Consider the following 71,877-nt stretch of genomic DNA (forward strand, 5'->3'; position numbering starts at 1 on the left):
GCTTTGCTTGCCATTATACAATTTGAGGAGTTTTCATATTATTTTCTCACCTTGTCTCACTCAGACCTTCTCAGCAAAGACAATTCACTCACGGGCAGCTGCTTCAAGCCAGGTCAAACTGTTTCTCCATCTAGCCCAACATTGTTTAATCTGACAGACAGCAGCTCTCCAGGCAGAGATCTTTTCAGGCACCTGCTATCTGATCCTTGAACTGGAGATGCCAGGATTTAACCTTGAGCCTCTTGCCTGCAAAGTCTGTGTTATGCGTCTGATCTGTGATCCCTGCCCACATTCTACAGCATATTGTCATGTAACTGGCAACACCAAGAAGTATAATGCAATGCACACCCATGTTTGGACCAGTCATCATTTTTGGCTATATAAAGGTAAAGGGACCCCTGACCATTAGGTCCAGTCATGGCCGACTCTGGGGTTGTGACATTCAGAAAAAGAAAAACATTTGGTGCAGTCCTCCACAACAAAATGCAGGTGGACTGAAGGGTTGCCTTTATAACTTCCCATCACACAATTCAATTAAACTCCTGCATTTTCTCTTCAGCCTTCCTTCTGGAAAGCGCATCAAATGCACTGACTTCATCTTCAGTCCTCACCTTCATTCCTTTGCTGACCACTTGTGCCCTCTGCCTGTGCAGATCGCAACGGCAGCTTCCGGCATGCTGCATAATTTGAAGAGACTCTATGCTGACTAATTAAGAGGGCTTTCAACCAATTAATGGATTTTCAGTTGACTAATTCTCTGCCTTTTATCTACCTCTTGGTTCGTGAATTGCATATACATATATCACTAAAGCATTAATATAGATTCCTTTTTAAAAAAATATTGCAAGGAAATGGAGAATTTGCAAAGGTAACAGTAAGAGATAGGTCACCTTGTTAATCCACACACCTCTTGCTGCAACAAACATGAACCTCCAATAAACAATGGGGGTGTTCTTTAACTTTCAGACCCAGGAGTTAAAATTGGTCCTAGTAACTGATTTACCTTTTTAAGTCATTGAAAGCCTGCAGCCACGGTAATCAAAGCAGCGGCATATCAATAATACTCAAACTGTCCTTGGCATCAGTGAAAATGGCAATGAAAACGGAATGTGGGCTCACCTTAAACTTGACATTTTTCTTACAGCACTGTGTTTGTGTGAGAGTTATGGGGGGAGGCTGTGTGTGTTCTTATGTGTATGAGAGGGAGTGTGAGGAGGGCTACACCCAGCATCAAGAAATAGAACACAAAAAGGGGTGCATGAAGATGTGGTTTTAACATTGTTAAAACCCATGCCAGAGTTGTCTTCCTCAACAAGAGATGTGGCAAGTGAAGGTCCTCCTGCCAAAGGGTAGATGGAAGGGAGGGTTGATGTATCTGAGAAAGCAATGCCAAAATGCATCCCGCAATATTAGATCTACTTCTCAGTCTTCAAAAGTATTATTTGTTTATTTAGATTAATGACCGTATTATCAAAATAGCTCTCCAAGAGCTTTTACAAATAAATTTGGAACTGGAACGCACCTAAAACCACACTCCAATTAAAGCAAATATACACAGAACCAGCACCATTAAAAATAATAAAATCATTAAGGTTTTTAAAACAGACATAGGTGAAAAAATTAGAATTAGATTTTGGGGCTCCCATTGGTTTGGCGTTGTTGTTGTTGTGAAGATGCAGGTGAAAGGCAAAGGGGAGAGGAACTGACAGGAGATGGCTAAAAATATGTTATGGAACAGGTATGAAATATGTGGAAATCGAAACTTTTTAAAAGACTTCTTAGTTTCTGGATCACCAAATTCTGCCTAAAAAGGGAGGCTGCGTCACTCTACCACTTCCATCACCCTTCATTTTATTACTGCCCCCTCCTTTGCACTGCTATTTTGTGATTAGTAGATCTCTCTTACTTTTTAGCCATCTCAAGTGGGCCCTTGGGGTGGAAAGTCTGAAAATTCCTGATTTTGATTGCAAGCTTCTTGGGCTCAGGGCAGAGATATGTGGATTGGCATTGATGGCCATTCATTTATTATTATTGATGGTGATTTATTTGTTTATATTTATTATCATTAGAATTTTTATACTATCCTTCATCCGAAGAACATAGGGCTGTTTAAAATATAAAAAACACAAAAATAACAATCAATAACAGCATTAAGTGTCAGAAGTACCTTAATTCTTAAGCTACTTCTTAATTCACAAGTACCTTCACCATTCTTTGCCTGATTTCTTTGGAAGGTTCTAGAAGATATATTCAAAGCTAAGGTAAAGCATAACTATCAGTCTTTTGCCCCACTAACATGAGGTGTATTTGCTGTTTTTAGCCCTGATAACTTCTGGATATGACAAAATTGGGTGGCTGTTGCGATGACTGAGGCAACAGCACCACCAAGTGTCCTTCACAGCTGCCCGCTGCATTTTCGATGAGGAGGCAGACAGATCCCTCTAGCGGTTCACACTGAGAGTGACTTGGAGTGCAGAAGTGATGCAGGCACAATGAAAATGGTTCTCGGTCAGACATTTATAACATTCTACCTTCCTGCAAGCATCTTTAGCATGAGGGCCCAAGCCTACCAAGAGGAGAAAATGCATCTCTGCAGCCCACAGTTACTTAAGAAGTGAACAAAAGCAGACAATTTATTCGGTGGAAATATGACGTTTCTTTGTAGTCAATTCTTAACCTTTTTCCCCCTGCAAGTGTAGGATTCCATTTCTAGCATGTGGTTCGAAACCCTACTCAGCCATGAATCTCAGTGAACATCTCTGAGTTGGACACCAACTTTCAGACTAGCTTACCTCACAGGGTTCTTGTACTGAGGATAAAATGGGTGGCAGGAGACCATGTACGCTGCCTTGGGCTCTGTTGAGGAAGAGCAGGATAAAAATGTAACAATGAACAATGAACCGAATGCTCACTAAAAAAGCTAAAATGCCCCCTCATAAGTACATAAGAAGAGCCCAGCTGGATCAAGCCAGAGTTCTATGTAGTCTAACATAATGTTATTTTATTTGATTATTTTAGAACAGAGTTTTGTACCCCCAGGATAACTTAGTGAGAACATTGCACCTCAAAAGCACAGATATCCAATTATTGTTCCATGAGTGAGGTCTACACCTAATATTTCCATTTCTTAGCCTCTGCCCTTCTGTGTGACTTTTTTTCAGTTTCCCCATTTTTTGCCCATTCTGTTACAGTGAAGCTCCTAAAATGTTCAGCTGATTGCAAAACTGTCTCATGAAGTAGTTCTAAGAATCAAATTTAGTCAGAGTTGTGAAGCGATGGTGGAATAATTTTACAGCCCTTTTGCTTGCTATTATTATTATTATTATTATTATTATTATTATTATTATTACTTTATACTCATGTATATCTGCTTCATGCATCTGACAATGTGGGCTCTTGTTATGAAAGCTTTTGCCCGAATAAATCTTTAAGGTGCCGGCTGAACTGCTTTCGGCAACAGATCAACACAGTTAACCTGTTGGCATTTGATAAAGATAAGCTAAAACTATTTCCAAACAACTTCATTCAACACATATTGTTCTCTCAGGATTTTTAATCAAATGGAACCATCTTTGGAAGCCATATTCTGAAACCCTTTTAGAAAATGGCCATTTTAGAGGGCTATAACTGGGAAAACAATTTATTTCAAATTCCTGTAGAACGGAGCAGATACAGCAGAATAATAATAATAAAAAGCATTACGGGTTTGATTTGCCCAAGTTGCAGGGAAAAGACTAAGCTAGCCTCTTCCTCTGGACATCTTATTTTCTACATGGAGGAATATATCAAGCTGAAGCCATGCTGTCTCTCTGTTACAATTTATGATGGTTTACTGCATAAAGTTTTACAACCTCATCAGACTATTGGTAATGATAGGGGTGGGGAACCTCAGCCCTGGGGGTCAAATGTGGCCCTTCGGGCCTCTCTAGCTGGCCCCTAGAACTCTCCCCAGGCCACACCCTTTCCTGGCCTTCCTTTGCATCCTGGGGTTTTATTGCCTGGCTTGAACTTGCCTTTGAACTAAGAATGCCTCTTGCTTGTCTATATGCAGGATAAAAAGGGATCTGTATGTATGCATAGAAGCAAGCCTACCACAGGAAGATCACATTTCTATTAATTGCCATGCCTACATTTCCAGCCCTAGGGCCACATTTCATTCTGGACAACCGTTCAAGGGCCACATGCCGGTGGTGGACCCATCCACCACTGGCATGTGGCCCTTGAACGGTTGTCCAGAATGAAATGTGGCCCTAGGGCTGGAAAAGGTTCTCTGCCCTTGGTTTATGGGCACTAGGCTGCATCCAGGACATCATATGAAATACAGATGCTTCCTTCAGCTAGGGCAGGTTTCTTGCTTCTATGGATTAGAGCAATGTTTCCCAAACTTGGGTCTCCAGCTGTTGTTGGACTACAACTCCCATCATTCCTAGCTAGCAGGACCAGTGGTCAGGGATGGTGGGAACTGTAGTCCAAAAACAGCCAGACACATTGGGAAGAAACACTGGACAAGGGTATCCATCAACCTCAATGCCAGCAACTTCTGAGCAAATTTAAGAGTTTCTGTATATACAGTATATTTGATGTGTTAAACCATACTGGTCCCTGTTGGTTGCTTGCCCTCTCATCCCTGGAGAGATGTCAACCCTGCTATCTCTAGTGATGCCACTTTTGCCAACAAGTACATTTTGGAGAACTTCAACCACCGCCATATGCAAGATTTTTTCATGTAGCTCTGAATAGACCTGTGCTCTAATTCCATGCAACAAGCGTGCTGGATGGGGCTCCGCTCACCCCGTGGAGGATGTGGATGTCAGTGACTTTGCGCTAATCAATTAACGCTATTAAATATCAAGTATTTCCCATGAAGCTGACATTTCTAATCCCCTTTGCTGCCTTCTCTTTTCACACACCATTGACTGGGGCCTTTCCCCACTGAGAGGGATCTTTCTTTCCAATTTCTCCAGGCTTATTGCTCCCTCCAACTTCCAAGATTAAAGTCATAATAAAGGGGTCCTTTAACAAGAGGGGGGAAACGTAGCTTCGGGCAGGGGGGAAGACACACATACAAAAAAAGGCAGGCCCCTTGTTTGAGCTCAAACCCTCATCTACCTCTCCCTGTGGAGAATAAAGAGGCCTTTTCACCCCAGCAACCAGAAGGCGTGAGTTGGATATGTGGTTTCTAGATAGGCCATAGCTGGAAGCTGCCAGTCCGGGGCCGACTTGTGGTGACATTTTTACTTCAGATTAGACAGCGAGCCTCAAAACTCATTAGAGACATGGTTGCTGGGGAGACTGGCCCTTCATACAGTCACAAGTTTGACGGAGGCCCTGCTGTATCTATGAAACCAGCCCTCCGTGTGGCTTCAATGGCTGCCTTTCTTCAGACACTAGACCTAAATGGAGGTCGGAGCCTAACGCTTCTAATATACCCCACCGGAGGGGCCTGCCCCTTAGCCTGCTTTTGTGTTCTACTTATTTTTCATTATAAACATCCTCCCTCATAATGCGAACGTGGGGAGAGGAGCGGAGGGCAGTGGGAAGGAGGGGTGGCTTCGGCCCACACAATGAGAACGAAAGGCCTCGCGAGCTGGGGAACCAATGGTCGCGAGAAACCCGGTTTTCTTAGCTCCAGAGGCATGGTGGGATAGAGTAAACATGGAATATAGCCATTATGGAGAAAGTAATGGAGGAGCCCAAAGGCGATTTCAAAACTGTGTTATGACATATGTTGGACAATGTTGCTCACTCTTGGACAGTCTGTTAAGATGGAGAGTAGAAGATACCTTATGCAACCAACTCTCTCTCTCCTTTTGTATATAATTTTTATTACGTTTTCTGTTTTACATTTTAAAATACTCATTTTACATCCTTCAGATATCAATGACTTCCCTTCTTTTCTTCCCATGGTTCATTTTACATACCATAAATCCCTGCATATTTTACAAAAACTATACCATTCAGCATTCCATTATTACATCCAGCCAAACTTGTTTATGTTGTTGAATTTATATTAATGCTGCCAGCGTTTTCAGCTGTACACAGTTACTTCCCATATAGTTAATAAACGTTTTCCAATCTCCTCTAAACGTTTGCTCTTCTTGTTCTCTTATTCTATATGTTAAGTCTGCAAGCTGCGCATATTCCGTCAACTATCCATGGCTCACTCTAGGACAATCTGTTAAGATGGCGAGTAGAAGACACCTAATGCAACCAACTCTCAACTATTTACAAACTTGAAGTTTGACTGTATATTATTTACATAGTATATGCATGGAAAGTTTCCTGGGAGTGAGGTTATATGGAAATTGTTTGTTACACTGTATGTATTTTCAAAAAATAAAGCTAATGAGATTTTTTTTAAAAAAAAGAGAAAAGGAACTGATTTTTAAAAAATTATTCTCATATATATTGGACATGACTATGTTCTGTTGCCAAGATGTGGTCCTTCCCACAGAACCATCATCAAAATGCTATTAGCCCGATCATATGTGTGTATACTTACTTGGGAATAAGCCTACTTGGGAGTAAGCTCCTCACCAAATTCACAGGACTTAACTCCTAAGTAAGTGTTTAAAGTATTGTAGCAAAACTTTCTCTCAATGATTTCCTCCGATCAAAAGTGGACAGAATCACTGTGATATGTTTTGAATACTCCAATGTGTGTCTTTAGATTACAGCGAGCAAATAAAAGACACACCAAACTGCTACTCTGGGTAGCCAGTAACAGAAAACTTCCATCCATCCGATTAATAGGTTTAAATACCTTCAACCCATTTTGGAATAAACGATCAAGAATATTGGACTTCAGATAGCTTCAACAAGGTCTTTCTGAAACCATATTGGCTCCATTTTGGATTAACTGTGATGAATTTGCATTGATTTAGTACTGTCCCAATCCTCATCCAGTGTTTCAATCAAGAGCTCAGTGGGAACTTGCCCTCCTAGTGAGACCTTGATTCACTGAGAACCTTAGACATCTCCTTACTGCCATCACAAGCTTCAAATGGAAAACATGGGGCTGGGAGAACTCCCTTCCCTCACCCCCAGTGTGTTGTCCATGTGGGAAGCAGTGCGGAGGAGAACAACTGAGAAAGGTCATTGCTTTCATTCTTGATGTTCTCAAATGAGGAATGAAAATGGCCCTCCAGATTCTAGAGACAGTCATACGAAGAAAATCAAGGGCATTGCTAGGAATCCTTGGTACTGGACTACCAAAAAGATCAAATACAGCAAGACTTTGCATTTCGGCAGTAGCTGAACTATCTGTTGGATTGAAACATCTTCCATGGCTCTTACAAATGCAAACTCTCATCAAATCTGGATCCTAGAATTTTGGGATTCAGACCCTAGGCACTAATTGTAGGATTTAGCCCATTTCCACACACACCCCTTTGTCTTTTTCATTTTCACCTGGCTTTTAATAGCCTATGGCTTAAGAGTTACATTTCACAAGCTTTCACTTGCTAGGAACCACATTAGGGGAGAGTGCTCTTGCACTCGGGGGTCCTGCTTGTGGGTTTCCGACAGGTACCTGGTTGGCCACTGCAAGAACAGGATGTTGGACTAGATGGGCCATTGGCCAGATTCCATGGGCTCTTCTTATGTTCTTAAGATTCTTCCTATAGGTGATCCTACACAGGAGCGGATCTACTATGAAACTAATGAAGCTTAAGCCTCAGGGCCTCTAATCCCAGAGGGCTTTAGTCCACATTGCTTAAAAATGTTGGGTTTAGTACACCCAATTTGAGTCCCATGTCTTAAATTGATTAATTTCTTGTTGTATTTCAACACTTCCCTAGTTTTAGTAGCACAGGTGTTGTAAAGGTATGGTGATCTGTCATGGAACCACCCCAGTGAAGAAGATAACAGTGATTACTCAGACCTTGGTTGCTGGTTGCTAAGGGCCACCCATGAAAGTGCAAGCTTCAGGGCCCCCCAAATGTAGGTCCACCACTGATTCTACATGGTCAGGTTCCACACACCCTTGGGTAGGGAAGTGATCCCATGTGGACATTTAGCATTCAGCAAATAAAAGCAGGAACAGAGACCTTGGAAACTACTTGAAAGTTTCTGGCTGTGAACTTCCCTTGAGAAAATGTCCATTTTGGGGTGGGGGGCAGCTATAATAGACAGTCTGCAATACAAAGGGATTAAAACAACTTTCTCACAGGTGCACATAATTATTATTATTATTTTAGGAGAAGCGGGCATGTGTGCAATCTAGAGGTGGAAAGAATAGGGACTGTGTGTGGGCGTGGAGAGTTAAAAGCCCCCAAATAGAGTGCTGAGGTTTTGAGAGCCGCAGCTTGTCTTGTAGGAAATCTGAAGTGGTTTGCATTGAAAAGTAGCCTTGGAGAGCAAACAGCTTTGACTTTTATCCTTTCTGCTAAACACCCATCCACTTCCTTCTGCCATCTTTGGTCAAGGTAGTCCCCTTTGCTAAGTTCTGTTGATTTTGAAAGCTGAAGGATGGCCAAGGAGGTTCTATAAGAGCCACGGCACTTGAGAGAAAATATGCACGCTTTGCTAAAAAGGGGTTTTAAATAAAGAAGTTTATGGTCTTTGATCCTCACCACTTTCGCCCTCTTCAAGAACAGGTGTCGAGTGCCCCTCTTTTCCGTTCGACCCAAGAGAGCCTTGGGAACAGGAAGGAAGATGGATTTGGCCAAGTGATACTTGACGGCTCTTTTGCCATGAAATGAGATGGGGGTAGAAGGAATATGACAGAAAGTGGCAACATGCTAGAAGTTTATAAAATTATATTGGGCATGGAAAAAGTGGAGGGAGAAAGCTTTTTCTGCCTCTTCTTAGAACACTAGAATTTGTGGACATCCAATGAAGATTGGAAGATTCAGGACAGATAAAAGGAAGTAGTCCCAGCTACTACCACAGGAGGCAGTGATGGGCACTACCTTGCATGACTTTGAGAGAGGATTGGACGATTTCATGGAGGGGAGGGCTATCAATGGCTACTAGCCGTGATGGCTATACTCTGACTCCATGGTTGGGAGCAGGAATACGGTACTTCTGAATACCAAAACTACAGGAGACCTTCTCCAGGCCTACCCAATGGCCACGTGACAGACACAATTTTTGCTTGCTTAAGTCTTACACATGGAAAATGCATCTGATGTGGGACTGCACCCTCAGCAAAAAGAATGGTGCACTTGGAGCCAATACCATCGTTGTGCGCTATGCATGTAACTGGGCTTGGAGTGAGGTCTCTGCCTAGCCCCAGAACTCATTGGGTGTCCTTGCATGTTGCACGCTCTCTCTAACCCATCTCAGAGATTGTTAGCGGGATGTGTGCAGGGGGCAGAGGGTCTGTACACTCACATATACCCTTCAACATTTCTCCGATGAAAATAAGGATGTTCTATTCAATAGCAACATTTATACCCCGCCCATCTGACTGGGTTGCCTCAGCTACTCTGGGCAGCTTTCAACATATATAAAAACATTAAACATATAAAAACTTCCCTATACAGAGCTGCCTTCAGATGTCTTCTAAAGGTTGTATCTCCTTGACTCAGGGGTCACATAACTCCATTCTCTCCAACATTTGTCCAATGGAAATAGGGACGTCCTAAGGAAAAGTGGGAGATTCCGGGATCTAATCAGAAACCGGGACACCTGCAAATCCAGGACTGTCCCTGGAAAATAGCGACACTTGGAGGGTATGTACTTATCTAACCTCCTTGGAGGAAGGGTAAGATAAAAATATAATAAAATATAGACTTCCCATGTATAGGTCATAGGTAACTATTATTGCATGATGGTCATGTAGGTCTGGTTGCTGTCATTCCCAGTGCACAGAGGAATGCGTTCTTGTTCATCTGTTGCATGCAAGCTGTACACTGTGAACCAACCCATAAACAGTCTTTGGACTGCAAACTAGCAACCTCAAGAACAAGATGGGCAGCACAGAGGTACAATTAAAATGTAGGTGCTATTTTACTCTATCATTGATTGCAGTGTTCATTTATCTCAGCAAAGCTAAGCCTCCCGGTATGGAGATGTTGGGAAATCTTATTAGGCCTACACATGATCTATAATATATATATATCTCAGAGACACAGCAGTGGTGCCAATTCCCCTCTTTGGTGCAAAATTCCCAGTTTGCTCTGGTACTAATTACACGGCATTCTGTGCATGGATAAGTGCTTAATCTTAGAGCTGTTGACACTGGAAACGGCCCAGTCTAGCCTGGGGTGGATATTAGTGAAGGGAACTTGGCCTTCACAGCTAATACCACATCATGTGTTGCGCAAATGTTCACTTTAGTTGCAGGTAATGGATTTCCGACAGCATCTGGGATCTTTCTGTGGCATGTCTAATCTGGAATAATATATGACCCAAGCACTTTGCCGTATCGGGTTCCCCCTCAATTTAAAATAAAATTAATATTGTTTTAATTCTTGGCTCAAACTTTCTGAAATAAAATGCAGCCCCTCTTGCATTGCGCTACCTAGCCAGTCCTCCCCCAGTGATCAAACCCTGGCCGCAGGCTGGGTTATTGCAATGTGCTTTATGTGGTTCTGCCTCGAAGATTAGTCAGAAGCTCTAGCTGGCCTAGAACACAAGCCTGACTCCTGTCAATCACTAGGCAACACATTAGTCATCACCTACATGGTTTTTAAAATGTAAATTGCAGGTGCAGGAGTCATGGCCCCATCAGGGGTTGGGAGCTTTAACTGCTTAGCCTGGTCCGGATTGGGCCCCTGCAGCTGCAATTTGTACCTAAAACAGCACCTTCCCCAGTATCAAACATCTTGAGCTCTATGATTGGCAGGAGGCTCTGTTGGTGGTGCTGCCAGTAGGGGTTGTCCAGTAGGTGGTGACTTGTGACAGGGCCTTCTTGGTGTAGATGAGCTGTTTAACAATCCAACAATTCGCACAATCCTTCGGTACACACCAACTCCCATTTCCCCCAGGATACTGCTTACATTCAGTTCAGACTGTCATTCCATGACAAGTGTGCTTGAATTTACTTGATCGGTACAGACAGGAACAAGATGGCCTGCATCACACTTAAGAATCTGTGTATAGGGAGGTATTGGGACTCATTCCCAGGCTCACTTGGGTACACCTGTGTACGATGGATCCAGACCCACTAGCACCCCAGGGTGGCTGGGGAAACCCAGACAGATGGGAGGGGTATAAATAAAACAACAACAACAGCTTTGATCCTAGCCTTGCAGCAGACCTTCATAGGAAAGTAGGAAGAACCACCCCAATTAGCTACGAAAGGAATGGCATCATCTTGTTTCAAGCAAGCCAGCGACTGAGTCAAGGATTTAGCCAAGGTTCTAGCTCAGGGATCAGCAAACCTTTTCAGCAGGGGGCAGGTCCGCTGTCCCTCAGACCTTGTGGGAGACTGGACTATATTTTGAAAAAAAGAGAAAATGAACAAATTCCTATGCCCCACAAATAACTCAGAGATGCATTTTAAATAAAAGCACACATTCTACTCATGTAAAAACACCAGGCAGGCCCCGCAAATAACCCAGAGATGCATTTTAAATAAAAGGACACATTCTACTCATGTAAAAACATGTTGATTCCTGGACCATCCATGGGCTGGATTTAGAAGGTGATTGGGCTGGATCCAGCCCCTGGGCCTTAGTTTGCCCGCCCACGTTCCAGCTTCTCACTGAGTTTTGCAAACCGCCCGGCAGAAACCATTGATTCAAGTTGATTCCAACCATTCCGGACAGAAAAATAACTTATCCTTGGGTAGTTTTGTGCTTTAAGAGACAACATGAATCTCAAGGACAATAGACACCAAATAAAGGATAGTTTTATTTTATTTTATTTACTAAACATTTGATTTCCGACTCTTGAGCATAATGTTGTGTAAAGGAAAATGGGGAGAGATCATGAAATGGAATGCCCATATAACTGCATGTAGTCTTGGGAGTGTCGAAGCTTACTAGCTTGAACGTAGCTTAAAAAAACAACATGCAAGAAGTGAAATCACATCTATCCAGGAATGCCAGTGAGGTCTTGTCCTATTCTCAAGCTTATTCACCTCTGTGAGAAGAGGATACCTTCTAATCAAGAGCTGCTCCTGAGCTCTCCTGAGTTATGGGATGGACACTATTTTTACAGTACAAGTAAACACCTTTGGACCACTCATCTTAGTTTCAGCAGCCAGTCTTGTGCACCTTCATCAGCAGAGGCCCATGGCTCAGTCCAACAGAAATGAAATGCCAAGAATTGATGCCTAGGGATTCACCTCTACACACACACACACACACACACACACACACACACACACACTTCTCCTCCACAGCTAGCAAAGCCATTCTGAGTTAGTGTGTTGAAGGACCTGCTCTCTCAGTCACTCCACAGGCAGGCGTGCCTATGGCAGATGTTGCTTTGGATTCATCCACTTGGGAATCGGGGATCAAAAATTCCAGGAGGATGTCTGCGAGGCAGTAAACCATGTGCCTGAAAGAAAAAACACAGGACTTTAAGGGGGCTTGGAAAGCCTAAGGGATATTCCACGCATGAAGGCCTGTGCTGGTGAAAAGGCAACAGCCTGAGCTCAATATAGACTACAATGAAGAGGGGCAAATACCGGATGACTTGTGCCCTAGTGATGGATACTGCTGAATCGGCTGGCTTGGGGAATGGCCACCACAGAGCATGAGAGCACACATGTCACCTGCAAAATGTCCTTGGTTCAATCTTTGGCATTTACAGGTAGGACTGCTAAGAAAAGCATTGCTTGGAACCCTGGAGGGCTGCTGTCAATCAGTGTAGACAATACTGAACTAGATGGGCCAATGGCCAAGTCCTTCTTTGCCCTAAAGTAAGACCCAGAAGGGCTATTTCCCCCTTCTTCCTATCTGTATGCCCTATCGATGAGCTGCCAAGCGCAGCAGTGCATACAGAGGAGCCATGGAGAAGTGCTGTCCATAAAGTGAGGTCTTGTGGAGAAAGGAACCCCCTCCCCATCTCCCCCAGCGCTTATAAAGAAGAAACCAGTTCCCACCTCAAACCGCACTAGCTCCTTCCTAGGAGTGAGATGATATCCCAGCTCCCTTGGTCTGATCTACAAATCAACTTGGCAGAACCCTATAAAATGCAGCTTTTGTTTTTGTTTTGGGGAAAACATGAGATGCTCAGCTATTGCAACAATACAGAAAAGTTTACCTACAGCAGCTATGGACGATCCAGAGCGTGGAGGATAGTTAAGTTTAGTGCCCACAATACGTAGCAAAAAGGCACTCACACACGTTCCTTTTCTCTCTCAAATATTCTGTTGCACTTATGTTCTGTTTGAGGGTTTCCCACAGGGCCACTGGATTGGCCCCTGTGATAAGAGGGTGTTGGATTAGATGGGCCACTGGCTTGATCCATCAGGCTCTTTTTTTGTTCTTTTGTTAGATTAATCTGATTGTCCCCCCACCAGCACCTAAGACGCACCAGGGGTCAGCCTGGCGCATCTCAGAGTATTGCTAAAGCAAAGCATTCCATATGATGCTTTGCTGGGCAATTTGATCCAAGGTTTTTGGTTTTTCTTAAGCTACCCACTGTACACATGTCTTTATTCGTCTGCAATGATGCCATGTTGCCAAGGTTACCTGTTTATGATAGGATGTTGCATGGACTCCAGGACTAGGCTCCAACTCTGTCGACATTTACTGGTCCCAAGGATTTCCAGGATTAATTCTGTTGACATCAGAGGTTGGCATGAATTCCCAAGTACAATGTGGATCTTGCAGTACAATACAAGGTGCAATACATGGAGGAGTATGCAGCAAGAATTAATTCTTTGGATACCAAAAAATATGTTTAGAACTGAATAAATATCACCAGGAGACAAATGCCTCTTGAATGACTATACCAGCTTTCTCCATCCAGATACCTTCCAGATGTTCTACTGCTGATTTATTTATTGCATTTATATCCCAGCTTTTCCTCCAAGGAGCCCAAGGTGGCATACATGGTTCTCTTCCTCCTCATTTAATCCCCAAATCAACAACCCCGTGATGTTAGGCTGGGAGGCGGTGACAGGTGGAAGGTCACCCACTGAGCTTCATGGTTGAGTGGAGGGATTTGAACCCTGGTCTTTTCCAGATCCTACACTGGCTTCCAGGTCCTGTTACACCACCATTGGCTTTCTGCTTTGGATTACATTTCCCATCAGCCCCAGACAATATGGCCACTGGTCAGGGATGATGCAAGTTTAGTTCAAAATACCTGGAGAGACCCAGTTGGGGTTGGATGAAACACTGTCTAATGTCCCTAGATCAAAGATCAGATCAGGGTTGTAGAGGTCAAGGTTGCACTAAAGGTGACTTGCCATCAAAAATATATGATATTGAGGTGGAGAAAAGAACAGGGTTGGGGGAAAGCAAATTCAGATAAATTCAACTCTTTCACGCTGTTGCATAGTGAAGTTAAGTGATGACCATGTGAAATGGTCATTGGAAGAGGAAGTTCTGAGAAGTCAGAAGCCAAATGGCAATTGGTCTCGTCTGACATGCGAGGCTTTGTTGTCCTGAACTAGGGAGCGGGTGGCACTGTGGTCTAAACTACTGAGTCTCTTGGGCTTGCTGATCAGGAGGTTGGCGGTTCGAATCTGTGTGACGGGGTGAGCTCCCATTGCTCTGTCCCAGCTCCCGCCAACCTAGCAGTTTGAAAGCACGCCAGTGGAAGTAGATAAATAGGTACCACTGTGGCAGGAAGGTAAACGGTGTTTCCGTGTGCTCTGGCACTTGTCACATGTCCCGTTGCGCCAGAAGTGGTTTAGTCATGCTGGCCACATGACTTGGAAAGCTGTCTGTGGACAAACGCCAGCTTCCTTGGCCTGAAAAGCTAGATGAGTGCTGCACCCCATAGTCGTCTTTGACTGAACCATCCATGGTTCCTTTACCTTTTTTACCTTTTCGTTGTCTTGCCCCTCCCTCAGATGCAGCCAAATGGAATGGCTACTGAAAGAAGCAATTCTGACAAAGAAGGAACCCCTAGGCCATGAAGGAGAGCCTTGCTGTCTCAACTCTCCCTCTGATGCAGCTAGGTGAAAACTTGACCCACCCATGATGGCCAGGTAAAAACTGGTATCCACCCAGTACCTCTGATCCAAAAGACCTATTCCATCGTGCTCGATACATAAAGCAAAGGAAAATCTAGCCTAAGATGGGCTTGGGAGTTCTACACCACCATGCTTGCAGCACCAGTTCATTATAGAATCACAGAACTGGAAGGGACCGCAAGGTTCATGTGCTCCAGCCCCCTGCAAGGCAGGAATCACAGCTTAAGAATCCCCAACAGGTGGCCACCCAAGCTCTGTTGAAAATCCTCCAATGAAGGAGGATTCAGCACCTTCCGATGGAGTCTGTTCCATTACTGAATGGCTCTTATCATCTCCTTTCTTGTAACTCGAATCCATTGGTTCATGGGAGCAGCAGGAAACAAGCTTGCTCTAACTTCCATGTGGAAGCCCTTCAGATATCTGAAGATGGCTATCACATCACCTCTCAGTCTCCTCTTCTCCAGGCCAAACATACCCAGCTCCCTCAACTGTTCCTATACGGCTTGGTTTCCAGACCCTTGATCATCTTGACCCAGACTCTTAAGACTCTTGTTTCACCCGCAAGAAGGGTTGGAGGGAAATCAACTCACTCACCAGGCAGAATCCCCATGAGAATCTGTAAGGCCTGCCTTTCTGCTGCAGCCTTCTGTTCCTCTGTTCTGAGTGGTTTGGGGGCTGCAGGCAAGACCCCACCAGGCCATATTGATTCCTGGAGCAACCTAAGGTACTGCACCCAGCGCTGAGTGCAGGTCAGATTGTCCACCTGAACTTCCAACCACCTGTAACCAGGAAAAAAAGGAAGAAAAGAAGAGATTGGGGAGAAAGTTTACTATGCTGGTGCTTTTGCTGCTATTTTAAAAACCTGATGCTTCACAATAGGAACACCACACAGACAGCAAACGGGCTAAAAATAAAGACGCCGACCGACCCAAACACAGGAGTTTTTTCATCCGGGGTGCTCGAGAAAGGATTTCTGCGCCAGGATTTTGTGCAAAGATATCTCGATTGTGAATATAAAAAGATAGCCAACCCATGACTGAGGCATGACCTGCACTTCAAAAGAGAAACGGACCGTGCCGGACCAGAGCAGCTTTGAGCCAGACAGTATAAAAAAAGAGATGGAGATAGCAAAGGCAAGGGGTGTCGGCTTCCCATTTGGAGACACATAACTTGTGCATGCCGTCATGAGTTCTGCATTTGAAACAGACACGGACGGAGGATGAGCCCGTTGCTAAAGGGAGAGCTGCTTAAAGACCAGAGCTCACGGTGATGGGAGGCAGGGCCAGTGCCAAGCATTTGGTGTTGTTAGGCAACTACTGAGGGCCACACCCTGGCAGGGTGCCAACCGCAGACCCCTTGTGTCTGTGGTCCATATTTGCTGTTGCTGCCTTCATGGCTACTAGCTATGTTGGCTATGCTCTGCTTCCACAGCTGGAGGCAGCAGGGCTTCTGAATCAGCAGCTGCCAGAAGCTAAAGGAGGGGAGAGCTCTTGCGCTTGGGTTCTGCTTGCAGGTTTCCCACAAGCTATCTGGCTGGCCACTGTGAGAACAGGATGCTGGACAAGGTGGGCCGTTGGCCGGATCCAACTGGACTCTTCTTATGATGACATGTCCAAGCGCTGAGCATGGAGTTGCAGAAGCCTCCACCTGTTTTCACCTCTTTTTGGGGGCAGTGGTGTGGACTGGGCACAAGGCAAGGAGGTAGTCCCTACTGGAGCCAACCCTGACAGGACAGCAACAGGAAACACAAGACTCACAGAAAAAGGAGGCTCCTAGATCTCCCCACCTTCCACATCCCATTATCATCACCAGCAGATGGACTGACAAAACTTTTGGCCAAACAGTGATGTCCATGGCTCCCCCCACCCCTCATTTAATCACTGCAACAAATGAATGAATGAATGGATTTATTACAGTCACAGACCAGAAATTAATTCCCACAACCACCCTGTTGAGATAGGAGAGGCTGAGAGGCAGTGTGACCGGCGCCCAACATCACACCCAGTGAGCTTCATGGTCCAAGTGGGGATTTGAACCCTGGTCTCTCCCAGGTCCTAGTCCAACACTCTAACCACTACACCACACTGAGGGTTCTGGAAAAGGAAGTTTATTAAGCATTCACCAGGGCTCGCCAGCAATTCTCAAGGAATCCACAAAAAGAGAGAGAAACAAACAAAGCTCAGAAGGGCCACCCTAATCCTTTGTGGAGATTACCCCGGTTTCTGCAAAGGTAGTCGTTTCACCTCTGCAACATCTCCTCTCAGTCATCTGCCAGTGCTGCAATAGTCCTCGCTTGCTACAATTCCTGCCTTTCCTCTTATGCTGGAAAACTTTGGGATCCAGTCACCACTGCGGACCAGACTGATCTACGTCGAGCAAGTTGATAAATAGTGTTCGTGGAAGAAAACAAAAAAACGAAATCGCCAGTAAATCAGCGGCTACAAAGCACTCAAGAGCCCTTCTTAAGGGCCGGCCAAGAATAGAAGAGAGTGGCTCGGTATTTTACTGGAAATGTTCTCCGCGCCTACCCTGTAAAAGTTTACAACGGTATAAACCGTGAACAATGTGTTCTGTACCCCTGGCCAGAGGACAGTTTGATGAAGTGTTTGTTTAGCAGAGCTGTGATCCTTCCTGACCCTGGAGGGATGGGAGAGGAGTGCAGCAGGCTCCCAGATGTGTCTGGTAGAAGGAGCAAACGTCTCAAGTCCAGGGCCAGCTTCCCCTTAAGGTGGTGAACATCTGGAGACAGAGGGAGCCTCAATGGTCCAAGGCAGTATATCTCAGAATGTGGGAGGAACAGCCCTAGTTCAGCGGCAGAGCACCTGCTTTGAATGCAGAAGGTCCCAGCCTCAATCCACAGCAGCGTCTCCAGGTGGGGCAGGCTCCCTGCCTGAAACCCCGAAGAGAGCTGCTGCCAGTCAGTGTAGGCAACGCTGAGCTAGACTGACTCAGTGTATGTTCCTAATTCAAAATAGTAGAAAATAGACAAACGAATAAGAAACTTGCTCAAGAGTCCAGCCCCTGTTAAGATCAGCACAACATGCTCTGCTTAACATTCCTTCTCTCCACACTGAGCAAACAAGATAAGGACACGTGTGAGGACTAGGGAATGCAGCAAAGCCTTCTTGTTTGTGGACCACCCCCCCCCCCGCCTAACCAAAAATGCTGCCAGAAGAGGCCTGCCAAAGCACGCTTACATATTTTGGAAAAGTGCTTGAAAGCCACTAAAATGGCTTCGAGTGACTTCCTGATAAGAAACATGTATTTTTAGCAGGGCCTCTCTTTATCCTCTTATTTCAGCCAAAGTTGAAACTTGATGTTGCATTTTACCATATTTTTCGCTCTATAACACGCACCCGACCATAACACGCACGTAGTTTTTAGAGGAGGAAAATCCGTAGGCATGCCACCCGTAGGCATTTCCTCCATAACACGCACAGACATTTCCCCTTATTTTCTAGGAGGAAAAAAGTGAGTGTTATGGTGCAAAAAAATACGGTAATTGAGGGGTTATTGTTGTTTTTTTGCTGCTTTATGGTTACTGAGGCTTCTTCAAATAGATAAACAATTACAAGCTCATTGCTCCCCCCCCCCCCCCCGCTGGTAAAGATTCTTAGGATGAGCTTTGAACAAACCAAAGCCCTATGCAGTTCAAAGGTCTTGCAGGATGCTTTGTGCAACTTTACTAAGGAGTTACTGGGTCTGCCTGGGAAGGCTGTTGTTCAATACCTGGTCAGCCATTGAGTCGCTGGATGGCTCTGGCATTTCATTTATAGAAGGCAGGGTGGAATAAAGGCCAATCACATAGGGTTGTTGTGAGATCGCTGCTGCAGGGCACCCTGCACACTACAAATGCAAACACTCAAATCACTTTATATTGGGGAAGGTGGCTACACTGTGATCCTCCAGATGTTGTTAGACTCCAACTCCCACCAGTCCTAGCAAACACGGCCTATAATCGGAAATGATGGGAGCTGTATTCCAGCAGCATGTAAAGGGGTGGAGGTTAACCACTCTGCTTTATTCCAAGGTCACCTTGAAAAGGCAATGGAGGGTGATGGTCCAGGGCTTTCCTTTTCTGCTTGCATTTTTTATAAAAGAGCAAAAAAACAACAACCCTAAAAACCCTTTCCTAAATATTAGCCATGCATCAGTTAAAGGTTAGTTTAACAGCATTTTCTTTAAACTTAACTGCCTGTTTTATCTGTGGTGAAAGGGCACAATGAAAAATGTGCTCATGCTGGATTTTTAATCCAGTGGGCTCTTTTTTGTCCTGCATCCATGGACTAATTCCACCACACCCTCCCCATTTATTATCTCTCTTATTTCTCTTGCTTCTGAGCTGGCCCATGGAAGTGGGTCAATTGATGCTCCCTCAAGGGAAGGGGAGGACCTGGCTTTGGGGTCATGAGCTGTAAATCAGCTGTAGAAATTACTTACAGCAAATGCTTAAACCCAAAGAGCCATTCATGTGTCCTGCTACTAGTCTGTCTTAAGTAAAGCTCTCCCTCGTGTTTCGTAAGTGGGCACCATGGTCCCCACCCCCTGGCAAGCAGACACACCTCTGGCCACCGCAAGCCACCAAGCAGCCAATGTGAATAACACAGCACGACTGGAACAGCACTGAATTGGAAGGAGGGCAGCCAGGCAGCTGCTCTCATACTTAGTGGCGAGAAGCCCTCCTTGCCCAGAACATTATAGCTTCTGTAATAAAAAAGAACCTGGCCGTGATAGCTGATGGGTTACATCTGCCATTGCACAGGAGCCAGGCTCATTTAAAGGAGCATTGACGTCCTTGGCTTCTGGCTGCTGGAAGATCCTGCCAGGCATTTCGGAGGCACCATAGCAACCGAAACGTGGGGTGTCCGAAGGTCAGATTTCAATATGCTTCGCCTCCTCCTGCCTTTCTCTGATCCTGAGGAGAGCTGATGTCTGGAGGCGGAAAGCAAGTCCCCTGCATGTTTCACAGAATCTCAGAATCAAAGATTTGTAGGATAGGAAGTGACCCCAAGCTACTTGGAAGCGTGCCCCATTCTATTCAAGAGCAGGTTTGAGGAATCCATCCAAACCAGGACTGGAAACCAGGACCGAACTGGTTTTTAAAGGATTGCTCAAACCATGGTTTGCCAGTTTGGACTAAACAGCAAACTGTGGTTTAGTCAAAAAATGTAAAGATGAGCACAATGTAAAGGGGTGTGTGTGTGTGTGTGTGTGTGTGTGTGTGTGTGTGTCAAGGGTGCACTGGGGGGAGGGGTTAATGAAACCCTTAAGCCCCACCCTGACTCCTTCCCAATTTTTGTCAAACTACATGTTATTCTCATTTTAAAAACAGTAGCTGGGTGTGCATCTCAAAAGGTAAGGTCAGCCCCTCCTCCCAGAGCTCAAGCACTGAAAGAGGGAATAGGGCAGGAGAGGGCACAAACATATAGATTGTTTCTTGATCCTCCAAACCGTAGTTTGGTGGGTTGGAAACATGACCTTAGACTGCATTGCCAGGGGTTGGACTAGATGGTCCTTTGGGTCCCTTCTTTCTACAATTCTATGATTCCGTCACTGCAGTTACTGACCAGGAGTCACCTGAAAGGAGGATGGGCAGACAGGTAAATGGAGCCCAAGTCCAATCTCCCCAGCAGGATGCTGAGCTCCCCAGATGGCCCTGGCAGAAGGACGGCTGACTCACCTGCCCCAGGCATCTGTTCTCGGCAGTCACAGGGGTGGTGGGAGCAGGTGCCTTGGGAAAGAGCCTAGCTCTGGCCCAGCTGCATGGACACGCTCCCAGGCGGGTGGCTCAGAGGCACCCCAGGCAGCGTTTCAGACTTGTGGCACTTTGTAGTAATAATAAAAAAGCATGCGAGGAACTCGGGCCTTGCCAAAGTCTTTTATTTTCGCCAGCTTCTCTGGCACACAAACTCTGCAAGCGGTGCTTGGAATTGTAGAGGGGCCTAGTGGCTTGGCTGCGTCCATGGCAGCCTTTTCAATTTGTGCTTTCCTCCACCCCACCCAAGGAAAGAGAGGGAAAGAGAGACAATCCAGCCACAGGGCTAGGGCTGCTCTCCAAGGCACAGCCGCTCCTGAATCACCTCATAGAGCTGCCCTGGGCTTCTTCAGGAGGGATATAAATGAAGTAAATAATACAAGCCCCTATCAGATCTTCTCTCCTGAAGGACAGGTCGGATTCACTGACTTTCCTGACTCATTATTGACTTTTGAAACACTCCTGTTTACACAGACATTTGATAGCTGAAAGAGTATTTCAAGCAACTCCAAGATCACTGATTAAGAATGTTTTGACTATATTTTAAACTGTTTTTAGCTGCTGTTGATTTTTTTAATGCTTTTTAAAATTCTATGTCTATTACCTTGGGCTTCTAAGAACGTAAGATCTGCACTGGATCAGGAGAATGGCCCACCTGGTCCAGCATCCTGTTCTCAGTGGTCAACCAGATGCCCCGAAGGGAAACCTGCAAGCAGGATCCGAGCACAAAAACACTTTCCCCTCCTGCGGCTTCTACCACAGGTTATTAAGAAGCATTGCTGCCTCCAGCTGTGGAGGGCAGAGCATAGCCATTGTGGTTAGGAGCCACTGATAGCCCTCTTCTCTTCCAAGTACTGAATCCTCTTTTAAAGCCATCCAAGTTGGTGGCCATCGCTGCCTTCCTGTGGAAAGTTCTGTAGAATCCTCATGAAGAAGGATTTTATTCTATCTGTCATTAATCTTCCAACATTCAACTTCACTGGATATATTAGTGTAATGAGAAAGGGATATTCCCTCCCTCCATCTGCTTTCTGCATGACATTCATAGTTCTATAAACTTCTTCCATGCTGCTTTTTTCTTGCCTTTTCTCTAAACCAAAAAAAAAAAGCCCCAAATGCTGCATCCTTTCTTCATAGAGAGTTGCTCCATCCCACTGAGCGTTTTGGCTGTCTTTTTCTGAACCTTTTCCAACTCTAGAATATCCTTTTACAGTGGACGCTTGGGTTGCGAACGTGATCCGTGCGGGATGCATGTTTGCAACCCGCAGCATTCGCAACCCGCGTCTGCGCCATAGCTGTCAACGTTTTCCCTTTTTTAAGGGAAATTCCCTTATTCCAAATAGGATTCCTCGCAAGAAAAGGGAAAAGTTGGCAGCTATGGTCTGCGCACGTGCGGGTTGCGATTCGGCGCTTCTGCGCATGCGCGACCGCCGAAACCTGGAAGTAACCCGTTCCGGTACTTCCGGGTTTCGGCAGTCTGCAACCCGAAAAAACGCAGCCTGAAGCAGGTATAACCCGAGGTATGACTGTAGAGGCAAGGTGACCAGAGCTGTACACACAGTATTCCAAATGCAGCCGCACCATGGATTTGTATGGGGTGTTAGGAGATGAGGAGTATCTCTGGCGGGGGACAGTTTTGGGGCAGTTCATCCAACTTTGGATCCCATCCCACATTCAGCTCTCACCTGTGGCTCCTAGAAGCTGTCAGCATGCTACAACAGCCACACCCTGGGAACGGCTTTGACCAGCCAGCTAAACCAGGTCAGAGTAACCAATGGGTCTCGAACCCTTGGTAGTTAGGGACTTTCCCTGCATGCAAAGACTGGTTCCGGCTGATGGGAGCGGATGAGATCAATAGTGGGCCCAATGGTCAAGAAGGCAGTTCATCCATGTGCTGTAGAGGGAAGTGAGGGGCAGATGGGGCTCGTCCCCCCTGGCAAGGTAGGAGAAGGAAAACTCTGGTCCTAAGCCTCTGCTGCCTTGCAGGGTATCTTCAGGAGAAGAAAAGGCTGAAGAGTCAACCCTACACAAATATGGAGTGGAGTCGGTAAGATGGCACGCCTCCTTCTGGCAACTCCTGCAGCCAAGCTGGTCCCAAACGCACTGCTCTGCTTTCCTTTGGACCACATTGGTGAGGTCAAGGAGGGGGGGTGGCCTTGTCATCTGGGCAGCCCAGAACCCCCATACACATTGCCCTGGCTTGCACCCCAGGGAGGTCTCTTGGGTGCTGCTCATGCAGTGGTTTGGCTTCACCCCCAGAAGTGCACTCCATTGTCCCTTTGAGACGACGTCACCATTGCGCTATCTACTATGACTCTGACCCAATACCTCCAGCTCTGATCTCATGAGCTTGGGTGGAAAATTAATATTTTTTTGCCCCCCCCCCCCGCCCCCTAATATGCACCACTTGCTTATACTTGTCCGCTCCCTCCATTGGGGAGGCAGGGGGGGCTATAAACTAAATCAGTGATAAGATTATGTGATAATAATGATATGACTGAAGGCGGTGATGTCATTGCACTAGTTAGTGTGGAGGAACTGCCCCCCCTTCTCTCCCCAATGTCTCATTCTGGTGCGAATGGCTTCCTGCTCCTGTTCTCATCCGACATCCACCAGCGGGTCAGCAGAACAGCCTGCCCCACTGCAGAGTCCCTGTGTTGGGAGCTAATTAAACTGGCCACACAGGGTGGCTTTAAAAAATAATAGTGACTCCCCCTCGCACCTGTCCCCTCCCCCTGGAGCAATCGGCCGCACGGCAAGGAGCGCAGGGTGTGAAATCTGACAGGGTGAAGAAGCAGCTACGGCAATTTGATGGTTGTCGTGGCGACTGAGAGCCTCATTGTCCGCCGTGACTTCACCTCTGTGGGGAGCGACCTCCATCAAGGCCCGGCCAAAGGGCGGATTACAGAGGGGCTGGGAATGAACGGAGGCAGCGGCGGAAATCGGTCGAGGGGGAGAAACTGGGGTGGAGGAGTAGAGCAGGACAACTTACTCCCCTCTCCCACTGACCCCGGGGCCACTGAGAATCCAGGAGCCTTCTAGATGCAGCTTTGACTGCAGAATGATACGTGCCAATCCTAGCTCTGCAAAGGCACCTCGGCTGGAGAAACGAGTAGGCTGGAATCACCAGTAAGGCCACATTCACAAGTGTGTGTTTGACGTCAGGGCTTTCCCAAAATAATCTTAGGAGAATGAGTTTCTTAAGGGTGCTGAGAGTTGTTAGGAGGCCCCTGTTTCCCCCTCAAGAGTTACAGTTCCCAGAATTCCCCGGGAGAAGGGATTGACAGTTAATAATAATAATAATAATAATAAATTTTATTTATATCCCGCCCTCCCCAGCCGAAGCCGGGCTCAGGGCGGCTAACAACAATCAAATAATCAAAAAATCAAATAATCACACAATCTAAAAATATTTCATTATAAAAATTAATTAAATCAAATTGATGGCAACCAATTAAGCAAAGTTCTGTGCAGGTTGCCAGAGGAGGGAGTCAGGCTGCGCCCTGATCAAAGGCCTGGCGGAACAACTCTGTCTTGCAGGCCCTGCGGAAAGATGTCAAGTCCCGCAGGGCCCTAGTCTCTTGTGACAGAGCATTCCACCAGATTGGAGCCGCAGCCGAGAAGGCCCTGGCTCTAGTTGAGGCCAGCCTAACCTCTCTGAGGCCTGGGACCTTGAGGATGTTATTATTTGCAGACCGTAGGTTTCTCTGTGGGGCATACCAGGAGAGGCGGTCCCGTAGGTACGAGGGTCCTAGGCCGTATAGGGCTTTAAAGGTTAAAACCAGCACCTTAAACCTGATCCTGTACTCCACCGGGAGCCAGTGCAGCTGGTATAGTACCGGATGAATGTGATCTCGCAGCGAAGACCCCATAAGGAGTCTCGCCGCGGCATTCTGCACCCGCTGGAGTTTCTGGGTCAGTCTCAAGGGCAGCCCCACGTAGAGCGAGTTACAATAATCCAGTCTGGAGGTGACCGTCGCATGGATCACAGTGGCTAGGTCAGGGCGAGAGAGATAAGGGGCCAACTGCTTAGCTTGGCGGAGATGAAAAAATGCCGCCTTTGTTATAGCTGTAATCTGCGCCTCCATAGAAAGGGAGGTATCGAAGATTACACCCAAACTCTTAACGGACGGTGCTGGCACTAATTGCACCCCCGCAAGAGATGGGAGTTGCCCCCTCAATCCCATATCGTCCCGACCCAGCCAGAGGACCTCTGTCTTCGAAGGATTTAACTTCAACCGGCTCCCACGTAACCATCCAGCCACAGCTTCCAGACATCTGGTCAGTGTGTCTGGGGCCGAGTCAGGATGGCCATCCATCAACAGATAGAGTTGGGTGTCATCAGCATACTGATGGCAACCCAGCCCAAAACTCCGGACAAGCTGGGCGAGGGGGCGCATAAAGATGTTAAAAAGCATCGGAGAGAGAATCGCACCCTGAGGCACTCCACACACCAAGGAGTGGCGCGATGACAATTCCCCCCCAAGCGCCACCCTCTGTCCCCGACCAGAGAGAAATGAGCGCAGCCATTGAAGGACTGTGCCCTGGATCCCCACGTCGGCAAGGCGGTGGTCCAGGAGTTCGTGATCGACCATGTCAAAGGCTGCTGACAGATCTAGAAGAATCAGCAGCCCCGACCCACCTCGATCCAGCTGCCTGCGGAGATCATCTGTTAGGGCGACAGTTAAACCATAGTGGGAATTGTAGCTCTGGGGTGAGAAGAAAGAGATCTCCTAACAACTCTGAGCACCCTTAAACTAAGGCTCCCAGAATTCTCTGGGGGAAGACATGAATGTTTAAAGTGGTATCACAAGGGTCTAAATATATGGTAGAACACAGGCGAAATCCTTGCAGGAACATAGTAAATGGATCAAACTATTGATCCATTTAGCTCAGTATTGTCCACACAGACTGACAACAGCTCTCCATGGTTTCAGGTAGGGAGTCTCTTCCAGCCCTACCTGGAGCTGCTACTGGAGACTGAACATGGGACCTTCTGCATGCAAAGCAGATGTTCTACCACTGTGCCGTGGCCCATCCCCACGAGTTCAAGACCAGGTACAGCAGCCTTCTCCAACCTGATGGCTTTGTTGGACTACAGCTCCCATTGTCCCTGACTATTGGCCATGCTGGCTGGGGCTGATGGGAGCTGGGAGTCCAGTAATACCTGGAGGGCACCCAGTTGGGAAAGGTTGTACTGCAGGATCGAGTCCTGACAGCTACAATGTCCCTGTGCTTGAGGGTGAGTGTCTTCAAATCACCAAGTTGGAAGGGACCCAAGGGGGCATCTAGTCCAACCCCCTGCAATTCAAGTGCATCCCTCCCCTCCAAGCCACACTTGGGCCCAACTATGGGCAGACCAGCAGAGTTTGGATTTGGATTTTGGATTTGATATCCCGCCTTTCACTCCCCTTAAGGAGTCTCAAAGCGGCTCATGATCTCCTTTCCCTTCCTCCCCCACAACAAACACTCTGTGAGGTGAGTGGGGCTGAGAGACTTCAGAGAAGTGTGACTAGCCCAAGGTCACCCAGCAGCTGCATGTGGAGGAGCGGGGAATCAAACCCGGTCCACCAGACTACGAGTCCACTGCTCTTAACCACTACACTACACAGAGGGCATGCATAAAGCGTACATGTGGGAAGGGTTCAAAAATGGGGGGTGTGTGTGGCTATAATCCCTATTCCCCCTTAATCTCATTCTTTTCGTTCCCCCTTCTGACAGTTTCATCGCTGTGCTATTCTGTATTTTGGACACAACATCTGTCCCAGCATTGGTGGTGGACTTGAACAAACGGTTCTTGCTCCACTGCCAAGTTCTTGCAGAGCCTGTGTCCGCAGTCTTAATGAAATTGCCCTATAAAATGACAAAGTAACAATGCACGCTGCCCCTAACAATGCACTTAATGATTAAAAGCCAGTAAATTGGGCTCCATAAATCAAAACCGTTCGCATGGTTAGGATCACGAATCTGCATAACCTTTTCCACCTGCAGGGAACATGCTGCCTCTCTAAGTCTTGGGATTTTAGGTTGCAACTTGAAGATAGTGGGTGTATTTGGGTGGAGGAAACACCCTATTTCTGTTAGTGTTTGGTATCATTTTCCCTTTCGCGTTTGCCTTTGGAAAAGTCTCGGAATTGGAACAAACTTTCCCGAACCTTTGAGTGGCATGGCAGATAGGGCTGGACCCAGAATTCAACGAGCTGGACTCAGTTCTTGCCAAACTCAAGGGTGCGACTGAGTCACAATTACTAACCTTTCGCGAGGATTTGAAAAGGAGCCGAGTAAAAGCAGCTCAGTTCGGATGAATCTTCCAATGCTGGAAGATTTCAAGGCAGATGATTCAAGTTACAAGAAAGGAGATTGCAACTAAACATCAGGAAGAATTTTCTGACAATTGTGTTAGGCAGTGGAATGGTCTCCCTTGGGAGGTGATGGACTCTCCCTTCATTGGAGGCTTTTAAGCAGAGGTTGAATGGCCCATCCGTCTTGGATGCTTCAGCTGAGATTCCTGCATTACAAGGGGCTGGACTAGATGACTCTCAGGATTCCCTTCCAGCTGTAAAATTCTATGAGTCTACTTCTTCTCCATGCAGAGTTAAACTATGGAACTCGCTTCCTCAGGAGGCAGTGATGGCCACCAACTTGGAAGGTTTCAAAAAGAGGATTAGGCAATTTCAAGTTGCAGGTTTTCCACAGGCATCTCAGTGGCCCCTGAGCTGGACAAGATGCTGGACTAGAAGGGCCATTGGCCCAATCCAACACGCCATTCTTATGCAGAGCAGCTGCTTGGGGCGGAAATGGCCCTGATCCTTATTTCTCAAGCCAGTATTGATGCAAAAGGAGAAGAAAAGTGGAGTGGGGCGTTCCTGTATCCTGCAAGGCCTGTAGGATCCAAAGCAACATCTCTTAAGCAGTAATAGCAGCTCTCAGGGCTGGCTTGACTCACTTCCAATACAAAGTGAGCAAGACTAAGCCAAGCCCAACCACTGTGTGAACTGGAAGGGGAGCAGCATCCGCTCGCTCCTTCCCAGAGTCAGCTGGCGAAACATGCCGGCAGCCTCTTTTTAAAGTCTCCGGTTGCACCTCACTTCTGATGCTCTGAGCTGCATCGCTGGTACATCTCCTTATTCTGAACTAGAACCAGCAGCTGGAGGAAGAGGAGGAGGAAGGGGAAAAGGTAGCCAGCAGTGCCCTCTTGTGCCTAGAAGTGGGAATTTCCATGTCAGTGAAAGCTGAAAAAGGGGCACATATCTCCCCTTTAAGACAGTCAGTGGCAGAGTAGTGGTTAGAGCAGCGCTTCTGAAACTTGGGTCCCCAGCTGTTGCTGGACTACCACCCTCAATCATCTCTAGCTAGCAGGACCAGTGGGCAGGGATAATGGGAGTTGTAGTCCAGCAACAGCTGGGGACTCAAAGTTTCAGAAGCAATGGGTTAAAGTGTCAAGAGTAGGGCCTGGGAGAGAGACCAGGGTTCAAATCCCCCACTTGACCCTGGGCGTAACCTTGGGCTGGTCACTGCCTCTTGGCCTACCATACCTTACACGGTTGCTGTTGTGTGTGTAAATGAGAGGAGAGAACCCTGCAGGGAAAGGTGGAATAAAAAATGCAATAAATACATAAAAAGCACATGCATGCATGCCTGCTTGCCAGAATCCTTTTCTTCTGTGAAACGCAGAATTCAAATTGGCCAAAATGTGAGCCAGCACAGCGCAGGGGTTAAAACGTCAGATTAGGACCTGGGATACCCTGGCTCAGATCCCTGTTCAGCTGTGAAGGTCATTTGGGCGACCTTGGATCAAGTCCCCATCACTCAGCCTAGCCTTCCTCGCAGGGTTGAGGATAAAATAGGCAGGGGGAGAACCATGAATCCCACCTTGAGCTCCTTGGAGGAAAGGGCAGGATATGAAGGTAAAAAATAATAAGAATATCAATGAGAAGTTGTCTGGATACTGAATCCACTGATTTGGAAATCACACCCTCTTGATTCCCAAGGTGCAAAGGTAAGTTTCAGCCTGTACAACAGCAACACTTCCTTGACACATCCCAAAGCAGTAGAGTGGGGAAATGAAACCTTACTATTTCATCTGTTTGGAAAGAGAATGCATGGGTTTGGGGTCTGTAAGGGCCTTGGATTATTCAAGGCCTGAGCCTGTTTATATCTTAAGGCCCCATCTCCCTTAGAGTGGGGAAAAGAGAGTCAGCATGAAGGTAGGAGAAAAGGCGAAAAGGTGAAGGAAATATGCAACATTTGAGGTTTTTGACCAGCAATTCTGTTCCCCTGTTTCTCCTTCAAAGCTAGTTTCTTGCGGTCTCTTATTAACCAGTTTGTGATAAACTCTGCCACCTCCATAAAAGCTGTTAAGTTTGCTGTGTGTGAGAGCAGAAAACCCTATCAATCAGATCAGAAAAAGAGAGTCTGCCTGATGGGGGACTTCTCCAGCACTGACTGCAGCGGCGAAACTATATTTTCTTCCCCACCTGCTACTTTGTGAGAACGACTCCTGGCCAAAGTAGAATCGTAGAGATGGACACTGAGCCCTGTTTTGTGGGTGTGAAGTGCTGATTTCTACCATAGCCGCTGAGGAAGACAAAACTTTGCTGGAAGGGGGGAAAGGATGGCTCTGTGGTATCCAAACCTGTTTTAGGTCTGTGTGCCACAGCTGCAGAGGTGGGCAGACGTAGAGGCAAGTCCTTTGCAGCATTCTGTGCCAAGGTTGCATACTGCCCCATGCCACGCCAAAGGATCACAGGGTGGGAATTTGGGGAGTCAGGACAGGGCTAGGTGATGAATGAATTTATTAATACGGTCACAGACCAGCGCCAACACACACAACATCACAGATCATACAAAAAAATATATCAAAAATACAGAGGACAATATGAGTATTTAAATATAAAAATATAAATTTAAATATAAAAAAATTAAAATTAATTATTAGCATGCCCCCTGCAAGTAACATTTGGGGATTTGGTCACCATGGGATACCACTTGCTTCCTGCGACTAATTGCAGCCGCACAGAATTTGGCTACATTTAATGTAGTCTTGGGATTCTTGTCCTCTAGCAGTGGTTCCAAACCATGGTGTTCCGACTCTTTCCTGGACTTCCGCAAAACAGGTGCAATAAAAGTCAAACGTATATCCTCATAAAGACGGCAACGTAACAGTACATGTGAAGCAGTCTCAACCTCCAACGAGCCACAGGGGCAGACCCGCGCTGTGTATGGTTTACCCTCAAATCTGCCCTGAAGTAAGGCAGAAGGGAGAACGTTGAATCTGGCGAGGGTAAAAGACTGTCTGTATTTGGGTACCTGAAGACCTGACAGATAGTTAGCTGGAGAAAAACCTCTCCCATAGTCCCTTATTGCAGGATGTTTGATCATTTCACTCATGTGGCATTGTAATTCTACGTCCCAGATACGCTGGCGAATTGTAGTCCTAGCTTTCTCGAAGCCTGTCGCTATCAGGGTCTGCTGTGGGATCCCCAAGCCTTTAAGCTTTTCCAGCAGTGTAGCTTTCCATCTGGATTGGTAGGTATCCAATAAGGTCAAAGGTGCCAGCCCAACCGGGAAGAAAATAAGCTTTAGCCAGTAATGGATCTTCAATATCCATATCCAGGTACTGATAGGAATTTGCCCAACCTCCAAACGGACCGCTATGTTGGATACACAAGAGGGGATCCCCAGCAGGCAGCGGAAAAACTTAGTTTGAAATGCCTCTAAGAGAGTAAGGTTTTTAAAACTGCAGATCTGGGAGGGCTAGGTGATGCTCAACTTGCCAGTGACCAAGTTGAGGATACTTCTCATTTATTTTAACTCCCGCTCTGGAACCCAACACCAACCTCGCTCGGTGCATGTGCCTAAACATCCCTTTAGAGAGCATGGTGCTCCTCCAAGCCCTCCCCCACCCAGTCCCAGAAGCCATCCCACTCAAGCCCGGCTCAGGTTTCCAAAGCGCAGACAGCCAGGATGTGATGAGAGGCACTGTATCTTTGGATTAACAGTTTGCACAGAGCGTGGGTCTCAAATGATACCAGGGAGGTGGACTTGCAAAAAGGGTGCAGCCTCTCTCGAAGGAGCTGTTGCAAACAGAAGAAGCAGAGCCCATGTGGGATCTCATAAGAGCAGCCTGTGGAGGAGAAAAGGTGGTATTTCTCTCCCCACCACCACCTATATTTATTTGGGATAAATTCCAGACACCCCGGGGTGCGGGTGGCACTGTGGGTTAAACCACAGAGCCTAGGGCTTGCCGATCAGAAGGTTGGCGGTTCGAATCCATGTGACAGGGTGAGCTCCCGTTGCTCGGTCCCTGCTCCTGCCAACCTAGCAGTTCGAAAGCACGTCAAAGTTCTCTGGCGGGAAGGTAAACAGTGTTTCCGTGCGCTGCTCTGGTTTCGCCAGAAGCGGCTTAGTCATGCTGGCCACCCTCGGCCAATAAAGCGAGATGAGCGCAGCAACCCCAGAGTCGGCCACGACTGGACCTAATGGTCAGGGGTCCCTTTACCTTTACCAGACACCCCACTCCACCTATGCAGCTACCACCCTGCTCAGGAACATCTTTAAAGGTTCTTGGCCTCAAAAAAGAATTTCCAGCAAAAACAGAAATAAAGCAAATTCATTTGTGAGAAACAGTAAAACAACAACAGCAACACAGAAGTTCCCAGAGAACTGTCATTATACTTCCAATGAAAGCATAGCTTTCTACTGCAACAGAAGGCAATGCCAGGGCTCTAGAAGTCTTTGTGGCTGTTCCCTACTATGGGAACAGATTTTAGAGGGGCTCCTGGTTCTTTCACGGAGCAAGCAGAACTGTGGAATTTGCTGCTAGGCTATGTGGTGATGGCCACGAACTTTGATGGCCTTCAAAGGGGATCAGACAAAGGCGTATCTGCATATACTAGCCATGATAGTAATATGTCTCTGAGTACCAGCTGCTGATGAAGAGTGGTCTGGCACTCAGCTCCTGCTTGGGAGCTTCCCATTGGCTGCCTAGTGATGGAGTTCTTCTTAGCTCCTAAGTCGGGGTAGCCAATATGGTGCCTTCCTGATGTGGCTGAAGTACAACTGTCATCACCCCTGACCATGTTGGTTGGGGCTGATGGCAGCTGGAGTGCAGTTACATGGTTACAGTGTGGTGCCGGTCATGCTAAGGTTGCAGGTTCAATCCCTGTATGTGACAGCTGCATATCCCTGCATTAGAATCATGGAATCTAAGGATCTCCAAGGCTCATCTGGTCCAACATCCTCCAATGCGGCTAGATCACTTCCAACTCTACAATTCTACATCTGCCTTGCTATCTTTGGTCCAGGGTTTTATGGGCATCCAGAAAAGCTTGGAAACTGGCAATCAAGCAATACACTTGGGGGTTTCCCCCCTTCTACCCAAGATGACCCTTTGGGTCCCTTCCAAGTCTACAATTCTACGGAATCTAAGAAGGTGACTTTTTGTCCACCTGGTCTAGTATTGCCTGCTCTGATTGGCAAGGGCTCCCCATCGTCTTTGGAAGATGCTCTTCCTTATCTCCTTCTACGTGTTGTTTTTTTAAACTGGAAAAGGCAGCGGCTGGACCTGGCTCCCCTTTGCAGGCCAGGTGCATGCTCTCTCACTGAGCTACGCTCCCTTCTCCTCCAGACTGCGCAAATGTAACTGATAGTCACAAGCAAGATTCTCCAAAAATGGGATTAGTGCCTTTCCCCCACAGCCTGTCAGGAATGTTTATTCTTCCGGGAAGCCTATTTAAAGTGGCTAGTTCTCAAGAGCAGTCGCCTCGCAGGACTGCGGAGGCATTGTGCCAAGGGATGCGGCCGAGCCGTGCCCTCAGCTCCAAAGCCCTATCTCTGGCCTTCAAAGAGACCTGCCAATTGGTGTCGTGTTCCTCGCAGACTTACACATATCCCCACCCACGATCCCTCCTCCCTCTCCAAATCACGTCTCGGTCTGCTTTATCAGTTGGGCTTCTGTGGGCTGCCCCTCGAGTTCCACAGGGCTGCGTTCTATGGGTCTGGATTCATCTGCATGAGAATCCACATAACACCTCAATGAAAGGTGGGGCAGCTCAGTAGGTAGAGCCTGAGATTCTTAATCTCATTGGGAAAAAGATTCCTGCATTGCAGGGAGTTTGGACTAGACGATCCTCTGCAACTCTGTGATTCTGTGCATCCCAACAGGTCTGCTTTGGCAGAAGCCAGGTGGGCCAAAAACATCATTTTGTCTCAGTGCTCAGCACCAACCGATGGGCTAGCATTACCTGTCCCTCTGACACACTAGCATCCAGTGCCAAAGAGGACAGCCTGAGGGCAGGGTACAGATGTCTCGCGCCGTATTTTTATCCCACCGCTGACTCACAGGATCAAAGAAAGGGATCAAGATAGCTGGGATGCTCACTGTCCTCTCACCTAATGACACCAAAAGCCATTAATAGCCAGGACACGCTGTTGCTCGTTCCTCCTTCGCAGGCAGCTCTCTCTCAAAGTCCTTGAATTTCAGTCCCCCGCCCTTCCCAAAACTATCAGTCCTTTTGCCAATGCAAAGAGAAGAATATCCTACAAAATTTTGTCAACCAGAGGGCCACATTCCTCTCAGGGCAATCTTCCGAGGGCCACTTACCGGTCGTGGATTGGGCCCAGAGGCAAAGGTGGCTGGGGCAATGGTGCCAATTCTACCTCTGTACAATAGTCACGTTTTTACAGACACTGCTACACGCCTCTCTACCTTCTATAATCCAGTGTTTTCCAATCTTGGGTCTCCAGCTGTTTTGGGACTACAGTTCCCATCATCCCTGACCACTGGTCCTGCTAGCTAGGGACGATGGGAGTTGCAGTCCAACAACAGCTGGAGACACAAGTTTGGGAAACATTGCTCTAATTCATAGAAGCAAGAAACCTTACTGGAGTCCAAGGACACATTCCAGGCAGGCAGAAACACTGAAGGGGGACCTGAAGCAGGGCCAAGCAAGGGAGAATACAGAGGACCAGAGAGGGAGGTTTGGGGGCACATTCAAACCCTGGGCCTGGAGGTTAAGGCTATTGATGGCTACTAGCCACAATGGCTATGCTCTGCCTCCCCAGTTGGAGCCAGTGATGCTTCTGGAAGCCGCAGGAGGAGAGACGGTTCTTGTGTTTGAATTCTGGTTGGGGGTTCCCCACAGGCATCTGGTCGGCCGCTGTGAGAGCAGGATGCTGGGCCGCTGGTCTGATCCAGCAGCCAGGCTCCTTATGTTCCTATAGTCATGCTGGCTGGGACTGACGCATATTGGGAGTCCAAGCACATTTGGGGGGAATGCAATGCTGGCTGCCACTGGGAGCGTGTGCATCAATGCATTCCCAACACTGCATCCCAGTGCGGAATCCAGGGTAAAAAATATGCAGATTGAGGGGTGGGGCTATGCAGATGAAGGGACTGTGCCATGAAAAGAGGGCTTGCATCTTAACAGTCAGGATCTTAGGATTGCAGAGTTGGATGGAACCCTGAGGATCATCTACTCTGGTGTTTTCCAAACTGCCACCACCAGTGTTCCCCAAACTTGAGTCTCCAGCTGTTTTGGGACTACAACTCCCATCCTCCCTAGCTCGCAGGACCAGCCATAAGGGATGATGGGAACTGTAGTTCAAAAACAGCTGGAGACCCAAGTTGGGGAAACACTGATCAAGTGCAACCTGTTGCAATGCAGGGATAAGCAGCTGCCCCATACAGGGATTGAACCTGCAGCCCTGGAGATATCAGCGCCACGCTCTAACCAACTGAGCTGTTCAGGAGACTTAGCCCACTCACGCACCCCAATGGTGTCTTGCTAGCACATCCATAGCTGCCACTGACTTCCAGGAAGAAAGAAAAAGGGGCAAACTGTTGTGTGGGGAGGGGACCCCACAGGAGTTCTGAAGGTGCAATTCCTGCATTGCAAGGGGCTGCTCTAGATGACCCTCTGGGGTCCCTTCCCGCTTGACAATTCTGATTCCAAACCTGCTTTGCTCCCACCCCCCTCGGCTGCTCTTTTTACAGCAGATTCTTACACAAGCATGCTTTGCTAGCCGTAGTACTCTAATGCCTGCATTGGTCCCAAAGGGATTTGTTTACGGGCTGAGTTTAAGAGACCACCCAAGCGGGGAATCTTTTCTTGGCTCCGGATGATCTCATCTCTTGGCCGACCCTCCCTCCCCCATCTCCCCGTCCAGCCACCAAAAAAAGGCTCGTTCCACCGTTGCATAATTGGATCGGCCTAACACACGCTTTGGGCAAGGGGGGTGGGGGCTGCTTGCCTTCCTGAGCAATACCTTTTTCGGGCATCTGGTTTTCTTCTCCCTTGGCCACTGCCACAAAACTAATCACCGGGAGAAATTTAGAAGGCAAGATTCCCTTCCCAACATTGGGAAGGAAGGCGAAAGTGAGAGGCGAGAGAGGTGGTGGTGCAGTGGGTTGGGGTGCCAGACTAGGACCAGGGTTCGAATCTCCCACTCGGCTGCGAAGCTCACTGTTGTGACCTGGGGGGCCAGTCGCTGCCTCCCAGCCTAGCCTACCTCACAGGAATGTTGTGGGGTTAAATGAGGACTAGGACCTGGGAGACTGGAATTCAAGTCCCCCACTCGGCCACAAAGCTCCCTGGGCGTGACCTTGGGGGGCCAGTCGCTGCTTCCTGGCTTAGCCTACCTCACAGGGTTGTCATGGGAATTAAATGATGAGATGGGGAACCACGTACGCCGCCTTGAGTTCCTTGGAGGGGGAAAAAATGTAGGATAGAAAATGTTTCCTGCAGGGCAAGAGGGTGTCGTCATTCAATGCCAGGGCCTATCGTGGGTTTTTGCTTTGTTATTTCTTCATTTATATACAGTTCCGGAGCCCTGTTCGCATCCTGAATAGAACGTAAGATGCGACGGCACATCTGCGCGTGCACGGGTCGCGTTTTGCCACTTCCGCGCATGCGGGTGACATAATTTTGAGCGTCTGCGCATGCACGAGCGGCGAAACCCGGAAGTAACGCACTCCATTACTTCTGGGTTGCCGCGGAGCGCAACCTGAAAGCGCTCAACCTGAAGCACATTCAACTCGAGGTATGACTGTACTGTTGTATGAGGCAGCAGCCGCAGCTTTCAGATATAGAGGTTATCGTCAAAGGCTTAAAAAAAAATTACAGCTCAGTTTGAAAGGTCTCCAAGTTGCTGCGAGTTCCTGAGAGAAGCCGCAGCAATCCTCCTGCCTTGACTCACGCGCAACACCCGCCAAGCTACCCTTCTCACCTGAGCCTGTTCTGAACATCTCTCTGCATCAAAGCCCCCTCCCAGCATCCTGCCACCTTCTTCTCTTCAGACTGTGAACAGAGCATCTCACCTGTTCAAAACTTTATTGTGGACAGAGCCTGGAAGATTCTGAGGTGCTCTATAAGCAACAAGTGGCAACTGCGGCAAAATTCCATCCCTGCCGAATCTATTTAAAGACAATTATGAAAAATGTTGGACGGAAGTGAAAAAAGACTTAGAAATCTGGTCAAATTTAAAGCTTTCACTGCTAGGCCGTATTGCTGCTATAAAAATGAATGTATTGCCTAGAATGTTGTTTCTGTTTCAAACATTGCAAATTGTGGACGAAATGGACTGTTTCAAGAAGTGGCGGAGAGATATCTCTAGATTTGTCTGGCAGGGCAAGAAGCCTAGAATAAAATTTAAAATACTAACAGATGCAAAGGAAAGAGGTGGGTTTGCCCTGCCAGACCTTAAACTTTATTATGAATCAGCAGCTTTTTGCTGGTTGAAAGAATGGCTGCTTCTTGAAAACGCAGACATTTTGGATTTAGAAGGTTTTAATAATGTATTTGGATGGCATGCATACTTGTGGTATGACAAGGTCAAAGCACATAAAGCATTTAAAAACCATATTATCAGGAAAGCATTGTTTAATGTCTGGATAAGATATAAGGACCTACTGGAAAATAAAACCCCAAGGTGGCTGTCACCGATGGAAGCGAAGGCTCAGAAAAAGCTCAATATGGAGGTCAAATGGCCGAAATATTGGGAAATTTTGGAACAAGAGGGAGATAGACTGAAATTGCAGAGTTTTGAGAAATTAAAAAACAAAGTGCGAGACTGGCTTTATTATTATCAGATAATGGAGGCATACAATTTGGACAAGAAAATTGGCTTCCAGGTGGAAAAATCAAAATTAGAAACAGAACTGTTAGAACCCAAAACTAAGATTTTGTCAAAGATGTATAACTTGCTGTTGAAATGGAATACACAGGATGAAACGGTGAAATCTGCTATGATTAAATGGGCACAAGATGTTGGACATAACATAATGATGGCTGACTGGGAACAGTTATGGACCACAGGTATGAAGTTCACGGCATGTAATGCCTTAAGAGAGAATATTATGAAAATGATATATAGGTGGTACATGACACCAGTCAAGCTTGCAAAAATCTATCATTTGCCCGACAATAAATGTTGGAAATGTAAAGAAACTGAAGGTACATTCTTTCACCTTTGGTGGACGTGCCCAAGGATTAAGGCTTTCTGGGAGATGATTTATAATGAAATGAAAAGAGTATTTAAATATACCTTTCTGAAGAAACCAGAGGCCTTTCTCCTGGGCATGGTCGGCCAAATGGTGCCAAAGAAGGACAGAACTTTCTTTATGTATGCTACAACAGCAGCAAGAATACTTATTGCAAAGTATTGGAAGACACAAGATCTACCCACTCTGGAAGAATGGCAGATGAAGGTGATGGACTACATGGAATTGGCGGAAATGACTGGCAGAATCCGAGACCAGGGTGAAGAGTTGGTGGAAGAAGATTGGAAGAAATTTAAAGACTACTTACAGAAATATTGTAAAATTAATGAATGTTAGAATGATGTCAGAATGAAGTTAAGTGGTTTTAGCAGCAATGTCATAAAGGTGTATGCAAAAATGGATGGTTAATAGGTGAGAATCTAAAGCTATAATATATTAAGTTAAAGGACTAAGATAAAAACAAAGAGGGAAAGGAATTGCTAAATTAACCAATGGAATTGGAATACAAAAAAGGGAGGTGAGAGGAGGTCAGGGAAGCAAGGAAATGAAATGTAAGATACGGAAGGATTAATTTGTCTTTAAGTGTTTTTTCTAAAAAAAATTCTATACTTTGTATTTTGTATGTTTTTTCTCTTTTTTCTGTATTTTTCCTTGTCTCTTTTATTTTTAACTACGTAATTTTTTGTTTCTAAAATTTTAATAAATATCATTTTTTAAAAAAAATTTCCATCCCTGCCTTTTCACACACACCCGTCCCTCTGCAACCCTCCTATCATTCAAGTTCCATGTTGCAGGTGAAAAGCATGGGTGCTGGGGGGCACCCAAAGCATGCTGCGAAAAAGCACCCAAGTTGAGCACCCAAACCATGTTGGAAAAAGCACCACCCTGCTCCAGACCCGTTTCGCAGCTGCAGAAACCAAAGGCTGCTGGCTTTGCAGTTCCTCGCCTAATACGGCCTCGCAAGGGACATTTTCTCTGCTGAGTCCCCCTTGAGATTCCAAGCCAAGGCAGGAACTTAGCGTGTGACTCCTTCTCTCTTAAAAAATAAATAAATACCAAGTCCGCATGACCTGAGCCCCAGGCTACCAGGGTCCGGCGCATTAGCAGGCAATGACATTCCTCTCAAAGCCCTTGTGCCTCGTCTCTCTCTGGGTATCAGTTTCCAGCCTGGTCCATCTACTTTTAAGAAGCCCATTTAGGAGATGCGACTCACTCTTCCTGACCCAATTTTCTTTAAAAAGAAAACGGGCATTCCAGCACCTGTCAGCATCCCCTTGACCTCTGTGGTTCTTGGCAACCTACGCCTCAAAGGAGCTCAAATAAGCCAGACCGCTAACACGCTGTCCTTCATCTACCCCAGACGGTTGTCCTCTGGGGCTGTCTGCTGCAGGAGGAGGGCTGGTGGGTCGCTGAGCACCAGAGATGGTCCAGCGCCCAAGGCCCAAACAGTAGGTGAATCAACTAAAGCTTGTGTTGATTGATCCAGTGAATGAACACTGGAAAATGCAGCTTATGTTCCTGCGCCAGACCATCGGTCTGTCCAGGTCAGTACTGCCGGCACCAGTGTTTCCCAAATGTGGGTCTCCAGCTGCTTTTGGACTACAACTCCCATCATCCCTAGCTAGGTCAGATACCTTAGGGCAGGGATGTTTCATCTGGGGAAAAGGCCTTCTCTGCAGGGTCTCTCACTTTGACGGAATTCTCTCCCAAGGGCCTCTAAACTCAGATCTTTTCAGCATCAGGAGAAGGCGTTGTTGGTTATAATCCAATAACTTTAACAACCGAGAAAGGTTTTTCTTAAACATCAGTCTCTTTTATTATTCCTTACATTTTTATTTCTCCTTTCCTCTACAGAGCTCAAGGTGGCATATGTGCTTCTCTTCCCTGTCTATATTCTCACAACAACCCTGTGAAGTAGACCAGGCTGAAGTCTCTTTCATAAAGCTATGATTACTCCTGGATGGAGATTCATGGCTGGCTAACAGTGTGCATCTGACTCTTATCAGCAGGGATGGGCAACCTATGGCCTTTCGGTCGATGCTGGGCTCTTGCCAGATCCAACTATCATGGCCAACAATCAGAGCTGTACTCCAGTAACACCTGGAAGAGCCTGGGTTCCATATGCCTGGTCGAAATAGCTGACTTTGTGGAGAGGACTCTACTATATAATGCAGAAACATGTAGGCAAGAACCTTCTGCCCCTCCAGATGTTGTTGGACTCCAAGTCCCCATGTGTTCCAGCCATCAGGGATGATGGCAGCCCCACTCCTGTTCTACAGGCAAAGCCTACAGAGAGCTGAATGGCCTGACCACTCTCAGCACCGAGTTCAAATCCTCCTCCTCCAGTCGCATGACTTACCTCTGGACCAGGCTCCCAAAGAGCAGTTGCAGGACCTTCTGCATGTTCTCCGTGCACAGCCAGCTCCAGTGATCCACCATAACCAGGCGGAGGAGGTCCAAGGCAACATCCGCCAGTATTGTCTCCGACTCTGCCAAAGTCAAGGCAACATAAAGGTAAGGTAAGTAAACTGCCTTGCACCAGGTGAGGCTGTTTGTCCATCCATCCAGACTAGGGATGGGGAAACCTGTGGCCCTCCAGGTACTGCAGTGCTACAACTCCCATCATCCCCAACCAATGGCCAAGCTAGTGGGACTTATTGGGAGCTGGGAGTCCAACAACATCTAGAGGGCCATAGGTTCCCCATCCCTGTGCTAAACCACAGTTTACTGTGAAAAGAATCAGCTGCAGCAAGTGTCCAGCTTTAACACTCCTTTCCATCTGGAGAGCCAGTGTGGTGTAGTGGTTAAGAGCGGTAGTCTCGTAATCTGGGGAACCGGGTTCCCGTCTCCGCTCCTCCACATGCAGCTGCTGGGTGACCTTGGGCCAGTCACACTTCTTTGAAGTCTCTCAGCCCCACTCACCTCACAGAGTGTTTGTTGTGGGGGAGGAAGGGAAAGGAGAATGTTAGCCGCTTTGAGACTCCCTAGGGTAGTGATAAAGCGGGATATCAAATCCAAACTCTTCTTCCATCTACTGGGAGAACTTCATAAACTTCCAGTTTGAGTTAAGGCCAGCTTTTGTGTTGTCCAAACCTGACTTAACAATGCCTGAAACAAGTCAACCTAGTTGATATGAACCTAGTTTGTTTCGACAAACCATAGTTAATGTTCAGTACCTTTTAGGATTTGAACAACGCAGTAAACCATGGCTAGCTGAAACTGCAAGCGAAAGCTTCCGAACCGCTTGCAGCTATGGCCATGGGAAGAATGCAGCTCACACCAACTTGCTCTCATCAAGCTAAATTATGCTTCAGTGCAGGAGTAGAGAAGCATTTTTTTATCGATATGCATCTTTGTGTTCTCCTTCTCACAGGCGAGGTCTCTCTCTCTCTCTCTCTCTCTCTCTCTCTCTGTGTACACCTCTTGGGGGCAACCTTCTGGGGGCTGCCAGCCAGGGTAGACAATATTGAGCTAGATGGACCAATGGCCTGACTCCAAGTAAGCCACCATCAGGACAGCTCTGTACCAGCTCTCAGGCTATTGTGAGTCACCTGTCAGCAGCGGGTGGACCCAGAAGCAAACGTGAGCGGCGCAACAGATCCAGCGCTTATCTATCCATTGCAACCAAGCAAATGAAATAAATTTCCCCTCTCCATCCATCCACTCCAGCAAGCAGCCCCATCACAGCTCAAGGGGACATTCCAGCCAGTCAGGAGGAGGATATGGAGCAGGGCCAATGAGGAGCATGACTGCAGCTCCCAGCATTTCTTGGAGGGACAGAGGGACCGGCTATCAAGCAGCCTTAAGTCAGCGTTCAAACTATGCCATTAATTTGCTATGGCTGCCCATTCCCCATTTCCTCTGTTCCTTTAATTCATGGTGGTCCGCTGCCACCTTGTGGTAGCATCCTGAGTCAGCTGCGGAGACCATCATCCACAGAGCAAACAGCCCTGTTTTAATGACTTTGTTGCTCATCACAGCATAAGACAATTTCAGGATGGGAAGGGATTCAGGGGAAAGGGTTGAATGTTGGAGGAGCAGAAGGCCAGGCCTCCTGAGAAGCAGCGTCCAACTGGGATCCAGCTCTACGTTTTGGCTTCAATTACCCAGCTTTGACTCTCTTCTTCCCCGCCCACTAAGGTAAAGGTAAAGGGATCCCTGACCATTAGGTCCAGTCGTGGCCGACTCTGGGGTTGCGGCGCTCATCTCGCTTTATTGGCCGAGGGAGCTGGCGTACAGCTTCCGGGTCATGTGGCCAGCATGACTAAGCCACTTCTGGCGAACCAGAGTAGCACACGGAAACGCCGTTTACCTTCCCGCCGGAGTGGTACCTATTTATCAACTTGCACTTTGACATGCTTTCGAACTGCTAGGTTGGCAGGAGCAGGGACCGAACAACAAGTCCTAGGCTCTGTGGTTTAACCCACAACGCCACTCGTGTCCCTCCCCGCCCACTAGGCCACTCCAAAAGGTCAGCAGAAGAGAACAGGTTCACATTCCGGACATCTCTGGAAAACCACATCCCAGGCATTTCTCCAGAAGAGCCTTCCCCTCCAGAATATTCTAACCCTGATGACCCGGTAAGAGCTGTTTGACAGGGGAACAGACTCCCTTGGAATGCTGTGGACTCTCCCTCCTCAGAGGTTTTTCAGCAGAGTTTGGATGGCTATGGGTCTCAGGTGCTTTAGTTGAGATTCTTGCATTGTAAGGGGCTGGACTAGATGACTCTCAGCCTCCCTTCCAACTCTACAATTTTATGATTCTTACATGCTCCACAATTAACTCAGGAGAGCAGGGCCTTTAATGTGACTGGCCCTGTTCTGCGGAACAGCATCCCTGCTGAGATATACAACAGGTGCCTGCTCTCCGTTGCTTCTGCAAACAACTGAGGACATTTTTGTTCCGAGAGGATTTCCCAGCCAGATGAATGGGTCTCTGCCATGGGTGTCCGCTTCGCATGGTCTTTAAATGTATCTGTTGTCATTTTCTGTGTTGTTTTTAACAGAGTTAAAGCTGTGTTTTTTTTGTAATTTGTACATTGCCTGGAAAGCAATTCAGTAATAATAGTGTTCTAAGTTGGGGGGAGGGAGGAATCCTCTAAACCCTAGAAATTATTAAATGGTAGGATTTTGATTAATTGGAGTATTGAAGGGAAGATTACAGGCCAGTGGAAAAAGGCAGGCTAAGTTTCCTTCCCAAGCCTGGGCCTCACCTGGAATAGAGGCATTAAAATGACAAAAGGTGTTGATGACCCATCTGAGAGGAATTCTTGGGCCTGGGCAGACAGAAGGTTATCAAGGTAACTGGATGTGAAGTAACAGGAAAAGAGATTCTTTAGCAAGTTGTGCTGGGAAGAAGAGGGGAGAGGAAAAAAGACTGAGATCCATCTTGGGCAGGCTGGCTGGAGGCAGGCTGGCTGAGATGCCTTGGACTCCCAGTCTATAGAATTAAACTAAATAACAAAAATCAAAAAGTTTAAGGAAAAAATTAGCCTAGAATTGAACAAAGCCTTAACTGGATGCCAGCTACAAACCTCGTTTCACTGAACTATTCAGTTTCCTCAGAAGGAAATAGAGAAATCATAAACCTTAAATGATTTTAAGCAAACTCAAGAACAGGACTGAAACGCTTCCCTGAGTTTACAAAAAAGGTATGAAAACCTCAATGACATGTTTCAGACATAGCCCTATTTGAAGAAAGCCAAGCAATAGTAATAAGGAGTTGAGGACTCGGCTGTGAAAACTCTAGTACTGCCTTTACAAAAAGGTTTTTAAAAAACTTACAAAGGAATATGAGATAAGCTGTTTTAGATTTTAAACAAACTCAGAAACAGGGCTGAAACGCTCCTAACTGCTGATGTTAAAGAAAGGGTGAAAGAATTTTTAAAGGGACAGGCCATCTAGTTCAAACAAAGGGTGGGATTTCTAAGGTTTGTAAAGAATAACAAGAGTAATATTAAATAGAGTTGTAAGAAATTATTATAAGAAGGAACTAAAGTCAATATAAGAATTGAGACCTGACGGAATTAAGGAACCAAATCTAAAAATCCAATACATTTCTTTCTGTAGTAATTTCTAGTTGATTACTTCTCGTTTCAGGGATTTTCATGGCATTTCATTTGTTTTGTGCAATTTCTTGGTTCTGTGACTGTCTTTTTTCTATTGGACTCCCAGTCTAGCTGCACTGCCGTGGGGAACAAGCCCTGCTTGAGACGACCATGCTGCAAGATTTGAACACCCTCCATGCAGACTGAAGGTGTAACTAGGTGGATAAATCATATTTCTTAAAGCTACAACAGTCTTCACCGCAAAGCAGCACAGACCTTGGCGGAGGGTCAAGATGCCTGGAATGCCATGCATGGCTTGGCGGGGATTGGGGTGGCCAGTTAACAATAGTACGAGGCGAAACAGGAACAGAGCACAGGTTAGATTTTTTACCAGGATTGCTGCTGCCCTCTGCTGGCTGCTGTGGTGCCTTCATGGGCTTCCCGATGTCCAAACTGGATGCACATCTAAAGGCATTAGGATCTCTGTCTCCCTCGCCCTCTGGGCTCTCGTCAAACACGGCCTCCATCAGCTTCTCCTGCTTCTGGATGAAGGACTCCATCCTTGCCAGAGACAGGAACTCTGAGACCTGAGAGAAGAAGGAGCCGCTCACTGCCATAGTCGCTGCCTCTCTGCCTACCTCTCAGGGTTGATGTGAGGATAAACGCAGGAAGGAGTGAACCACATGCCCCACTTGGAGCTCCTTAGGGGGAAGGCAGGAGAGATATGTAGCAAATCGTAACAACGGGGCTCCTTTGAGAGTCAGGGCAGGATAGAAATCGAATATGAAATGGCTGGAATGTGGATAACAACGGGGGGAAATATTTCACACAGAACTATGAAGACGAAAGTTTGAACAGACCAGTGGTTGTAAACATAAATGAAAATTAAGTGAAGGATTAACATCGGAATGGTTAATTGACTAATTATGAAATGCAATGTGCTATTAGATGATTAGCACTCCGCAAAATTCAGAGCATGGGAAGTCACCCAAAGATATATAATTTGGCAATATATTTGGCTTTTTTATTGTAATTTGGAATGTTTTAATGTGGTTATTACTGGATTATTAAAATGGAAAACTCAATAAATATTATTACCAAAAATTGAAATTGAATAAATAGAAATAAATTAAATGAAAAACAATGGCAACAACTCAGTCCTGCCCGCTGAAGTGACTCAGTGGGGTGGCTCCTGCGGGGAGCCCGGATTCATGGATAGCTCAGTTGGTTACAGCATGGTGCTGATAATGCCAAGGTAGCAGGTTCGATCTGCGTAAGGGACAACTGCGTATTCCTGCATTGCAAGGGGTTGAATTGGACGATCCCCAGGGTCCCTTCTAAACTCTACACTTCTATGATTCAGATTTCCTCGGGCATGTGTGCACACTTACAGCGGTGCCTTCCTTGAAAGAATATGCAATCTTCTCCTGCGCTCCAGGCACGTTCAGGACCGGAGCAATTTTGCTGGATGCAAATCTCAGCCTAGGCCTGCGAAAGAGAAAACCCCAGAATTGTTATTTACCTGTTATAACCCGTTTTGCTTCCAAAGAGCTCAAGGCTGGCTCACACAGGCAGGCTCCTTGACTTAACTATTGGTAGCTGAATGCGTGAACTCCACTGTACCCAAAGTTATTTTACATAACATCATAAAGGCAAGAGGAGTAAAAATAGAAGGTAATAATAATAAAGTTCTTAAAAAGAATGACTAGCATAAAATATATTCCAATGCACCTAGTCCCCTTTTCAAGTCATTTAACCCAGTGACCAACAACATTCACTCTCACACAAATATTTCCACATGCCCTGAGTGAAGGAGTGCTTTACCTGTCCTGAATCTCCTAGCAATTAATTTCATTGGGCAATCCCAAGTTCTAGTACGGCCTGGATAGTTTAGCTGGTTAGAGCGTGGTGCTGATAATGCCAAGGTTGTGGGTTCTATCCCCCTATGGGACAGCTGCGTATTCCTGCATTGCATGGGGGTCGACTAGACGATCCTTGGCATCCCTTCAAACTCTACAATTCTGTGATTTTATTATGTCTCCTAGATTGTAAGTCCAAAAACACAAGACTGATTTGGTTTTCTTAAAAAAAATCTGTGTACAGTGCCTAAGGATTTTTATGCGTTTTATAAGGACACAACCGCAAGATTAGCAAATTGAGCAGTCATATGTGTGCACTTACATTGATGTGCTTTAGAGAAAAGGTACACACACCTCATTACTATTGAGTTGAACCTTCAAGAATCATAGAAAAATCCTGCTAATGAAATGTTACCGAGGCACCTACACAAGGCAGCAACAGGAACAAGCCCGGGGTAGTGACCAAAGGCCAGAAAAATAGGGTCTATTCCCAATTGTGGCATCATGTAGGGTGGTCATCAAAACAAACAAACAAACAAATATCACCAAAACAAACAAGCAATAGGACACTGATTGATATGTACAAAGGAAAACGTAGCTGAAATCTTTACTATAATTTAAATCAGTGGTTTTTCCAGGGCCCTTTGGTTCCGTAAACTCATTCCCAGTGCCCCCTACCCTACCTTATAAAAATCATTATTCAAAATAGTGTTTTGCATGACCCACAACCTGCTTGCTCAATCTGTTGTTCAGGTACTAGCACTCGATGAGCAAATTCCCAACTATGATAGATTTAATTTAGCAGACCCCAAAATAGCCCCAAGGTGACTTACAATAGTTTAAAAGATAGAAAACGGAACTCAGCACACTATCATAACCATTCTTGAAAACTCTCTGTTTTCAGGGTTATCTTTAAACTGGAAAGATTTTGAAACAGGTGCTGCCTTCAAACATAAGGCTTTTGTGTGGACCCAGAACCAGCCTAGCTAACACTGCAATCTGCAAGGAAGCAGTTTCAGCCCCCTGATATATTCATTTTGCATTTTCTGCACCTGTTTCCATCTGCGAAATATGCTTTCTGGTATGGGGGTGTCCAGAGCTTCATTCAAAATACAGCAGATATACAGCTGGGGGCTCCTTCTGAAGGACACTGAATAGTACACACCGCACAGCTTTTGGAAGGGCAATTTAAAAGCAGGATTTCCCAAACACCCAGACACACATCTGATAACTGCAAAATCCGCTGTCAAGTCTATGGCTGTGGGGAAATTTGATTTATTTGGAAGGGGTCTACTGGCTTCCTAGACAAAGCAAGAAGTCTGTTGATTGCTAAGGAATGTTCTTTCCTGCCAAGATTTCTCTAGTTTTGGAAGAATGCAATTCCCCCCATTGGATTGCTTTCCTGAAGAGAAATCTCTTTCCAGGAAGAAGGAAAAATGCTACAGATACCAGCACAGGGATGACAACACTCCTAATTCCAGCAAAGACTCAGCGACGGCCTCAATCGACCTGCACATGTTCAGTAACGGCAAACACTGACTGCCAACTAACCAGCTACTCCTCCAGATAAAGGAGCCGAGTGTCCGCTGGCTTTCACGACTGATTGCCTCCGAACAACATGTGGCGCTCGGTGGAAAACTCAGGATAGGATCCTTTTGTGCGGCCAAAAATATAACCTTGCACAGCTTGGTTTCTGCACTCAACAAGTGCCAGTTTAATCATTCAGCCAAGTCAAGTGCTAAAGACATTCCTGGATGCAGGGTGGTCCAACGCGTGGCCCAAGGACTATATGCGGCCCTCAGTGTCTTTCTGGTGGCCTTGGGTAACATTTGATGCGCCCGCCCCCCCAGCCCTTCCACTGTTTTCCTAAAGCTGGTTTAAAGTGGTGCTTGGCTTTGGGAAGGAAGCATGAGGCCTCTAACAGTGTCCAAGAGTCCTCCAGCCTTCTTCCCAAAACCTAGTGAGCACTTTGGGACTGAGGGTGGGAGGGCTGTGGGGGTGGACATACTCTTTTCGGTACCTTATGGAACTAAGCTGCAAGTCCAGGTTCAGACGGCATGCTAGGCCAAGCTACGGTTTCCCTTGGGGTGGCAAAGCAGCACAATGGCCGCAGGGGAGCAAACTGGCTGCAATCCCATCCCAAGGGAGTCCACCCAAAATAATAATAATAATAATAATAATAATAATAATAATAATAATAAATTTATACCCCGCCCATCTGGCTGAGTTTCCCCAGCCACTCTGGGTGGCTCCCAATCGAGTGTTAAAAACAATACAGCATTAAATATTAAAAACTTCCCTAAACAGGGCTGTCTTCAGTTGTCTTTTAAAGATAAGATAGCTACTTATTTCCTTCACATCTGAAGGGAGGGCGTTCCACAGGGTGGGTGCCACTACCGAGAAAGCCCTCTGTCTGGTTCCCTGTAACCTCATTTCTCGCAATGAGGGAACTGCCAGAAGGCCCTCGGCGCTGGATCTCATGGGGCAGTGAACGATGGGGGTGGAGACTCTCCTTCAGGTATACAGGACCAAGGCCATTTAGGGCTTTAAAGGTCAGCACCAACACTTTGAATTGTGCTCAGAAATGTACTGGTCCCGGCGGCCACTCCGTGGTTTGGCTCAGTATGATGTGTGAACCAGGCCAAAAATTCTGGGTGCATCATCTCATCTCTGGGGCCTGCTTTCTCCTTGAGTTCCCATGCAGGCAATTCCACCCCATACCTCTGTAGTCTGAAGTGTTAAAACTAGTGAACTTGAAATGCTTAGCGGTTTTCTCACACAAACTCTCTTGGTCGTGCTTATATAGTGACATCTAAAGGAGTATCCACTCAGAACGAAGGTCAATGTTCAAAGCTGATGGGAGGATTGGCCCCCAGTGGCACCCTTACTTGCTAGCCTTCTTCCCTTCGTTCTGGGGTTTCCCGTCCACCTCTGCCTCACTGAGCTCTTCCGTTGGGCTCTGCGGCTCAGACCGGGGGAAGGCCGTTTTCAAAGTGTCCACAATGGCGTTCATCACAATCTGCAAGAAGGATGGGGAAAAGAGGAGAGGGGCGTTCAGCTAAAAAAGGGATCACAGGAGACCTTCTGACATTGCCAGGGCCAAAGTTCTGCTCTCTCCATTTTCGCACAAAATGGTTTAAATCACAGGTTGGCAAACTAAGGCCCGGGGGCCGGATCCGGGCCAATCGCCTTCTAAATCTGGCCCGCGGACGGTCCAGGAATCAGCATGCTTTTACATCAGTAGAATGTGTCCTTTTATTTAAAATGTGTCTCTGGGTTATTTGTGGGGCCTGCCTGGTGTTTTTACATGAGTAGAATGTGTGCTTTTATTTAAAATGCATCTCTGGGTTATTTGTGGGGCATAGGAATTCGTTCATATTTTTTCCAAAATATAGTCCTGCTCCCCACAAGGTCTGAGGGACAGTGGACTGGCCCACTGCTGAAAAAGTTTGCTGACCCCTGGTTTAAATGTATGGAGCCAATCTTGGGTTATTTGAACAGGATTTATTGCTCTTTTTAATGTTTTGCATTTGTGCTTTGAGCACCCTTACCTTGTCAATCCTGGAGACCACAAAGGGCTTTTTAACGAAGGCGATCCTGGCGTCTGTGTTCAGGGCCAGGAATTCTTGCATTTCCTCGCTGTTGGCAATCTCAGGAATAGCGCACAGTTGCTGGAAGAAGAAGAAGAACGCTCTCGCGGTCAGTTTAGAAGCACGCTTGGGCAGACTTTAACCAGGGTTAGCCATAGCCATAGCCACAAACAGCGCTGGAAACAAGTAGAAGGTCCCTAAACACTGGTCTATTGTAAATGTAATGTAAAACAGCAAATGGTGCCTCAGCCCTGCACTACCTGGTTTACATGTGGGTTGCTGACCCCTGGTTTAAAATGACTGAACCATGACCCTACCCAGTCTCCTTGGCAAGGTTTATTTAAAAAGTAAAATAAACCTGCTAAGAGAAATTATGTGGCAGGAGAGGAGAGAAGAGCCTTCACCTTCAAGAATGACTCCAAGAGGCTTTTCCTGGCTTCTACTTTATCTGTGTCCATGTTACCAAAAGGAAGGTCGGGAAAGATCTTCTTTGGACCTTTAATATCTGGAAGGTAGAAAAAAAATGAAGAAGGGGAAAAAACACCTTATTGCAATGCAACATTAATCCCATTAGCTTATTTGTTGCATTTATTTATTTAAATATTGGTGTGCTGCTTTTCCAAGGAAAAGCAATTTACAACAACAAAAACACAACTGAAGATTTTAAAGAACGTAACTCAAACACAACAGAGGAACAGCCACAAAAAAACCCAAAAAACGATACCAAAAGAAGTTTTATCAAGCAAAGCCCTTACAGCTCTGGTTACTAATAGTAAAGATAAATAAAGAAGCTGGTTATTTTCTTTTGGGGAGGGGGGAAACAGTGAGGAGAGGAAGAGAGGTGTGGCAGGCAAATGTTATGTGTGAGTTTTGCGGGCAAGAGTTCAAATTCCATCTTTGGTGGTTAATTAACATTATCCATCACTCTCAGTCCGTGACATGAGATTTTGCGGAAGTGCAGAATTTATTTTCTCCATTTGAACTTACATCCTGCCACATTTCAACACCTTGGGTGGATAACATGATGCTAATTGTACTACTTTATCCCTTGTTATCACGAGACAGCTTGATTATTATTTTTAGGTGCTATACCGCCTTCTGGAAGATACACAGAATCAGGCTCTGGATAGTCTCCAGGAGAAGAGAATTGCAAAAGATTATTGAGCTAGATGGACTCAGCATAGGACAGTTTCCTAAGTAAAAGGATGGTCAGCAATAACACTTTGTGCATGCCTTTGAGTACCAGATTGGTACAGGAGTGGTGTACCAATCCCTGCTGGTCCCAAAGCACAAAGCAGAAATAAGAATGTTTCAGTGACCAGAAAAGGTTGGTGGGTCTTCATTAGGAGCTTGGGAGTCATTTTGGACTCACAGCTGTCCATGGAGGCGCAGGTCAAGGCCGCAACGTTATATGCACTCAACTGAAATTAAACAGGAGACTTGCCTAGGGCCACCCTATGAAAGAGCTCCTGCAGAAAGCAAGACTCAGCACTAACTTTTAATGAACTTCCGCAGGTCTGGCTTCTCCTCCAGCCTCGTTTGTAGGTTCAAGAACTCTCGATATCTCCGGTTCACGGTGTGGTAAGCTACCTGCTGGAGGCCACTGGCATTTTCACTGTCCAAAGTCGTCTCATACTGCGGGGGAAAGAGAAGACCACACGTTACCAAAGGAAACCACGCGTAGCCAAAGACTAGACGTAAGAATTTTCATGCCACTGGATACTTTCTACATGAAAACACAGGAGACATGAGGGTCCAGAAGGAAAGCAGGGGTGGCGAGCTGGATCCAGACAACCCAATCTGTATTCCCCCCCAACTCCCCATCAGTGTTAGAAACTCAGATATGTAAGCTAGACCCCAAATGGCTCCTTAGAGGAGCAGCGAAGAACGCTATAATTATTGCAGCTTGTCTTCACTTACCGCACCCCACTGCCCCGCTCAGAGTTATGAATGGTCTGTGTCACCATTAAGAAAAAAGAGGTAGGAATAGGCCTACCAATGTCCCTGGATAAAGCAACTTTTCCTCTTTCAGAGCTCTCCAATCTTGGTTCCCCATATGTTCTTGGACTACGGCCTCCACTGTTCCCAGGCGGCATGGACAATGGGAGCTATGAGCCCAACAACATCAGGGAACCCAAGGCCTGCTCTAGAGAATAGACCTTTCAAGACTTACAAAAACATTAGAAAAATGCTTGCGACCGACATGCAGGTGCAACATATTCTGCTTCCTGGCTCTGTGGGACAGCTCAGTCAGTACACCATGAGACTCCTAAACTCAAGGTTGTGGGTTCCACACCCCCATGTTGGCCCAAAGATTCCTGCATTGCAGGGGGTTGGACTAGAGGACCCTCGTGGTTCCCTTCCAACTCTTAGGATTTTACGATACCACAAAGAGACGAGCAACTGAGTTACCTTCACAGTATACAAGGTGTAGGGGTGGAATCCTGTCCCGCTGTGCTCTCGGGTAGTGATGGTGCCAGTTATGCGCAGGTTTTGGATGACGACAGGCCCATCGGGGCTGCTGAGCGGCTCAAAGCTGAAGGTGCCCAAGGGGGCAGTGGGGGACGAAGACAGCAGCCCCGGCAGCTGGGCAAGGTCTTGAGGGCTGTGGGCCAGGCTTTCAGAAGCCACCAGCTCCTTGTCCAGGTAGGACGGCCGCCTGAGGAAGGTCTTCTCCGAGTCCTCCAAAAGAGCCGTCAGCGAAGCCAAGGTCTCCTCCTTTTCCTCGGCAGCCTCGATCTGGATGTCGGGGCAGGGGCTCAAGGAGGGGATTCGGGGCCTCATTTCGGAGCTGGACCCGGCAGCATACTCTGAGTACCTGCCCTTGGCGCCCAGGCCATCCTCTTGAAACAAGCTCTCAGCTCCCTCCAGGGCGGCGAGGGACTCCACAAGGAATTCCTCCCGGGGCATGAGCCCTGCAGAGTCCTTTCCTACTTCGGACACGGGAGACTCAACTTCCAGGTCTTCGCAGGGGAAGAAGGACTCCAGGGTATCAGGCTGGAGGCAGGGCACGGAAGAGGTGCTAACTCTCCTACTATCCAAGTCAGCACTCAGCTCTCTGCTGAAAGGCTCCTTCCACTCCAAGCCGTCAAGCGCGTCTCCGATCGACGGCTCAGAATTCGGGGAAACTGCCCTGTTCTCCGGGGCGGCTTCCGACAGAAAGGCCAGTGGCAATGAACTGGGTACCGCAGGCTGGCTTGGAGAAAGGGCTTGCGCCGTCTCCGGCTTCTCATTCCCTCCGGCAGCTTTGATCTTGGAGAAAATCCCAATCAGCAGCAGGTTGAGCCAGTCTGGGTCCGCCATTTTGTTGATCATGGGCAGCAGCACGTTGCAAGTCACCAACTCCACCACCACAAAGCGCCCAGTCCTGGTCTCCAGGTGCGGCTCAGGCACCAGAACGCGCAGGAGCAAGTCCACGATGCGCCGAGCATAATCGACCTCGCTGGCGGGGCTCTGGACAGCCACGTGGGGGTCTGACAGTTCTGAGTACGCTCGCCATAGGTGATGGGCCCTCTGGGCAGGGTCTCCAGAGCTCTGCCCCATCTCCGCTTTCTCCCGGGCTTTCTTGTAAGTCTGAAGGTGGCAACCTCCAAGCAGGAGCAGCTTCTGGGTCAGAGCCTGTTTGTCTATCAAGGACATCCGCCTCTTGAGCTCCACAGCCAGGCCCATCATGGCCTTTTTCACCTCGTCCTCGAAGCCCCGCTCGCTGCTCACCGACCGATACCAGGAGGACACGAAATCCCGAACGATCTTCCCTATCATGCCCTCGATCTCCTTGTCCAGCTGCTGCTCCGCGTCGGGGTTTGGAGGGCTGCTCTCTAGGAGGAGGAACCTCTCCAGGTGGACTCTGCTGCTGGTCCCAATCACCGCCTGGGAGCCCAGCCAGCCACCCAGCACCGCCAGCAGCCCCGAGAGGATGCAAAGCAACCAGACGTTGACCAGCAAGTGGACGACCAGCAGCCATCCCAGCACGGCCCCCACGGCTAGCAGCTTCCGGCTGCCCGTCATGTCGCCCAAGCCAGCACCCGGATCCCGGATCCTTAGCATTTTCTGTCTCACCCACCCAACTTCTTCCTATTTAATAAAATAGCATGGCTCTCTTTGGCTAGCGAAGGCTTGGATTTAAATAGGCATGCTTATTATTTTCAACATTAGTGCTCACATATTTACGGCAGCGTGGATGCTGCGATTGCCAGAGCAAAGGCTTATTAGTTCAGCCACTTCTTTCCAGTGAATAAAGCATTGCTATCAAAGAAAGCTCACCCAAGCTGGATTTAAAGAAGCATTTCTTTCGATTATTATTATTGTTATATTCGCTAATAGATTTAAAGCAGCAGGGAGCCTGCAAGTACCATCTAGCTTCAGGGCAAAGCCTTATTTAAGCTGCCAGGAAAGGCTGTGACAAGCCAAGCGGAGCACGGGGGAAAGTTGCAAGGCAAAGAAAAAGGACAAGAAGAAGAAGCACGCAAGCCGCAAATGCAAAGCGTCCTCTCCCGCGCTCGGTATTTGCGAGGTAGCAAACGGCTCTCGTAGAAAGAACTCCCCGAACTTCTTCCCCCCTTGAAGCAACCCCGGGGAAGGTGGCGATGGGAGGGCTGCTGGTTTTCGCGAAGACCGACGAGGCTGCCTTCCTGCGCAGCTAGACGTCCAACGCCGCCTCTCTCTCTCCCCGCTTCGCTTTGCAGCGCGCAGAGCCTGTCCCTGGCGCGCGGCAGGTCAGTCCCGGGGGCTCCCCAAAGCGCGCGCCCAGCTTCTCGCCGCGCCGGCCCGCCCGGGTCAAGGCGGCGCAGGCAGGGCGGCGCAGGAAGGCTCCGAGTCCCGGCCGGGCTTCCGGGCGCTTCCTGGGTCTCGCTGCTAAAGAGGCGTCCGGACAGCGAGGCGGAGCGGCAGAGCCACGGCGGAGGCGGCAGCAGTGCCATCTGGCGACCGACGCCCGACGCTGGGAAGGTCCGCTCCAAACCATACACATTTTTCATTCAAATACACGTGTGTGTGTGTGTGTGTGTGTGTGTGTATGTGTTTGTTTGTTTATCCATATATATAGATGGTTTGGAGGGGACCTGTCCTTCGGCTTAAAATAGAATAGAAGAATTGTGTGTGTGTGAAAGAGAGTTGTAAAATTGTATATATATAATATGCATTTGATTTCATATCGGTAAGATGTCAAGAAAGAGCCTGCAAAAGTAGTCAGGCTCAACTCCTTGTTAAGTTAGTGTCTCCAGTCAAAGGTATGTTAAGCATCTCTTTGCAAGACTAAAGAGTGCAGGAGGTGACGGATTGCCCCAGAAAGTACTAGCTGCAGCCAGCTAACTTAGGCAAAAGGGGGCAGGTTTTATGCCCTCCCTTGACTGGAGGTGCGTGTAAATATGAGTGTAAAAGAGCAATAGAACAGGGGTCCTCTTAGCTGGGGCTGGGAAGAGGCAAAGAAGCTTGGCTTGTAAGGTAAGGTAAAAGGTAAAGGACCCCTGGATGGTTAAGTCCAGTCAAAGGCGACTATGGGGTTGCGGCACTTATCTTGCTTTTCAGGCCGAGGGAACCGGCGTTTGTCCACAGACAGCTTTCCGGGTCACGTGGACAGCTAAACGGCTAGAATTGTAGAGGGTCATCTAATTCACCCCAGCAGCGCAGAAATCTTTCACCCCCCGGTGGGGCTCTAACCCGCAACCCTGAGATTAAGAATCTCATGCTCTACAGAGTGAGCTATCGCAGCTGGGATATGTGTGTAGGCAGGTGCTCCCCCCCCCCCCAATCATGTAAATAAAAATACTTAACTAACTGACCAATTGTGTTGCAGATAACTCGGTTCTGCCTCCCCTTCAACATAATGCCTGCCCGCCCCCATAAATCCTGGCCTCACCCATGCATATATCACACTTTCCCCCTTGACAGACTCAATGCAGCTCACATAGAAGGTAGAAACTTCTAAAAACATTGAGGTGTGTGTGTAATGTTTAAAAAACATCAATAGGAATTAAAGCAATGGGAGTGAGTGGGTGGGTGGGTGCGATCTATTAAAACACAGAGATCATTACAATAAAAGCACCACCTTTTACTGATTTGTAAACAAAGGAACAAAACGCGCAAACGTAACAAAAACAAAGAATTAAAAAATTAAACCATACAGCATCACAGCCTGGAAGTATTTTATTTATTTGCTAACATCAGCAATAAAGTGCAAACGTAACAAAAGAAAGGAAACAACTAATAAAAAATGTGAAAAAGCGTAACAGCTTGGAAGGACAAAAGTACAAAGACACAGCACAGCTACAGAGGGATAATATAGTATTAATTCATACAAAGGTTCCCTTTGCAAATAATAAAGACTTTTTTAAAAAAGTATTCTCCAATCAATGAGTCCCATCATCAGTACAGTGGTACCTCGGGTTAAGAACTTAATTCGTTCCGGAGGTCTGTTCTTATCCTGAAACTGTTCTTAACCTGAAGCACCACTTTAGCTAATGGGGCCTCCCGCTGCTGCTGCGCCGCCGGAGCACGATTTCTGTTCTCATCCTGAAGCAAAGTTCTTAACCCGAGGTACTATTTCCGGGTTAGCGGAGTCTGTAACCTGAAGCGTCTGTAACCTGAAGCGTATGTAACCCGAGGTATCACTGTATTGGGAATAAAGATTCTATACAGTCTTAAATGAGCAAGACATGAAAAGCATCTGGAGGGAGGCCTGGCAGTGAATGGTGGTATGGCCAGGTCAGGGCAGCGAGGGGACCTTCCAAGCACCTGGCCAATGATGGATTTGGTGGTCTTCTGGTTGTCTCACTGCCCTTTGTCCTTGAACACAGCAGCGCTGATCTAAAGCAGGCAGCCCTTGCCTTTAGCCCCTTAGAAAACCCAGGCCTTCCCACCATCTTATCTGGTCGTGTTCCAACCCATTTTGAGTTGCAGAGTCCTTATAAATGAGGAAGCGTTGATTTAAAAGGCACCCTTGAGCATGTACAGAGCACCTTCTCCAATAAGCAGCCACAGCCTTTGACTTATTGTGCCTTGGGACACGAGGACACAGCTTCCTGCCCAAATGTCGGCTTCTTTGCAAGTTGCAGATCCAGCAAGAGCGAATCTCGCTTGGCTGCGCATGAGAAGTTGCACCTGCTGCAAACTTCCTTAAGGCCCTTTAGTTATGCAGCTGGGGTGAGATTTGAGACTGGGGACTTCCAGACTTATCACTCCTGCTCCAAGCTGTTGCACAGACCGCTACTGCCTCTCCTTGGAGCTTGTTAAGATGATTATTTTATTTTGGGTGGCCGGGGGTGGGGGCTAGTAAGAGCAATTCAGCTGAACGTGTTATACAACCTTGTGCGGAAACTCCCTGGAAAGTCAGTGCCAGAGCACATCAAGTGTGAAAATCCCCCAGCCTCACCCCCCCCCCAAGGGAGGCTATTCCTAGCCAGGAGGAAAAAAGCCCTTTCCTTTTGCTGGAAAACTACCTGTGAATTTTAGGAAAGAAGGCTGGAATTGGGGTGGGGTAGAGGGATGGAGTTAAATTGGGCACTTTTGTTACTCAGGGGCAAGAAGGGGATTTCCAGGGGATTTCTTTTTTTAATGGTTTGCACCTATTAAAGCTGTCTCAGGGTTTCCACATTGCTGTATGCAGCGCACTGACAGGCAGTCCCAGGAAGGATTCTAAGCACCAAAAGAACATCAGGAAAACTCACCCCAGCACTATTAGACTGGGGACAGAAGAACCAGATCCTGTGCTGTTCTGCCTGAGAAAAGGTACTGTACATTTTCTTGGGAAAGGACCACAGCTTGGTGGGAGCGCATCAGCTTTGCATGCAGAAGGTTGCAGGTTCAGTCTTTGGCATTGAGGAAGCTAATGCGGTTCCAGAAACACAGGTCAGATGCCAACCCAGAACCAACATAAGCTTTCCACCATTGCAGCTTTCCAACTCTGCACAGAGTCAGGAGGTTCCTGGGGTAGCGCCGACCCTGCGAGGTAGGACAGCCGTTCCATCTTAAACTAGATTTAAGTATGTATTTGTAAATAAATTACCATTTAAAAACCCAGCCAGATGGGCGGGGTAGAAATAAATTCTTCTTCTTCTTCTTCTTCTTCTTCTTCTTCTTCTTCTTCTTCGCCTGCCTGAACAAAGCTGCTGTACCTGTTACTCTTCCACAAGTATTCTGAGTGCGTAAATGCTATCTTTTTTACCTTTTACAAGACTGTTTTTGTGATTATGGTTTAAAGGGGGAAATAACAGGTGAATTCAGTCTGCCTTAAAGCATCCTGGATTACATAAAATAAAGGGCTAAAACCAGCCTGTCTAAGCTTCCCTTTTAAGCTGCAAAGGGATAGCACTCTGCTGAACTCACAAACGTGGGGAAGGAAGGCTAGTATGTAATAAAGATAGATATCCTCTCCTCTTTTCACATCCCAACAGGCATCTCCAGGTAGAGTTGATAATATCCATTGCCTGAAACCCTGGATTGCCATTGCTGCCAGTCCGTTCAGGCATTCCTGAGCTGGATGGAACAACAACTGGGCTCAGCCTATGCAGCTTCCCCTGCAGTTAAAGAGAAGGAATTTGCCTTTCGAGCATAAGAACAAAGGCCTTATTCTAAATTAGACCACTACAGTGGTACCTTGGATTACATACGCTTCAGATTACAGACTCCGCTAACCCAGAAATAGTATCTCGGGTTAAGAACTTTGCTTCAGGGTGAGAACAGAAATCGTGCTCCGGCGGCACGGCAGCACCAGCAGGCCCCATTAGCTAATGTGGTGCTTCAGGTTAAGAACAGTTTCAGGTTAAGAACGGACCTCCAGAAGGAATTAAGTACTTAACCCGAGGTACCACTGTAGTCCAAACAGCTTGGTATTGTTTGCACTTAGGGATGTGATTCAGTTCATGTCAAAAGGCAAACTGAACCTGATTTGCGCTTTCCAATGCAACTCGCAAACAAAACCGAAGCACAGTCGTCCTTTAGCATTTTGTACTTCTCCAGATGTTGCAAGGCGGTTCTGCAGCCAAGCTTATGTACGCATGAGGTTAAAGTGTGTCTATAAATGTATACCTATAAATTTATTAAAACAGCCTTTAAAATTACACCGTATATGGTGAAATGGCTTTGCAGAAATGGGTATATTAGGCAAAACTGCCCCCCCCCAATCCGTGTAGTAGGAGAAATCTGTGCTGAAATGCTAAACAGTTTTCATGAGGTCTTTTAAAAATAAATCACTAACTGATGTGGAGAACTTAAGAAAATGTGGAGAACTGCACTTAAGATGGGGGGGGGGGAGAACCAATACAATGAGGGAAACCCAGTGCTTTTTTCTGGGGGGGGGGGATTCAGGGGGACACATACCCCTAATCATTTTGTGAATCTTTGTACTTTTGTCCATTTACTGTATTTATTTTTCCCAATTTGAACTATGAAATGGTGGTTTTCTTGTGTCAAAATGAGAGTACCCCTAAACATTTTTTTAGGAAAAAAGCACTGGGGAAACCCAGATTTATCCATTTCTGTCAACACTGACTGACTCCAGGAATGTTTGCTGTGCCATCAAAATGAAGACGCAAAGTTGTTTCCCACTCTAAACCTCTGCGAGGCCCAAGGGAACAAAGAAGGGAAAGGTCCTCTCTTCTTTCCAAGAGGTGTTAATGCTACTTATGTTGGGAGTTTGAGATGTGATATAGCTCCTCTCCTGGTAGCATTTACACTTCCCGAAAGACAGCAGCTGCCCTTTGCTCTGAGCAAAGATGGCTTGGGAGAATCTCTACAAGGCAAGTACAAAATGCGTGGCACTTTCAAGCTTGTGTCCAGCGCAGAATTTTTCACCCAGTTTATTTATTACAGTTCTATTGCTACTTTCCTCCAAAGAGGTGCCATACATGGTTCTCTCCCCCCCCCCCTCTGTTTTATCTGTACAACAACAAACCTGGTGGCCCAGTTTGCATAATATCTGCCCCACCAACAACCCATGAGTGTTTTTTTTAAAAATAACTTTTTATTCAAAATTAAAACAAAACATATTATCCATAAACATATCATCCTTTTTTAAAAAATGATATTTATTGAGAATTTTAAGATTACAAAGAAACAAAGGAAAAAAGAAGGAAAAAACAAGTAACAATTAAACAATACAAAAATCAAAGTTGAAAAGAAAAAGCAAAACACATAATACATCAAAATCAGAAAGCAAAAATAAACAAAAAATTTAAAAACAGATCCAATATTCCCAAATCCTTAACTGTCATTACCTTATTTCATCGACCTCCTCGCACCTCCCTTTTTTGTATTCTAGTTGTTACTTATCTCAGCAAATCCTTTCCATCTTTCATAATATTCTGTCATTAAATTACCTTAATCTATTTTAACCTTATCTTACCATAAAAAACCCTAAAACTTAAAACTTAAATCTTATTTATACCAATTTCTCATAACCCTAACATATTCTTACATAATTCTTTTTAACATTTCTGCTAAAGCCAAATAATTTCGTTCCAACATTTTTCTAATACTCATTAATTTTACAAAACTTTCCTAAATAAATTTTTTAAAACTTTCTTCCAATCTTCATCCAACGTCTCTTCCTCCTGGTCTCAGGTTTTGTCAGTCCTTTCTATCCCATCCATCTAGTTCATCAACCTGGTAACCTTATGTCCGAGGCTCTTAAATCTCTTCCATGTCCCTTCCGCAGGTCTTCTTCATATTTATACCTGTACTTTACTTTGTCTTCTGCTCCTTTCACTTGTGGAGACTCCAGCTTGACAATATTTTTGTCCCTTCTCGACAGATCAGCCCCTTTTCCATAGTCAACACTGAACTCCATGTGGTATTTAAAAGCATGTTTCAAGGTCCCTCCAAAGTTAAGGGCCCCCACAACTCTGAACTCCTCCCGGCCCAAAGCCAGACTTGAAAGGTCAAAACATCCCTGCATAGGGGGGTCTATCCAACCCCCCATCTCCAAGCCAAACAAGACTCTATCTCTCCAAATCTGGCTTTTTCCAGGTTCATTCGTCAAATCCAACAACTCATGTTCCTGCTGGGCCACAGTTCCCTCCATCTCTGCCTCCCGAGGTCCAGCAACAACCTCCTCCCTCATCTGATCTGTCAGAGCACACTCCTGGATTAATTCCTGAATGGGTTCTATATAGGTACCCACTGCCTGTCCAAAATTTCCGATCACAACAGTCATCAAATCCGTCTTCTCATGTAACTGTTCCAATAAAGCACTTGTCTTGCAGAAGGCAAGCACCAGAGCCTCCGAGTACATTCTTGTACAAGGTCAGAGTCTGATCCCACGATCTTAATCTATTGCAGCTGCAAAGCTCCCCAGTTCAGATTTAATAACAGTTTCGCAAGCTCCCTCTAGGGGAAAAAGCTTCTATTTGTATCCATCTCTTTTCTTTCTTTTTTTTTTAAAGCAGATCTAACAACAAAGTTTCCTTTTTCAGATATTTTGTCAATATTTTGTTCCTTTTAGATGCGAAGGGGAACAATGGAATCGATATGTTTCTCTTCTTTTAACTATCTGTCAAAAACGTTTGTCTATAGTCAATGAACTTCCCGAAGACGTCTGTCCTGACACCCCGCTCCCAGGTTCAAGACGATGGAAAATTGCTTTTCTTTACTCTCTCTTCTGCAGGTTTAAACAGTCCAGAAAAAGTTCCCCCCTCTTCTCCTGCTTCCAAGGGGGTTCAGTAATTTTAAATGATGAAAATTGATCCTTTACAGACGACTTTCTAAACTCTAGCTTGCCGTGTCTTTGCTTTAATCTATCTACAAAAGCGGAAGGCGGACTTCCTGTTTAGACCTTCCCGCTTCAGTGCCAAATTAAAAGAAATTTCTTAATCCAATTTTCCGTTCTACTCACGGGCAGTTATTTAAAATCCAATTGTCCACAGGAAAAAGTCAGTGCTCTCTGGCAACAGCAATGCGGCTTCACTCCGTGAAAGAAGCAGTCGATTCAAAGCACCGCGCCACTCACCCCACGTCGCTCCGGATCCCCGGAACCGGGGTTCCCCGCGAGTAGGGGGGGCGCAAAGGTGCCAGCCGAATCCCACGTCCACAGGCTTCTCCCGCCTGTGGTTTTTGATGGGTCTCCGCCTCGCCGTGGCGGTTCAGACCCTTTTTTCCATGGAGCAGATTCCTCCTGATCGGAGGAAATCCGCCATTGCCAGAGGCGCCAACCCGGAAGTCCCATAAACATATCATCCTTATTTCCCCCCCATTTTCCTCCCTCCTTCCCCCTCCCTCCCCCCCACAGAACCCCCCCACCCCCCGACTTCCCTCAGTTTCAGTCTTTGTTTTCTCTAAAAATGCTGTTTTCTGCATGTTACACAGTTGTATAAATCATCAAACTATTTAGGTGATTATTATCAATAAAAAGTTTGTCAATGTTTATTCAAAACCAGCCAAAGAGTCCAGTTCACTTTGTTGTGTCTTCAAATACTTTGTAAAGGGTTCCCATTCATCTTTAAAGTCACAGTTATCCTTGTCCCATAGCTTGTGTGTCAGTTTTGCCAGTTCTGCATAGTCCATCAATTTTTCTTGCCATGATTCTTTAGTTGAGCGTTAAGGCATGATTCTTTAGTTGAGTGTTAACCCATGAGTGTTAAGCCAAGAACGAACCCTGGCTATAGCACATGGTTTCTCTCTGGAGTGAGACAAACCATGATCCCAGGTTCGGAGGCAACATCACACCAAAACATAGCTTTAGCTGCGGGCAGTGCAGCATAAACAGGACAGAAGCAGGAGTGAAGCAGTCACAACTTTTGGTTTGACTTAGCATTAAGCCATGGTTTGGCTTGGTTTTACTGAAGGAGCATCTCCACCCCCATTGTTAAGCCCGGACACTGAGGTCCAGCTCCAAGGGCCTTCTGGCGGTTCCCTCACTGTGAGAAGTGAAGCTACAGGGAACCAAACAAAGGGCCTTCTCGGTGGTGGCCCTGTGGAACACCCTCCCATCAGATGTCAAGGAAATAAACAACTATCTGACTTTTAGAAGACATCTGAAGGCAGCCCTGTTTAGGGAAGTTTTTAATGTTTGATGTTTTTAATATTCTGTTGGGAGCTGCCCAGAGTAGCTGGGGAAACCCAGCCAGATGGGTGGGGTATAAATAATAAGCTATTATTATTATTATTATTATTATTATATCAGGCCAATCAAAGGACAGAGATGAACAACAATGGATAAGGTTTGAAAATGTCACATTTCCCTGTGTACTTTGAAAAAGGGTTTATGAATATAGAGATGCTGTCTTGATGGCGAAGGTAACACAGAACAGCATCAAGTCTTCTCTTGAGGCTTGTGGGCAAGGTTTGGAGACTTCCGGGGTGGCGCCATCGGTAATGGCGGACTCCCGCTGATCTGGAGGGACCAGCTCCACGGGAAACGGGTCTTTTCCGCTACGGCGAAGCGGGGACCCATTCAAAAATCACAGGCGGATGAAGCCTGTGACCATGGGACTCGGCGGGCACCTTTAGCGCCCCCCCAACCCGCAAAGGAACCCACTAACGGGCTCCGGAGCGAAGAGGGGGAAGTGGCGCGGTGCTGAGAGTCAACTGCTTCTTCCGTGGAGTGAAGCCGCACAGCCGTTGCCGGAGAGCGCTGCCTTTTTCCTGGGACAATTTGGCTTTTAAAACAATCACCCGTGAGTACTTAAATTTCGGACAATTGGACTTTAAATAAGGATTTGTGAGCTGAAAGGAAAATTGGACTTAAAAGTTTATTTTAATTTGGCACTGAAAGGGGAAGGTCTAAACAGGAAGTCAGCCTTCCATTTCTTTGTAGATAGATTAAAGCAAAGACATGGCAAACTAGAGTTCTGAAAATCACTTGTAAAGGATCAACTTTCATCATTTTAAATTGTTGAACCCCCTTCGGAAGCAGGAGAAGAGGGGGGATTTTTTTCAGACTGTTTAAACCTGCAGAAGTGAGTGTAAAGCAAAGTAATTTTCCACCGTCTTGATCCTGGAGCGGGGTGTCAGGACTGACATTTTTTGAAGCTCATTGACCAGAGACAAACGTTTCTGACAGATAGCTAAAAGAAGAGAAACATAGTGACTCCATTGTTCCCCTTCGCATCTTAAAGGAACAAATATTGACAAAATATCTGAAAAAGGAAACTTTGTTGTTAGATCTGTTTTTAAAAGAAAAGAACAACAGAAGTTCTTCCCCTAGAGGGAGCCTGTGAAACTGTAACCAATTCTGAATCGGGGAGCTTGCAGCTGTCACAGATTACGATCGTGGGAATAGACTTCTGACCTTGCAGGACAATGTATTCAGAAGCTCCGTTGTGTGTTTTCTGTAAAACAAGTGCCCTACTGGAACAGCTACATGAGAAGACGGATATTATGACTGATGCGATCAGAAATTTTGGACAGGCAGTGGGAAATTATATAGAGCCCACCCAGGAATCAGATCAGGAGTGTGCCCTGACAGAACAGATGAAGGAAGAGGATGTTTCTGAATCTTGGGCGCCAGAGATGGAGGGAGCTGTGGCCCAGCAGGAACACGAATTCTTGGATTTGACAAATGAACTTGGTAAAAGCCAGATTTGGAAAGATAAAGTTTGGTTTGGTTTGGAAATGGGGGGTTGGATAGACCCCCCTATGCAGGGAGGTTTGGACTTTTCAAGTCTGGCAATGGGCCGTGAGATGTTTGGGGTTGTGGGGGCTCTTAATTTTGGAGGGATTTTGAAACATGTTCTTAAATACCACATGGAGCTTAGTCTGGACTATGGAAAAGGGGCTGATTTGTCGAGATGGGTCAAAAGCATTGTCAAGCTGGAGTTCCCAAGAGTGAAAGGAGCAGGAGATAAAGGAAAATACAGCTATAAATATGAAGAAGAGCTGCGGAAGGGACATGGAAGGGACTTAAGGGCCTCGGACATAAGATTGCCAGGTTAATGCGCTAGATTGATGAGATAGAAAGGACTGACAAAACCCGGGACCAGGAGGAAGAGACACTGGATGAAGATTGGATTGTTTCTTTTTTGTTACTTTTTTATTAGGATTGTTTTATAAAATTGATGAATGTTAGAAAAATGTTGGAACGAAATTATTTGGCTTTAGCAAAAATGTTTAAAGAATTATGTAAGAATATTATGGTTATGAGAAATTGGTAAAAATAAGATTTAAGTTTTAAGCTTTAAGGTTTTTATAGTAAGATAAGATTAAAATAGAGTAAGGTAAAGTAATGACAGAATATTATGAAGTATGAAAAGGATTTGCTGCGACAATTAATAACCAGGATACAAAAAAAGGGAGGAAGAGGAGGTCAAAGAAAGAAGGTAATGACAGTTAAGGATTTGAGAATATTGGATTTGTTTTTAAATGTTTGTGGTATATTTTTTATTTTTTGAGCGTGTTGTGCTATTTTTTGATTTTGATTTTTATTAATCTGTATTGTTTGACTGTGGTTTGTTTTTTCTTTGTTTTTTCTTTCTCTTTTTCTTCTTTGTTTTCTTTTGTAATTCAAAAATTTTCAATAAATATCATTTTTTTAAAAAAAGGGGGGAGAGAGAGAAAAAAAAGAGACTTGTGGGCAAGTTTTAATGCCACTATAAATCTCTAAATGCCTCTTAATGCTGTTCATATTGTGAGGCTCAGCCATCCATTGGAAGTGCCCGTTGCTGAAAACCGCAGAAGGGGAGAGTTGCTCCATTCCTGTTTGTGGGTTGCTATAAAGGCTTTCTGGTTGGTCTGATCCATCCAGGAGGCTCTTCTCATGTTCTTACGTGTAGGTCAGGAGTTAAAGCACACATCCCAGCCAAGCAAAAGCACTTGATGAGGCTGCAAAGCAGGGTTGGGGATGGTGTGGCTAGGGAGGATGAGTGGCCTGGGGGAACAGTCCTAAGGGCCAGATGAAGAAGCTTTGGGGGCCACCTTTAGCCCACAGAGCCTTGAGGTTTTCTACCTTTGTGTTATGAATCACCAATGTAGCTCCTCCTCATCTCCATCGCATCGTTCTGGACTTGAAGACTCTATCCTTCATTTGGCCTGGCAGCTCATCCTTTTCAAGGAAGCTGAAATGCAAAGTGGTTCCAGCGCCTGTTGGACCTCAAAATTACTAGATCTGGAGGGAAGGAGTACACAGAGGGCAGCATTCAGTTCTGCTTGCACCTAGGTGGGAAGCTGGGGATATCTTGGCAGTAATGAATGGAACTGCCTGGGTGTTTAACTGCCTTGTCAATGGGATCCAGAGGAGGGGTGCAAAATGTTTTCGGAGACTCTGCAGCGATTACCCCAAAGATTACGGAGAAGTACGGGGGGGACGGACAGGGGGGAGTTGTGGTGCCAGAGCTATATATTTCAGAGAGAGGGAATCTGACACCACCAGAAGTTCTTTGGAGTGGATTGGAGCGCCACAAGGGATCCTCGATGGATGGCATGTCTCAACCATCATTCTCCCCGGAGCTATTTTATTTTAAAAGAAATGTCTCTTGCAAGGAGAGGTGAGCTTCTGCATGTCTCGGTTTTTTTTTTAATACATTGACTGAGCAGCCGTTTCTCATGTTAAAAGTTATTTCAGCCAGAGAGAACAGAAGGACGTGGAATCAAATGCCAAGAGATTTGAAAAGTCATTTTGCTCTTGACACCTGAACTGACAAATGACTTCATTTTTGTACTCAGGAGGAGGCTTAAATGTTTTTAACTGCTGGATGAGAGAGAAGAGGAAGGAGTGGAAGAAGATGGCGGATTAGTTAATCGCAAGGCGACTTTGTTTCTCCCCCCCACCCCCATGCCAGAATGAAGTTTCAAAAACCTGCTGGGAGCCATCAGTTGTACAAGTGTCTGGAAATCAGGCCAATTAAAGAGAGATTAATATGTAACCATGGCAAACCACAAAGTTTGACATCTGGTTATGAATTAATAAGCGGGGAGCTGTTCTGTGTTGAGAGTGCCATGTCAGCTGAGGAACACCTGGTTTACTGGCATAGGCGAGATACGGCTTATATGGCCACTATCAGGCCAATTTAAGAGGCAGCATGGTTTAGTGGTTAGAGTGTTCAATTTGGACCTGGGAGACGAGTTCAGATAAGAAGGTCAGTGGGTGAGCTTGGGCCAGCCACTACCTTTCAGCCTAATCTACCTCAATGGGTTGTTGTTAGCAAAGTCACTTAAATAACACAGAGGACGTCCAGAGGGAAAATAAACCTGCTACTAAGCTGAGGAGAAAGGAACGGAGAAGTGTTTGTCTTTCTTAGGCCAAGCTTTGTACGCAGCAGCAAGACCTTCAACCAAAGATATATAGATAGAAAACTTCCATCAGAACTATACAGCCAATCAGACCACATGCTACCTCAGCAAAGATCATGCCATTCTGAGTTCAGCAACACCTCTACCAACCATCTTTTGGGTGGCTGAATACCCTGGGAACAGAACTGGTTCCGTTGGTTACAAACGGAATGATCCGTGCTGCTGCACATCTAACATCTGTGAGGAAAAATGAGGAGGGAACTTACCATACACATCAGCTTGAGCTCCTTAAGCTTGGCAACAGTGCTTGGATTACATCTGCTTGTTTGCGTGCCCTTAAGATCAGTTAGGTTGTCAGGCCTTGTCAATGGCCACCACTTGCTTATGCAACTCTCTCTCCAGGGATGTGTGATTGGCCTCATCAGGACCACGAAGGCACAGCCATCATGGCCCTGTGTTCAGTGGTGATGGGAGTTAAGAGTTCCAGCATTTAGAGGGTTACAGGTTCCCCACTTCTGCTGCTGCTGCCACTGCTACACCAGGGTGGGTCTTATCCTCTGCCTGAATTCACAGGGGACAAAGCGACCGAGAAATTCACTGGGGTAAGGAGGGACCTTGCAGTTGGGGAGAGTGCTACAGGCAGGATGAGATGATCCTGAAGGAGGGTTTGTGCTTCTGGCTTGCCAGCTTCTCATCTTACGTCAGCCAGTGTGGTGGACTCCAGGTTTTCTTGGACAGTGACTTCCTTCAGCCCTGGTCACTGGTCATATTGGCTTGGGCTGATTGGAAATTACAGTTGTGGTTCGAGGACCCGATCCCCGCTTAGTGAAATGAAGACACACGGACACGTAATATAAGGTTAATGGGCAAGAAAAGGCCACAACTTTATTGATTACAGCAAGTGAAAAGGTATTGGCTTAGGCATTGGATCACGACAATTGACTCCACACACTCAAAGAGGGGTGAGCCTAAAAGGGGGGTTTATTCACCGGTAGGTGGAGCCTGTTGATGCTAATCCAACTATAAGCTCTCCCCTGATGTCACCGAGGGTCCTGCCATGGCCCCCTGCCACACAGGCATCGGACAGGATCCACGACCGCCGGATTCCTTTAACGGAATACCCAAAATTGAAGGCGTAGGCGATGGCCACACCTAGCCCTTCCACACACCACAAACACATTCCAATGCCTAACCTACCCACCAATACCAAGAAAGTTGTGACGATTGCTACGAGGTAGGCGAAAAAACCACAAGGCCTAATGCCAAATGGAAAAATTCCCACCAGGCCCCCTGGACAACCTGGGCGACCAACCTAAGGTCCATAGCAAGGCCAAGAGAGAGAGAAAAACAAAACCCTGAGCTCTAAGGGAGTGGAGGGTGGGTGACTCGCGATGGGAAGGTGGAAAATGAGGCCGCATGGCTGGCGCAGCAGCAAGTTGAGCTGCAACCCCGCCCCCTCCAAGCCACCCGATTGGGGGCTTACCTGTGGGCGAGGTGCGCCAGCCAGGTGAGTGGGGGGAGCAGGGGGCAATGCCCCCTGCATGAGGCAGACATCGGGTCCCGCCCACAATCCCTCCCCTCTTTGCAAGAGGAGAGGCTTTCCCATCATCTCTGGCCATTGGTTGTACTGGCTTGGACTGAGTGGAGTTGTGGTCCAACAACTTCTAGAGGGAACCACTAAGGCTGCTTCTGCCTTAGGTACCAGCTGGCTTGTTGCTACCCTTTTGGATTCCATGGAAAGTGTTTTTTCCCCAGTTTCCAAATGAGCACTGATTGATTTCCAGAAGTTGGCTTATCAAACGAAGATGACAGGCTGCTTGCCAAAGCCACAGGCTCCATGCTGACAAATCACACTCCCCAGAGATGGGGCTCTGATTAAAAATAATAATGATGATGCGGTGAGTTTGGGTATTAATGAAAAGAGACTTCTTTATGGAGCACTGGGGAGACAGTTAAGCAAAGCGAGTGGGAACTGGGGCTCAAATCACAGCAACTCGCCGCAAGATGAAAAAGCAAACTTGTGAATCCCAGACATGCTAAATAGTGAATGGGAACTGGCAATCAGCGTTGGATGTAGGAATTAATGGGCTATTTAAATATTGACATCATCCTTAGTTAAGCACAAGTATGTCTGCCGGGCTGCAGAACGGAGTCTGGCAAAAAGGAAAGGAAACAAATAGAAAGGAGAACTCTGCGGGAAGTTTGGTGGAAACTTTGCTTTCGGTAGATGAATGTGGGGGGAAACCCCACACTTAATTAAACCCCATATCACATGTAGTGCTGTTTCCATTCTACTGCAGTTCATTTTTTACACACACAAAAAATCCTTCACCTTGTCTTGCTTACTGCTGTAGCAAAATTTTGCACAGTTAATTAAATTAGGTTGTCATTCCACCCTGTTCACTGCAAAGCAAGGGCCATTCATTTTGACGCAAAGGAAACGCAATGCGGTTGGGTATCATTTGCAGACTGAAAGCAACAGGAATAGTGAATTGGGACAGATCCACAGCTGGGACGTAAATGTGGCGCTTCAGACCTGTCTTTTTGGCCCTTGAGACTGTGGGAATGTTCTGGGGTGCAGGAGAGAATATATTGACTAATTATATCCTTATCCAACTTGTGCTAACAAGTGCCCAAAATATCAGCAGAGTTTATAGACATTCCCCTTTAAGTTCGCAACGGTAACGTTTGCACAGGTTCGCTAGAACCTCTATAATAATTACTCTGGTAATTTCCCCTTTGTTCCCTCTTAAAATACAAGACATGACACAGTCTTTATAAAAGTGTAAAAGAGTTTACTCACATTCTGTTCACAATATGATCCCAGAAGGCAGACAGCTTAAAAACGTTACATACATTTAGAATCTATCTTGTAGCAAGATAGTCCTTATCTCCTCTCTTGGCTGGGAGCCAAGAGAGCATCCTTAGATGTTTCCTCATCGAAGGAAAATGGCAGAGAGAGAGAGATGGCTGCCTGCCCTGTGCTTTTGTCATTACCTGCACAGGTCAGGCCACACCCACCTCTGGTCACATGCAGAGGAAGTCCGTCCCCAGGAAGTTTACCTGCTTGCTGGACAGACATCCCTCCCCATGTTCTAACATGTACACTCTAGGAATGTTGTCATTGACTGCTCCTGTGTTTACATCCCACAGAGACTCCCCCTAGGCCACACCCTTCACCAAGCCTGCTTTGCACCCTCCTTGAGAGTTTCTGCTTATCTGGGATATTATCCTGAACTTGCTTCCTGCTTTCCTAAGTGGAGGCTAGAGAGAAGCATTATGTAGAAACTACTATCCAATGGTAACATTCACATTTTTTTTTGCTCCTCCTACTTTTGCTTCAAGCCCTACTCACCACTGGCATGTGGACCCAGAAAGTTGCCCAAAAGGAAATGTGGACCCCCCTCTCCTTGCTCAAAAGGTTCCTCATCCCCGGTCTATATTTAAGGGCAGCATCTCCAGGATTTTAGATGGGAGCCCCCTGTGGCAATCACACAGGGTCCCCGGACGTTTCATCGTCTATTGATCCCTGCGCCACCACTTTATTTCTCGCTGCCACCACCCAGGCCCTACCTGGTACAATACTGAGTCCAGTCAGGGTTAAATTGGAACATAAACTTTTGTTTATTTATTACAGTTTAACAAGCGTGTGGTTTCATAAACGGTATCGGTCCATTACAATCATGGGTTGCCTATCCAGACCTTTAACTTCTGCTGCCTGCTCTCACTCACTAAACCACCTCTCAGATACTTACTTGTTTTCCTAGCCCCTAACTGTTCCTGATTCAGCTTATTTCGCTACATTAACTCAACCTACCCACAGACTCTATCCCAATTCACTCCCACTCCCACTCCAACCAACCACCCAACTCCCAACAAACTTTCTCCTCCATCCCTCCCAGAGCTGGTTTTATAGTCCCTCTGACTCCACCCCCTGGGTTCTGATTGGGTAACCTGTTTAACTATTTCACCTCCAGCACTCTCATATGTTAACGTCACCCCCCCCCTCTTATCCCTAACTGGAGATGTCTGGAATCAAACTTGGGGCCTTTTGGATGCAAAGCAGAAGCTCTGCTACTGAGCTACAACCCTCCCCCTAGAACAGTTGGACCCAGCTTGTTCCATCATTGATTCCTACTTTGCAGGGGGTTGCACTAGATAACCCTTGAGGTCCCTTCGAACTCTACAATTCTATGATTAACACCTGGAGCAGAACTGAGCCCTCATATCCCAGATTCTCCCTGCCCCCGGCAATGGATGGAGATCTTTAAAGGCACAGCTTTCATGCCTGCAGGCTTGCACTCAATTGTGGGTGCAGAGAGTCAGTTGGAAGTTCTTCCTAAAGTTTAGTCGGAATCTCCTTTCTTGTAATTTTAATCTGTTGGCTTGGATCCTCCTCTCGGAAGCAGCAGAAAACAAGCTTGCTCTGTCTTCCATGTGGCAGCCCTTTGAGTATTTGAAGATGGATATTGTTATGTACTGAAGTTCTCACCTGGGCCAGCAGGGGATACTGTAGACAGTTTTCACTCAGGTCCACATATGCAAATAAGGAATTGAAAGTGACGTTCAGTGATTGGATAGTTACAGAAAGTTGTTACTGTTGCTTGTAGTTGAGCTCTGTATAAGCAGGTTGGCTGAACCCTTCAGCCCAGTTCTGTTCTGGCCTGTGAATAAATAAGAGCTGTTTGAAGAATCGCTGTGTCGTCTGATACGTTCACCCACAACTTAACAGATATCCTATCACCTCTTAGTCTTCTCTTCTCCAGGCTAAACATTCCACCTTACAAGACTCTTGGTCGCTTCTTGCAGCAAAGAGACTAGCATCCCTACTGCTCTGAAAATGGTTAATTTACAAAGCAATCTTAACCGGGATGGGAAGTGAAATCCACCCCTGTGGATTCTGGGGGTGCAGAGGACGTGCCCCAGCTGACTAGCTGAGAGGCACTTCAGCCCCATTGATAACCCTGAGCTGGGGATTAGGAGTGTGTTCCTTAGATGTTATTTGCAAACAGAAACCCCCATGTACGCATCTGTTACAGCCTGCACAACAGGCCAAGGTTTTTATTCGGAGTAATTCCCCTAATCTCATAATGGTGTTATGCCATATTCTGTTTTTGTGCTGGTGCGTGTGTGTGTGTTTTTATGCATCTCTCTTCCCACGCAATCAATAACGAAAGCAATGAATAGTAATGGCAGCCTCTGTGTCAGATTTTGGCTTCTGGAGAGCTCCTCTGTGTTCAAGTTTGCCAGCAATGCACCCGCTTGCAATTCATTAGCCCAGTGAATGGAGAATTATGCAGATCATAATAGCAGCAGGGGCATAACCACATTTCATTGATCAGATCCTGCGCTGCTAATCCCCTCTCGTGAAGGGTTTATGGTTTAATAAACTGTGGCGTGAGCCTCCAAGAGTGGAGGCCTGCTAGGTTAAAAAGCAATTGAGGCACAACAGAGAGGAAATAGAACTGCAAGCACCGTTTTGTTTAGGTGCTGATCTTTTTTAAAAACAACAACAACAACAACAACAACAACAACAACAACAACAACAACAGAGACCCACCAACTGCATTTCAATTCACTGTAGCCCATGTACAGAAGAGAGACCAGTCCCTTCCTGGGAAACTTTCCATTGCCACAAAGTGGAAATGTAGGGTAGTGGTTAGAGTGTTCGACTAGGACCTGGGAGACCAGGGTTCAAATCCCCACTCAGCCAGGAAACACACTGGGCAAGTCACTCACTCACTCAAGCCTAGCCTACTTCACAGGGTTGTTGTGTAGATAAAATGGGAAGGTGGGGAACTATGTACAGCACTTTGAGCTCCTTGGGGGAAAGGTGGGGTGCAAACTAACTAACTAACTAACTAACTAACTAACTAACTAAATAAATAAACAAATGTATTTTTCACCTGCCTGCATGAAACAG

General features: G+C 46.5%; 1 protein-coding gene across 1 annotated transcript; it reads right to left on the reverse strand.

The window, feature by feature from the left end:
• Positions 1 to 11,796: 11,796 nt before the first annotated feature.
• On the reverse strand, positions 11,797 to 53,634 carry SNX19 (sorting nexin 19). The gene is made up of 11 exons (XM_080983418.1): positions 51,210 to 53,634; positions 50,294 to 50,432; positions 49,202 to 49,302; positions 48,759 to 48,878; positions 48,096 to 48,226; positions 44,740 to 44,836; positions 43,740 to 43,935; positions 39,662 to 39,791; positions 15,641 to 15,825; positions 13,593 to 13,680; positions 11,797 to 12,453 (listed from the first exon to the last, which is right to left on the reverse strand). The coding sequence occupies exons 1-11, from the start codon at positions 52,842 to 52,844 to the stop codon at positions 12,315 to 12,317; spliced, it is 2,961 nt and encodes a 986-aa protein (XP_080839544.1). The 5' UTR covers positions 52,845 to 53,634; the 3' UTR covers positions 11,797 to 12,314.
• Between the last annotated feature and the right edge of the window lie 18,243 nt (positions 53,635 to 71,877).

The sequence above is a fragment of the Podarcis pityusensis genome (assembly GCF_964106645.2).
Source record: "Podarcis pityusensis genome assembly, chromosome: 15".
Taxonomy (NCBI): Eukaryota; Metazoa; Chordata; class Lepidosauria; order Squamata; family Lacertidae; genus Podarcis; species Podarcis pityusensis.

Coding starts and splice junctions, on each gene's coding strand:
- SNX19 (XM_080983418.1), bottom strand. CDS start 52,844: ATGCTAAGGATCCGGGATCCGGGTGCTGGCTTGGGCGACATGACGGGC. Junction 50,433..51,209: donor ACACCTTGTATACTGTGAAG/GTAACTCAGTTG, acceptor TTTCCCCCGCAG/TATGAGACGACTTTGGACAG. Junction 44,837..48,095: donor GAAGGGAAGAAGGCTAGCAA/GTAAGGGTGCCA, acceptor TCTCTTTCGCAG/GCCTAGGCTGAGATTTGCAT.